At 39.6% G+C, this 72089-nt stretch overlaps 2 protein-coding genes across 3 annotated transcripts; one reads left to right on the top strand and one right to left on the bottom strand.

Moving 5' to 3' along the window:
• Positions 1–36815: 36815 nt before the first annotated feature.
• Positions 36816–40741, bottom strand: LOC147622359 (proline-rich receptor-like protein kinase PERK15). 2 transcript variants are annotated; one of them, XM_086823469.1, is made up of 8 exons: positions 40261–40736; positions 39493–40002; positions 39320–39409; positions 39155–39225; positions 38994–39070; positions 38761–38899; positions 38502–38663; positions 36816–38352 (listed from the first exon to the last, which is right to left on the bottom strand). In XM_086823469.1, the coding sequence occupies exons 1-8, from the start codon at positions 40646–40648 to the stop codon at positions 38056–38058; spliced, it is 1734 nt and encodes a 577-aa protein (XP_086679595.1). In that variant the 5' UTR covers positions 40649–40736; the 3' UTR covers positions 36816–38055. The 2 variants fall into 2 exon arrangements, with proteins under 2 accessions (XP_086679595.1, XP_086679594.1); XM_086823468.1 differs by having other exon boundaries at positions 38994–39225; positions 40261–40741.
• Positions 40742–41896: 1155 nt separating this feature from the next.
• On the top strand, positions 41897–42820 carry LOC147622358 (uncharacterized). The gene has a single exon (XM_086823713.1). It carries the CDS (start codon positions 41905–41907, stop codon positions 42664–42666), a length of 762 nt encoding a protein of 253 aa, XP_086679839.1. The 5' UTR covers positions 41897–41904; the 3' UTR covers positions 42667–42820.
• Positions 42821–72089: the final 29269 nt, after the last annotated feature.

Genomic DNA, 72089 nt, shown 5'->3' with positions numbered 1-72089 from the left:
TTAAGCTATTAGTTAATTACTCACTAATCATGTCTTAATTATCATCTAACCACTTTGTTAATGATGTTGATTCTAGCATTTGATCCACCATAGCTCATCACATTGCTGTAATTTTAACATTAAGGAAGGGGACCTAGTTCTACTTTATAACCTCAAGAAAAATAATAGAAAATTGAAGTTGAGAGGGATGGGTCCTTTCAAGATCTATGACCTCACGATTGGTGGAGCCGCTCACCTAGAAACCCTTGATGGAGTCCAAATGAAAGGATTCCTCAATGGGAGTAAACTTAGAAATACTATGGGCTATTGTCCTATGAACAACTTCAAGCATTTCTCTATCTAGACTTAGAAGTCTTTTTGGATTCCATCCGCATCATAGGAATAGTCATGGGCTAGCACTTTCACTATCTCATGATCTATTTTCATGGCATTGGGCCTAGTGACTTATTTATACTTATGGTCTTTCCCTCCTGATGGAGGAAGATGATGTCATAAACCTAATCATGAATCATCGACAATTAGTGCATGAATGGTCTTCCAGGAATCACATCATATAGTTGGTGGGCCTTCTAAAGTCAACAATAGCAAATGTGTGCTCATAGGAGGTCAGGCCTCATGATGTTACCTCCACGTCCTTATAGGGGTTCCTAAACTGTTAGCTTAAGGAATATTTTTTCTCTTTTAAGGGTCTTGCTTCCCAATCTTTGTCCTGTATTTGGTCACAATGCTCACTCCTGCTCCCCATCTAAGATCGTAGTCGTGGGGTCACTCCTCCCAATTTGATTGGAATGGTGGCATTCATATCATCTCCTTCATAGTACTTCCCAACCATACTAATTGAATATCCATCATGGGTTATTATTTTCAGCTTGGTATATATCCTCGATTTCCCCAATAGGTTTAAGCTTCTCTTTCATCCATTGATGGACTCTATCCCACGCTTTTTGGCTTGCATGCCAAGTATTTAGTCATGGTTATAGTGACTGGGGTTGAGAGGATTGCTCTCAAGGATCTTCCGGTCATGGTTATAGTAACCAGGGCTGAGAGGATTGCTATATCCCACGCTTTCTGGCTTGCATGCCAAGTATTTAGTCATGGTTATAGTGACTGGGGTTGAGAGGATTGCTCTCAAGGATCTTCCGGTCATGGTTATAGTAACTAGGGCTGAGAGGATTGCTATCAAGGCTCCCATTTCTCCTTTCAATAATGTAGGCCTCAAAGATGGCACATTTGCAATTGTCTCATCGATTCCTCATCCTGTAGGATGGTGTGGTCGGTAATGAGCTAGGCTTAGATTTTGCATGGCACCCATGCCTATTCTGAAGGCAGTCTCTTGGTGTATCCTCCCATTAGGGATTCTCGAGGGCATATTGCCTCTCTTGGTTGATCCTTTTTTTAATGATGTGCTCATGGAGAAACCTCATATTCTTTGTTTTTGCAAGCTCTTGGAGCTCTTCCAATGTTTTTGTTCCATTTTTGAGCCCTTCATGAGGCTCAAACATTTTTGTGAGGTAATTATGGCTCCCTATTCAAGACACTCCCCCCGTGCGAGTCCTCTCAGGCTCTAATGGCATTGTGATAGGGGTTCTTTGGGAACATAGAAATTAGTCTCCCTGGCCTTGGCTAGGTTTGCTACACCAACCATTCAACCTCGAGATTTCATCTCTTAGGTTGGGGTAAGCTTGTATCTGGTCCTTACGTTGTTTCTTGTTTTTAATTCTCTTGGAAGTTTTCAGTGTTTGGGTTGTAGATTGAGGAGTAGCTTGATCCTACTTTTATTGGGCATGTGCCCTAGTCAAAATCCTCATGGGAAAGTACTTCCTGTTCTTCTTCTAAAGAAGGCTAGCTTATGAGACTAACTATCCAAAAGCTTGCTGGTGGTGGCTACGGTGTGATGGTAGATGGATTTGGAGTGGTGGGCTTGTGTAGGGAGTCTACTGATTAAGTGATCTATGCCACACTAGATACACCATTTATCCAAGAGTGGATTTTTTGTTTACCACTTCTGGACTTGCCTTCATCTGGTATTCAACCACTCTATGGGGGCCTTGACATCTAAAGCAAGCACGAGGAGGGACTCTCCTTGGGCCATAATATCCCATGGTCTGTAAGCTCCAGATGCTATTTGCATTAAGATAGTCAACTACTATTGCATATCCCACATCATTGGTCTTGGTGGTTGTCTCGAATGGATTGAATTCTAATAGTTAATGCAAAATTTTGACATGCTAGGAGGTTCATTTGAAATATGTTCAATATCAACTAGCCTTATCGACATGGTTCATGGGTAGCATTGGCTGTGGTGGTAGCACCAGAGGTGGAACATCCAATGTTCTATACATGTTTCTTGCCAACGTAAGGTTCATTGCTACATGTGTAGCATTTGGTCCAGCTACTATAGGTGGGACTGGTAAAGCTAATGGTTGAGGAGTTATTGGTAATGTAGGTACTCCTATCATTCTAGCCATTCGTTGTTCATGGTAGCAGTTAGATGATTCATGATTTCTATATTTATTAACCCAATTCTAGGGTTAACAAGATCTACCGCCATTATCTTACATCAAGGAGTCACGATAGATACACCAAATGGTCATACATTCAAGATATTAAGTAATAGTGTCCAAAGCTACAACTTAGACGAGCGCTTGTAATGGTGTGATGGAGTATTTATGGTGATTCTCACTTCAAGAGCGTGTGGTAGCAAGTTAGGATGAAGTCCTAAGTGATGTACTTCATGGATATATTATGAGAGTAGTCATTGTAATAGCATTAGGCCTCTTATGAGCCTAAAGTGCCTGGCCGGCCACAGTTTAAGTGAGTATGAACACTTATGGCCATGTATATGATGAAAAACAGGTAGAGGGAGAGGAGACACATACACAGGAGCAAACCCTAATGTATTAGTCAAAACCTAACCATAGAGGAAAGACATGTCCCTTCCCACACAATGCATAAAGCCATAATCCATAAGCTACAACACACTACTTGTGTTGTGTCCACACACAGCTTGTTGAAATGTCAAGCTCGTATACAGCTGGAGGATAGCACATGGGTGCTGACAGAGTGACAGTATGGTAGATGGATATCGCGTGGTGTGTTTATGACCACGTCCAGCTGGTCATGTGTGGTGTGGACATTACATTAGGTTTACTTTGTAGTGTGGACATAACACTATGTTGTGTTCTCTTTTGGGTGTGTGAGAGAGATGATGACTATGGCTTCTCTCCTTCTTTATGGTTGATGAATATGGATTAGGGTTTGCTTCTCTTCGTGTGTGCTCCCTCCTTCTGTTTTTAATCATGGTATCAGAGCCTAGAGCTCATTAGTTGTGTTGTGAGAGTGAGTGAGAGAAGAGGGAAGAAGAAGAAGAAGCTGTGAAGATTTCCATTGAAGCTGTGGAGCAAAAGAAAGCTGTGGAGCTCACCTCGGTTACAGATCTGAAGCTTGGCCTAACGGGTAAGAGTAGCAAAACTCTCTTGAGCGGATTGCAGGTGCCAAAGAGCAGGTTCAGTGAAGATTGAAGTGCATAAAGCAAGCAGAAAATTTTTGGTTTTGAAGCTTTCATGGAAAGCTTGTGAAGGAATGTATTTTGTCAAATGTATTGGAGCAAATACAAAGGAAACACAGAGGTTCTCATGTATTGTGAAAGGGCACATGTATTAGCAACACTGGAGCAAACCATTGCATGAAACATTGATGTATTTCAGGAGATTTGTGAAAGAAAAATTCTGGTTTTTTTGACTCCTGCAAAACAGAGAATATATGCCCCGTGGAGGATCAAATGCGGCAATACTACTCAAAATTAGAGCTTTCCCTTCATACCCATGATGCATTAGGTCATAACTAAGGATCCTATCAACTCAATGGTGATAACCCCTCTCTCCTAGAGCCTCAGAAGCAGGCGGCGCTTTTCAGTTTTGGGACAGGTTTCAACATTTTTCATGCCATTTACTCATTTCTACACCATTTGATGCCATTCAAAGCTTGGGGAGTTGAGCAAAGGCATTGCTAAGGCATTGTGAAGCTTGGTTGGAGCTCATTTGTTGGATTAAGAGCTCATTGAAGTCAATTATCAGTCATTTGCAGGTTTACAGAACTGTCTGCAGAAACAGAGTCCCACTAATCAAAGCATTAATCCCTACCTGTAGCAAATTAAGCTAATTCCTTTGGTACAAGCAAGGAGCTATGAGTTGCTAAACTTTTGATTCAAAAAGTTTTGAATTTGGATGAGGTTTGAAGAATCTATGAGCTTTTTAGTGACTGTTGGTCACTGACATATGCAGAAATAAGCAAACCAGAGAGTCACATTTTTTATTGTAGCTCACTCAACTTGAAGAATTTGGTCATTTCCTCTTAGGAGCACTTGGAGCAAAGTATTGGGAATCTAAAGCATACCTCAAACTTGGATTTCAACAACTTTTTGAAGGATTAAGGATCATTCTTTGACTGGTTTTTTTTACTGGTTCTCTGGCGAGAAAAAACCAAAAAATTTCAACTAAACTTTTTTGAAGTGTAATGCCTTGGATGGTTGAGATACATGCATTGGAGAGTGTTTGGAGGTAAATGTGTATGCAAAACACATATTTGAAGCATTTTACAAAGGATTGAAGTCTTGGACAGCATTTGCAAGTGTGACATTACAGGGTACATTTAGTACATTGTTTCGAGTACAATCTGTAAGCAAACATGGGAGATGGTCCGGTACAAACTGTTGGCGAGAAGCTTGACAGAACTAACTTTCAAGTGTGGAAGTTTCGAATGAAGAGTTTTTTGAAAGGCAAAGGTTTATGGAGTCTCGTGTCGGATGAAGACCCGGAGCCATTTCTACCTCCTCAACCAAATAATGCTCAGTTGGTGGCTCACAAGCAATGGGTAGAGCGGTCTTCGAAAGTGTTGCATTACTTTTCAATATGTGTAACAGATGCCTTGCTTATTCACATCCAAGATGCAAATACACCGAAAGAAGCATGGGATATATTGTGCCGAATGTATGAGACAGACACTGGTGCAAGGAAGATACAACTAAAGCAACAGATTCACAGTGTAACACGAAGGAATAGGAGTATACATGAGTATGTTCAGGAAATCAAGGGTTATGCAGATTCACTATCATCAATTCATGCTCCAATGGATGATGATGATTTGGTTGCTCTCACATTGCGTGGTTTAGGTCGGGAGTACAAATCTTTTGATACTTCCATCTCAGTAAGGTTGGGAGGAATGCCAGACTTTAATGAGCTGTGTCATTGCTCATTGTGGAAGAATTAAAACTTGGACTTGGTGGTATGAATATTACAGGTGGTGCATCCTCATCCAGTAATGATGAGCATGCAAGAAATCAGGCTTTTTACTCATCTAGAGGCTCTCGAGGCAGGGGGAGATTTGCCCCTCGAGGCCGTGGAGGACGTGGTTGGAATGACAGGTCTACTCAACCACAATCAAATCAGAATTTTTAGAATTCACAGTCATCATTTGGACCACGTGGAGGTCGTGGATTTCAATCCCATAGGGGGAGAGTTGGAACAGGTGCTCGTGGTAGAGGACGATGGCAAGGTCCTCAACAAAATTTAAATGGGATTGAATGTCACTATTGTGGTAAACTTGGACATATGGCAAAAGATTGTTACAAAAAGCAGAATGATGTCAGGAATGGAAGACCACAACATGGAAATTATGCATCTACTAGTAACAATGATGGGAGTTCAAATCATCTTTTTGCAATGAAGCACATTATGGGGACAATGGATTCTCAGAATGGTGGAGATGAGTCATGGTATATGGATTCGGGTGCCTCAAACCACATGACATGTCATGGTGAGTGGTTTGAGAAGATGCAACCATTGGGTACAAATGGTTATGTGGTCACAGGAGATGATACTCAGCATCTTATAACACATGTTGACAGTGTGCCTTTGAGGATGCATGATGGAAATGTGAAGAATATGTCAGAAGTGCTATATGTACCATCCATTACAAAGAATTTGGCATCAGTAGGCCAAATGGTTGAGCAGGGACTACAAGTAAGATTCAATGAGAATGGCTGTTTTGTGGAAGACTTTAGGCATGGCTGTAGATTGATTGCCAAGGGCAAGAAGGAAGGAAGGTTGTTCAAATTGGATGCAGGCATACCAGAGTTGAACTCAGCCATGTTTTCTAAAAGCAATGGGATTGTGCAGGACATTGATATGTGGCACAAGAGGATTGGACATGTGAATATACAGAGATTAAAGAACATGCAAACAAGAGGCATTGTCAGTGGATTGCCTAGATTCAAATATGATGGACATATGCATGTTTGTGAAGCCTGTCAGTTTGGAAAGCAGGCAAGGTTGAGGTTTCCTAGAGAAGGAAATATGAGTAACAGGCCACTTGAGATAGTACACAGTGATGTATGGGGTCCTGCACAAAACCCATCTATCAAAGGCAGTCTATACTATAAGACATTTATAGATGATTTCAGCAGGATGACATGGATATACTTTCTGAGAGAGAAGAGTGAAGTGTTGGAAAAGTTCATGGATTTCAAAGCTCTTGCAGAAAAGCAATATGGCTGTTGGATTAAATGTTTGAGAACAGATGGAGGTGGTGAATACACCTCAAAAGCTTTTGAGCATTTCTTGAGGAAGCATGGAATAAGAAGACAGTTGACTTGCAGGTATACACCTTAGCAGAATGGTGTGGCTGAGAGAAAGAATAGTCATATGTGAAGTGGCAAGGGCAATGCTCAATGAAAAGAGCATGCCAGATTACTATTGGGCAAAAGCATGTGCTACTGCAGTGTATATATTGAACAAAACACCTACAGCAGCCATTCATGGAAGCACGCCAGAGATGCGGCTTACAGGTTACAGGCCAGACATTGGACATCTCAAAGTTTTTGGATGCATAGCTTATGTACATGTGCCTGACGAAAGAAGAAGGAAGTTGGATCCTAAGGCAGAGAAATGTGTATTTGTTGGATATGCACAGGATCGAAAGGCATACAAATGTTATAACCCTCAAACTAGACAAGTGGTCATCTCACGAGATGTGGTGTTTGATGAACTTGCTAGTTGGTACAAAGCAAAAGATGAGGGAGTCATTGAGTCACTTGAGGCAGATGTGCCTGTGAACTTGCCACAAGCAAGTTCTAGTTCTACTACTATGTCTGGGCCAGCACCAGTAGAGGCTGAGAGTAGCAGTGTACGTCCATGGTCAGGACATTTGAGGCATGAGAGTGTGAGCACTGGAAGTAGTGCTATGGATAAAGGAAAGAAGGAGGTCGAAGGAATTGGAATCACAGGTTATGAGTCATCTAGTTCAGAGAGTTTGGATGAGGAGCTTGGCATACCTATTTTACGCACACCTGGTGCTAGGCAGGACAGATATGTGCCACCACATGCTAGAGTTACAGGTGTACAGAGTGACCCGCATGCATTGCGGAGATCCCAGAGAGTCAGATATCCAGTTGACAGATTGACATATCGAGATTTTGCTATGCACTATGCATACATGACATCTATGGTGAAGCATGTGGAACCTACATGCTATACAAAGGCTATTGGAGAGCATGTATGGGAGAAAGCCATGGATGAAGAGATGGATGCTTTGGACAAAAATGATACATGGGAATTGGTTGAGTTACCGCAAGGAAAGAATGCAATTGGTTGCAAATGGGTGTATAAGGTAAAGTGCAAGTCAGATGGCAGCCTAGAGAGACATAAAGCAAGGCTGGTTGCTAAAGGATATGCACAAACTTATGGTCTTGATTATGATGAAACTTTCAGCCCAGTGGCTAAGATGGCTACCGTGAGGTCTATCATTGCACTAGCAGCACAAAAAGGTTGGGCTTTACATCAAATGGATGTAAAAAATGCTTTCTTGAATGGTGAACTACAAGAAGAGGTGTACATGGAACAGCCAGAAGGATATGTACATCCAGAATATCCTACTTTTGTTTGCAGGTTAAAGAAAGCAATATATGGTTTGAAGCAAGCACCTCGTGCTTGGAGTGACAAGATCATGTCAGTATTGGATTTGTGGTTGGAAATGCAGACTCTTCACTTTATGTGAAGAAGACACATGATGGTATCGTGATGATAGTCATTTATGTTGATGATTTGATTATCACAGGTGATTGTGGGAAAGGCATTGATGAGGTTAAGGCCTCTTTATGCAAAGAGTTTGATATGAAAGATCTTGGTGATTTAAGGTTCTTTCTTGGCATTGAGGTGATTAGAACAAGCAAGGGTATATGACTGGTGCAAAGGCAATATGCACTTGACATGCTGGCAAAGTATGGTATGACAGCATGCAAACCAATGTTGACACCATTAGAGCAAAACATGAAGCTTAGGGCTGATTTGGGTGATGACCTTGATGATATCACCATGTACAGAAAAATGGTTGGTAGCCTTATCTACATGACCATTATGAGGCCAGATCTTAGCTATGCAGTTGGTTTGGTAAGTCAGTTTATGCAGAGTCCTCGTAAACCTCACTTGGATGCTGTGTGATGTATTCTGAGATACGTCAAAACTACCGTGCATTATGGTCTTTTCTATGAGGCAGGAAAAGACATGCATGTCTATGGATATACAGATGCAGATTGGGCCGGTAATGCATATGACAGGAGGTCTACCAGTGGCTATGTTTTCAGCCTTGGTAGTGGAGCTGTGAGTTGGAGCAGTAAAAAGCAACCTACAGTTGCTTTATCTACCACAGAGGCCGAGTATCGTGGAGCAGCCATAGCTGCATGTGAGGCTATGTGGTTGAAGAAGTTGCTAGATGATGTCAAGTTATAGAGTGATATGAGAGTTGTCATTCATTATGACAACATGAGTAGTATTCAGCTTGCTAGCAACCCAGTTTATCATGCCAAGACCAAACATATTGAGGTCCACTATCATTTCATCAGAGAGAAAGTGCTAGATGGGCATGTTGATTTGACATATGTACAGACAGATGAGCAGGTTGCAGATATCTTTACCAAAGCACTTGGTAGATGGATATCGTGTGGTGTGTTTATGACCGCGTCCAGCTGGTCATGTGTGGTGTGGACATTACATTAGGTTTACTTTGTAGTGTGGACATAACACTATGTTGTGTTCTCTTTTGGGTGTGTGAGAGAGATGATGACTATGGCTTCTCTCCTTCTTTATGGTTGATGAATATGGATTAGGGTTTGCTTCTCTTCGTGTGTGCTCCCTCCTCCTTCTGTTTTTTTATCACAGCTAACCCTAGCTACTGTCCACACACTATGACCAGCTGGACGCGGTCGTTTATGTCTCACACATGTTACTACCTAACACGCCAACACATAGTGCAACTGGCACAAGCTGACATTGAGCTTGAATCTCAACAGCCCCTCTCAAGCTTATGATGTACTGCCATAGATGAAGATGTAGATGAGCTTGGGCTATCAAAGCTCTCAACAGTATATAAGTGAATATCTCTTATAATACAACATACTCTCCCATTGTGCAATTGAGTCTTTCTCTTGCTAATCCTCTTGCTAATCTCTCTCCCTAATGCATGCTAGTTAGTGTGTGTATGCTAGTTAGTGTGTGTGTGAGTGAAGTGAGGTGAGAGGAGGGACGAGTACCCATAGTGCAATGCGGTGGTGTGATAACACTCGCGAGGCATGGTGGAATTGCTTCTCAAGGACTTGTAGAGCTTGGAGACCTTAAGGGTTACAAGCTTGGCCATTGGAAATATCCTCACGATAGTTAAGATTCACCAGGTAATCTCTTGTTGGATGTGTTTCAAGGAGGGTTAGGGTGAGTCATAACATTTTTGGCGCCGCTGTCGGGGAGCCATCCCTTGGCTTTTTTCATCATTTTTCCTCTAATCTACGTATTACCCATTTCCCATTATCTTGATTAATGGTTTCCCATGAAAAAGATGTGGATTGGATGGTGATTTGTGTGTGATTTGGTATAGAATAGCTCTCTTTTTTATTTTTTTAAAGAATGCTTTTTGCTTAATTTATTGTTTTTATTATTATTTTTATGGTTTTTCATGTTCTTAGGGCTTGCACATAAGTTGTACTAGAATTAGCTTGGATCCATTACATCAAACAATGCAATAGAATGCATTTTTTAGTGAATGTTAGCTCTCTTTAGTGTTAAACATAGAACTAAAATCATTAATTTTAGCTTAATTGTGTGTTTTTTGTTGGAATTGCGTGCTTGAGAGTATTAGCAAGTATTAGGAGTAGCTTAATCTTTTTTTTTAAAATTAAAACCATAAAAAACCCTTGAATTTGACTAATTTCTCTTAATGGATTGGTTTTTGTCATTAAGAGTGGTTAATCTTATTTAAGAGGTAAAAAAAATAGAAAATGTATTAAGTGGAGTTTAAATTGATCATATGAGTAGTCAAAATTAGTGTTTTTGAGTGTTTTGAGAGCATCGAAATGCATCAAAACACCTAATTATATCAATTGGAGGAATTTGACTCTCTGCTTAATTTTGCCTTAACAAAGGAGACCAAAAATTAAGAGTCTAATTAATCTCCTATTTTAAATTACCTTACACATTTGTTGATACACATAGATTAGCATTCCCTTGCTCTATCCAATGATGTGCTCCATTGTGTGAATTAATTAGGGTTAGTGGTTAATTAGAGTTCTTGATTAATGTACAAGAGGGAAAGATTGGTGAAAGGATCAATCTTTAATTAATTCTTAATCACTTTTTTTACATAACTCATTAAGGCTAATGAGCATTCGATGAATAGATGCTCATGAGTTGTCAAATTGTTCATTTTGGGGATCATTTATGAAGGGTGTAAGGGGTGTCATAAAAAGGTTGACTTTTTTTATTCCCACTTACCTTTTTGGAAAAATGCCCATATCTTCTTAATTTTAAATTCAAAAAAAATACTTCCCTCCCATAAAAAAGGAAATTTGTATTTCCCACCAGACTCCCAAAAAAAAATCAAAAAATGGTTCACGCCGTGAACCATTTCTGCACTTTCACGGCGGCCAAGGTTTCACGCCTTAGGAGTCCGCGCCGAAAAAAAAATATCAAAAAATGGTTCATGCTGTGAACCATTTCTGCACTTTCACGGCCTAAGGTTTCATGCCTTAGGAGTCTGCGCCCCTAGGAGTCCATGCCGAAAAAAAAATCGAATTTAACTTTTCCGTGAGAAGCGGATCCGCTTCATGGCGTGAAACACTAAGGTTTCACGACGTGAAATGCTCCATTCACGCGGCAAACTAATAATAATAATAATAACTTTTCCGTGAAGTCCGCTTCACGACGTGAAACGCTAAGGTTTCATAGCATGAAACCCTTCGTTCACGCGGCAAAAAAAAATAATCAAATTTAACTTTTCTGTGAAGTCCACTTCATGGCGTGAAATGCTAAGGTTTCACGGCGTGTGAAACCCTTCGTTTACGTGACAAAAAAAATGAAATAAACTTTTCTGTGAAGTCCGCTTCATGGCGTGGAACGCTAAGGTTTCACGGCGTGAAACCCTTCGTTCACATAGTTTTTAAAAAAAATCAAAATAGGTAAAATTCGTGAAGTCCGCTTCATGCTGTGAACTGCACCCTGCTAGTTCACGATGTGAAAGGGGGTCCGTCACCAAAAAAAACACCCCTGTTTGGAGGCACATATCTCCTAAACCGTATATATGATGAAGGTGATCTAGAGCTCTTCGAAAAGTTGACATCGAACTCTTTAACTTTGGACTTGGTTGTCCGAAGTCAAAATCGACCGTTTTGGCCTCTGACCAATAGCCTCAAAATTTTTCTTGGAAATCGAGGCTAAAAACAATTCAAAAAGCATGAAAAATCATTAAAAAACAACGCGAAAACAACGTCGAACCATGTTTGGGCTATTTTTTTAGGGTCTAAACGATAAAATCACGAACGACTCAGGGATACAAAGTTGTAGTACTCCAAAAATACTACAACTCTCTCATATAGAGTTTTTTTAAATTCCTTTTAAAACACCCTAAAAAACGTGCTGCGAAACAGGAAAAATTTTCCAGAAACTTTTTTCGTCTCTTGAGACAGTGATGGAAAATAGGTTGTAGGACCTCCTCTTCCATCTGGGAAGTTACTAACATGCACCAGAAAAATATCTCAAAAGTCACGCGCGTATAGCGCCTAAGTTAACTAGGGGTAAATAGACACTCGTGTGACCCAACGAAGAGTACGCCAGGCCTCTTGCGACTGTAACGGGCTGTGAGTATAAAAAGCAAAAAAAAAAAAACATGTGCTTGCTCATTAAGGAGCATTTAGGTAATCAAACATGGCAATGATAGAGAGATTGCCAAGGATCACACAAGGACTAAACCCAATGGCTGACATCTGCGAGCCATTGAGATCTATGCCCCAAATGCACCTCCCAATACCATTGGCCATGCCTATAACCGGCATGTCATCAGGTTTTATACCCCCTGTCACTTCGATCCCACCGGGCTTTGGTCCCTTACACCTAACATCTCCACAAATCTTATAGGTACCAACCATTTCCTGGATGCCCACACCTTGGACATACTGACTAGTCTAGGAAGGGGGGTAGACCAAGGACTCAATGAGTCTCTTCCAACAAGAGCACTCACATACGTCCTCAGTGACTCATACAGAAATACAGTCGTACAGATTTCCAAAATTATGGAAAACTACGACGACGGAATAACAGACCTTGTTCATTTCATTCAAACGATTGAACAGAGATGTGAAGCCTTTGGAAATCCCAATTGTCCCACCAAGGTACATGCTTTGAACCTATGCTTAGAGGGAAAGGCTAGTCGATGGTTCATCACATTGATGCCGTCAATTAATACTAACTTCAGAACCTTGAAACAGCCTTTATCCCACGGCTTTTCGGATAAGGTGATCGGTGGAGTGCAGCAAAAAAACTCTATTCAATTGAACGTAAACCAAATGAATCCATTAGAGACTTTATCCTATAGATAAAACTCTTGGACTCACGATGTGAGCCATGGGAAAAATTAAACGATTTTCAATTGAAGAGATGTTTCATGATGGGCTTGAAGAATAACAGCTTACACAAGTTGATCATTGTATCTAATCCGAAAACATTCGATCAATGTTATAAAGAAGCAGTACGTTTAGATGACAAAATGTTGGATGTTACGAGTTGTTCCTCATTGAAACCAAGTGAAGCAATGGCTAAAGAATGATCGGTCTCGGAATTGTCATTCCTTGAATTCTATACAGCTTTGCTTAAAAGCTTTCAATCGACATCTCTAAGATAAGATGAGCTCCTTCAAAACCAAACATCCTTAATGCCTCTACAAGTGAGGAACAAAATGGCTTGTGTTGAGTGTAATCACTACAACCATCCCAATCCCCATTGTGCATACAAGGCACGTGTTTTTCTATACTGCAAATATTGTAAAACCTTTGACCATGATACTAAAAAGTGTCCCACTTCATCCACAATTGACTTAAAACCTTCATCTCCCATGCACCACACAGAAACAGTCCAAAGGGCAAAAACTGCTCAAGAAACAGTTAATCGAACACTTCTGGGTGACAGCATGGTACGGTGTATATACTATTGGAAAATGCTTTAGTAGTATGCATATGTAATATAGTGCCTTTTTCATAAGAAAAATATTAGAGACGTTTAGTGCATTTTTAAGATTTGGTATGAAATCCATGCATCATGCACATAAGATACTCTCTCTCTCTCTCTCTCTCTCTCTCTCTCTCTCTCTCTCTCACACACACACACACACACACACACACACACACACACACACACACACACACACATTTTTGATTTTGGATTCCCGCTGTCGTACATGTTGTCCTGAAGCTTCCATTGTCTCTCTCAGAGCCCTCCTGTTGCATCTCTGAGAGCTCTCTCTCTCTCTCTCTCTCTCTCTCTCTCTCTCTCTCTCTCTCTCTCTATGTGTCATTTTCTTCTTGTCCTCATCATCAATCAATGATGAAGAAGGCGGTGAAGAACTCCCCTGCCAAAAGAAGCCCTATGAAGAAATCGCCTGTGGAGACTTTGAAGAAATCCTCTGTGAAGAAGTCTCCCTTAAAGAACAAAGAGACTAAGGTGAAGAGTAGACCAGAAAAGGGAACTCAGACAAAGCCAAAGAGCAAGGAGCCTAAGGTGCATATGAGTTCACTCGAGATTCCTAGAGGAGTGAAGCTCGGATGGAACTTCTTCCTACAAGAAGCCAGGCCAAAAACTTACACAAAGTTGAACAAGTGGTTGTCAACTACATGGGGCTCCTCGCATTCTGGCACACGTAGAGGCTTCCACATTAGTGGCCTCAAAAAGGATTCACAGGATGAGTTTTACAAGCTATACAGGAGGATTTACCAAACTGACAGCATCATCAAAAATGAAGTTGGCACTGTCCTTGCCTATGCCTTTGCCTCCTCACAGCAAGGAGGCATTAAGGCTAATTGGGATGATTTTGCTCAGCACAGGTGTGATTTTCAAAGGGGAGGTACTTCTAGCAGCACATGCATCAAATTAGAGGACCAAGACCTTTGAAATTTGTTAAGGTCAAACAAGAAACACCATGCAAGGTTGAGAGCGAGTCGGGTGGTGGTTAGGAATAGACCTATTGACTCATGGGCACTTGAGTGCATTGTTCATATGCAAGTCTCGTATAGAACTCAGAAACTAGTCATTGCAAGCCAAATTTCACGAAGCCTCCATCTTGGAGAGTGAAGCAGAGAAGAAGTGCGACTCCGTTTACAGCCACTTCAGATTGGATTTTAAGCAAAATCCAAAATTCGCAGAGCAAGGTGCTCAAAATCGAGTTGCAAAAAGAGGCAAAGAAGATGCAAGGAGAGCTAGATACTGCTAGAAGTGAGCTACAATATACAAAGCACACTCGTATTGGTATTGAAGAGCGGATGAAAGGGAGCGATCGATTTATGCAGAACATAATGTGCCTGACTGATGCTCTTTATGCTCAGGGGTTTAGTGCAATTCATCCTGCTCCAATTTTGCATCCTTCAGCCACCACTGCCAGCCTGCTTGTTAACATTTCATGGTAATATGCATTAGGTTTAAGGTTTTATGTTGTTTGTGCTTATGTACCAAGAAGCTTATATTTATCTTCTTGTACATTGTCTATGCAAGTGCATGTTTTGTGGCCTGGGCCTCAACTTGGAGGCATTGGACGTTGTGTTTACCCCTTGCATGCACACATACCATATGTTGTGTGCATCACATCACTTCTCCAACTCCACATAGTGCGTGGCTTAGTCATGCATCGAAAGCATGTCCAGTGTGACTGGATGGCTGCAATGGGTTTTAGACCCCTACAGGTATGTGTTTTCTTAAAACTCAGAGGTTCAATTTAGTATACTACTATCTCAGTATAATTTAGTACTGTGTAGTACTATTTAGTAACTCTTTTGGTACAATTTCATAAGTTATTAGTATTGCTTACTATTTAGTACTTTGTTGTTCCTATTAGTACTACGAACTGCTTTCTAGAACTATTTAGTACTCCTTAGGTACCATTTTAGATATATTTTAGTACTATGTTAAATCTCAGAGGTCCAATTTAATATACTAGTATTTCATTATAGTTTTAGTACTCTTTAGTACTATTTTTAAATACTAATTTACTAATATTGTAACTCTTTTAGTAGAGTTTCATATACTTTTAGTACTCTTTGCATTTAGTGCTCTTTGCATACACTTTTAGTACTCTTTGCATTTAAAATACTAATTTAGTACTTAATATTGTAACTCTTTTAGTAGAGTTTCATACACTTTGCATTCAACTACTCTTGAAATACTATTAGCCACTCTGTTTTAGTACTTTTAGTACTAGGTTGGACCTTGTTTCCAATTGTGCTATATGTCATTGTTCTATAGTACTATAATAGTACTATACATGTCAATACTTTAGTACTATACTACCACTGTCTTAGGACTCTTTAGTACTAGTATACTAGTAGTATTTGCTTTTGAATTAGCACAGTAATAGAGGTTAGTACTATACAAATTTTTACTCTTTAGTACTATGCTACCACTATGTTAGTAATATTTAGTACTATTTTGTGTAGTATCTGGTAAAGGGTTGTACACAATGTTAATTGGTAGTTGTTATTAGTACTAATGCTACCAATATGTTAGTAATATTTAGTACTATTTTGTGTAGTATCTGGTAAAGGGTTGTACACAATGTTAATTGGTAGTTGTTATTAGTACTATGGTAGTTGTTATTAGTACTATGTTAGTACTATATTAGTACTATGTTAGTACTAGTTGTTATCTGGTAAAGGGTTGTACACAATGTTAATTGGTAGTTGTTATTAGTACTAATTAGTACTATGTTAGTACTATTCAGTACTATCATAGTGCTTACTTAGTACTATCTTATATTAGTACTATATGTGGTTGTTATTTAGTACTATATTAGTACTATGTTAGCACTATGTTTTTTAGCTTGTCTTGAAGAGCTATTTTATTACTAACACATTGTTTGTACTGCTTGCACGTGCAACATGCACTTCTGAACGTGCTGAATATAAAACGCCCGAAAGCATTCCCACAAAGCAGCATGAGGGAGATGCTAGTATAGGTGTGCATGGGTCTGCGCACAAGGCTCATTTAGCAAGCCAATTCATATGGTGCCACTTGCCTTTAATTCTAGCCACCTAGATGGTGGGGAGGAGGAGAAAGGAGGTCAAAGAAGCCTACACTTGGAATCCACGGAGGATGCAGGAGACTCATACAATGAAGATGAATGCAAAAGGAAAGTCATCCACCAAAAAGAGCTTACTACCATAGACTAACATAGAGTACTAACATAGTAGCAACACAGACCAACACACACCTTGCAATGAAGTAAAATGGTCGTGCTGCCTTAAATTGAGATGCTGCTCCATCCGACCAAACCTAGTGCCTTGTAAACTTCACTCCTTGAGACACAAGACGTTGATAAAATGAAGCTTAAAACAATGTTGAACGAACAATGTGTCATGCTGTTTATCATCTGAAATATAAAAGACGGATTGCTTCTTTAAATTTCCATCCTCCTTCCAATAGTAAATTTGTACCAATATTGTACACTGGTCACTATACCAATGCATGGACTGGATTTCATTCTGCACCTTGAAGAAGGTATAATTCTTGGCAAAGTCAACAACAGACATCACCACATCATCTGGCAAATTCTTCAAGCATTCTTTGAATTGAGAATTTTGCTAGTAACTTCGAAAGTTATGGGAGATGAACACATTCAAATGCTACAAAAACAGTGGGATAATGTCTTTTGCAGGTGTCTCCTTGTAGACTTGTTTTATGCATTTCCTTATTTGACCTTTTCCTATGTCCTCTGTGACGTACTCATAAGTCTTCCACTTTAGCAGTTCTTGATTTGCTACATCAAGCTCACGAGGACAAAAAAAGGTTTCAGACAATTCTTATACGTTTGCAATAAGCATGCAAGCTTGTGCCACTCAACTGACTCTTCCTTTGGGCATACTATTGACCTCCACAATTCTGACACTGAAGAATAGGTGGCTGGATAGGCATTGCACTTTTCCTCCTCATTCAGCCTGTAAACCATACACAAGCAATCACATGCATCTCCATGTAATGATTTTGTATTAGTCCTCATGGAATTCACAGCAAGCCGCATTTAAATCAATTCTTGTATGGTAAACACAATAGCACGTGTTTCTCTCCTTAAGTTTTCCAACAAAATAAGGCTTGAGGCTCTAAAAAGCACGAAAGCCGATGTTAATGCAGGGATGTTGTTCTTTGAAGTTCATGAAGAATTCTACCTGCATAACCAAAACAAAAAATTTACAAAATCAAGAGTTAGTAAGTATGAACTTTGATATTACCAATAGTAGTTTCAGTGGTTTTAGTGTTGACACTGCTAGTACTAATAAAGTACTATTAGTACTAATTGTACTAATAATCTGAATAATTTGGAGAAGAAGATCAAAGAGGTAATATCATGTTCAAGATAATAATGATGTAGATATCTTGGGCAGTGGCCTCCTCATGCTCCTGGGCAGTGCCCTTGACTCCCTTTGGCAGAAGCAGAAAGCAAAACTTGGCCAGTGATTAGTTTAGGTGCTGAAGGGATTTTTTATTGATGTATCTCTTCTAATGCAAGATTTCGTCTACACTTGGATAGCAATTTAAGGAGCCAAATTTCCTTTCCTAAGAAAAAAATAATGATGTAGATATACCTCAGTAAGCTCCAAGTAGTTGCTTGGATGAACTCTGTAGTTTTTTTGACTAATTTGTTGCCTACAGACATCCTTCTTGTTTGGAGACACCCTTGTGTTGCTTGTCCAAAATTGAATGATAGAGTGAACAACCTCTTCACTTAGACAATCATTCCTGCGACCTTGTCCCACCCATTTGAACTGTTTAGCTTGTACATCAGCATGATATTTCTTCAAATTTCTTAGTTGGATACCAAGGGCTTTAGCAACTCTCCTATCACTGTATTGTTTTTTTGCCACATTGTTAGCAACCATGTGAAGTGTTGCTCTCTTTGCAGCTAGCTTATCTACACTTTCCATGCCTTTGACCATGCTCAGTGATGCCTCCGAAATCGTCTGGTTAGGAAACACTATCTTCTTCAAAATTTCTTGTAGTTCTGGATGTCGTAAAATCCTACCAAGAATTTTCGATCGTCCTTCTCTGTCAAAATTGCTAGTAACATTGAGGAAGTAACACACTGTAGACAATGCAAGACCACCCTTGTTCTTATCAGAGCACTTTGAATATCCACCTGATGATCCTGCTCTGCGGACACGCATGGCTTAGTTGAATGTTCCATACAAATGAGATATCTAGAGAGAGAACAAGAGGGGTAGGGGGAGAGGGAGAGGGAGAGGGAGGGAGGGACAGAAGCATGGTAGCGGCAGAGTAGGAGAGCTTTTGAGAGACGAGAATCATGCAAATCGAGGAAGATCGAGCACTCAATGAAGTCGAAGCCAACTACCATGCATGTCCATAATTTCTTGAATTGCGGGAGGATCTCTATTTTTAGAGTTCTAAATTTTCTTGCCATGGATCTTTATTTAGTACTAAAAGTATGCTTAGTACCCGTCAATGTTTTTGCCAAAAACACTACTAAATGGGTACATCGTACCATGCTTTCACCCTTCAGTGTTTCTATTGTCGTGGACCTCACAAGGTGGTAGACTACACAGTTTGGAATACTTCCATGCCCATAGTCATTGACACTTTGCGACCCATGTGTGAATGATGTGGCATTGATCACATGTTCCAATATTGCCCAAGACACGTTGCTTCAATGCAACTTGTCTCACAAAATAAAACTCTTAACATCTTAAGTGTACAAAACGGGTAATTGTCCACGGTATCCTTGAATGTGCTTACATGCTTACAAGCCAAGGCACAAGAAATGGTAAAAAAGAATGCAAAAGACAATACCTTAACATGGGTAGAAGAACATGCTTTAAATCAGAATCCAAAAGAAAAAGAAAAACCTTCTAAACACAAGAAAAACAAGGGACAACAAACTATAAAAAACATGGTTGAATTAAAGGACAAGGAAAAGAAGCCTTTGGAGGTCATAAACCCAAAAGGGAACATAAACCCAAAAGAGCCAAAAGCTATACATGATGCAGAAGCATCCACCTCAAATACCACCACACAAACCTCAAAACCCATATGTGTGACACATGGTATAAAAGCCCAAAAGAAAATTCGATCTCGTCACATGGGCAAACATAATGAAAAATTGACAATCCAAATAAAGTCAGATAATGAAACAAGTTCTAGTACGTCACTTAGTGAGGATGAAACAAGTTTTGATTCGTCACTCAGTGCACTTCACCGACCAAATCAAGAAACTGGAACCCACCCAACCACCCCAAATGGAAAATCATGATCATATGACATATGCAGAATGCAAAAAGCAAGCTCAGGAGAGAATTCTTAGCTTAGTTGAGTGTCTTATAGGATCACCGGTTGTGATTGAGCCTAATAATACTAAACTTAAAAAAACAACCAAAATACAAAGCCCGGAGGAGTATCGCTTCCCCTTTCAAGAGGAAGACATACTCTCTAGAGAAGAGTAATTTGAGACAGATTGCATGAATTATGCGGTTGAGAAAGCACGTGAGGAATTCGATAATTCCCTTACAAAATTAAAGCAGTCTCTTAAAATCTCATTTGGAGGAATGCTCTTCTCTCATGATGAAGCCAACATAACATCAGCGCTTGCACTTTTAAGAGCTCAACATGAGTTATACCAAGACATAAAGAGCTCCATAGAACGAGACTATGAGGGTTCCCAAGTTTCCAAACAGACCTCATTTAGAATTGTCAAAGGACCAAGTGTGCTAGTGTACACGTTGGGTACTCTTGAAAAAGCTAAGAGGATCTGAAGCTGAAACAAAAATTGAAACATCCATGGTTCCCCTAGAAGATTCTATCATGATATGGTAAGATTTCCCTACAAGCAATGATATTAAGTGCAAACGCGCGTTGATTAGCCCTTGAGCTAGTCATAACATCATGACAATTAACACTTGGGTTTGGGACAACGATTCCTACTTCAAAAGCGTGTCGTATAGCAAGTTAGGATGAAGTCCTAAGTGATGTACTTCATGGGGATATTATGAGAGTAGTCATTATAATAGCATTAGGCCTCTTATGAGCCTAAAGTGCCCGACCAACCACAGTTTAAGTGTGAACACTTATGGCCATGTATATAAGTGAATATCTCTCATAACAACATACTCTCCCATTGTGCAATTGAGTCTTGCTCTTGCTAATCCTCTTACTAATCTCTCTCCCTAATGCATGCTAGTGAGTGTGTGTGAGTGAAGTGAGGTGAGAGGAGGAATGAGTACCCATAGTGCAACGTGGCGGTGTGACAACGCTCGCGAGAGGTGTGGTGGAATTGTTTTTCAAGGAGATGTAGAGCTTGGAGACCTCAAGGGTTACAAGCTTGGCCATTTGAAAATCCTCTCACGAAAGTTGTGGTTCACCAGGTAATCTCTTGTAGGATGTGTTTCAAGGAGGGTTAGGGTGAGCCATAATAATATCTTCTACAATACCTGCACACTCACTAGTTCCCTCTTGCTCTCAAGATAGGGCACTCATGACCGTGTGGCAAATAGCACACCAATTCATTTCCCATCTTAGATCTAAATGTGGATGGCTAATCTCTTTAACAGAGGATTTATACACTTTCTTTCTCTAGCCCTTTGATTCTACCTTAGCAATGTCTTTTGTGCTTGCATGTTAAGTAATAATCAAAATCTATTGTGTCTAGGTAACACTCTACTAGCATTCTATACCTTCTTGCATATAATGTACCATGAAGTTGTTTGCTTCTCAATCCGTCTAAGAAAACTAAGATCAACTTGGTTTGGCTCGGTTTTTTGTCAGGGCATCTGTTCACAAAATTTTGAGCATGGTTTGGCTAAGTTTTTTTGGCATTAGGACATTTGCTATTTAAGTCCTTAAGGCAATTGATACAATCTCTCATAGACTCATGCTATAACTACTTGAATTAATACAATTGTGTAACTGAGCTGTGCTTCTTTGAGAAGCCTATGGTAAATGCTAGCTTGAGATCCTCTATTAGTTACACAATTGATATAATTGTGTAACACCAACCATTGAGAAGCCCATGGTAAATGCTAGCTTGAGATCCTCCATGGTCCCTTTTTGTGAGTCTTCTAACATTTAAAACCACAACAATGCATTAACTTCTAGGGTCAATCCAAAGGCATCGATCTTAGTTATAGGATTGGTCCCTCTCAACTGTGTGAATTTATCTAAATGCAGCTAAGTAGCTGTAGGGATCCCTTGATCCTTTAAACTTGGACACTAGATTAGATATGTGTGAGGCTCTAATCCTTAGATGGCCATGGTCATATATGTCTCTTATTACTCTAAGCAATGTGACCACCATAGGAATGGCATCTAGCACTCTTCTCACTTTGTCAAGAACACGAGATCATGCTCTAGGTTCTATTGGCTCGACTATTGATTCTGAAGCCACTGAGGCTACGTATCTAGGTTCAGCTGTGAAATGTAATGGAGTGTTAGTTTTGGAAGTACCCATATGTGTGAGGATCTAATCCTCAGATGGCCATGGTAATATTTGTCTCTTATTCCTCTAGGAAATTTGACCCTTATAGAAACATCATCTAGCACTTTTCTCACTTCATCAAGAACACAAGCTCGTGCTCTAGGTACTATAGGCTCGATTTTTGGTTATGGATCCATCAAGGGTACATATATAGATTAAGCTCTAGAATGTACTGGAGCATAGGATGGTCTTGCATACCTATAGGCTAGTACTCCAACATATGTTTCAGGTAATGGTTCTGGAAGTGCATCATTGGACTTCCATGCTTGGAAGTTCTTCCTATCCAACTTTACACCCACAATTTGTACTGGGTTGTCTGACATATTTGTTCAATGCAAAAACACCTTCCACACACGTCCAAATCTATAAACGAGCCTTCCTCAGCTCAACCACACTCTAATAAGTGTTCTAGATACTCCAAAGTACTCAACAAACTTCACTTTTGATGTAGAAAATCAAACTGATTGCATCCAAAATGAACTGGCATACGTAGTCCAAGGTACCCTATTTTGGCATGCTTTCCAAGGCTTCAAATTGCAATGTAGTGGCTCAATCAAGTGTGGATAACTTGCATTGACACCTAAACAAGCTCAATGTTGCATATCAACACCAACCAAGGTGCGTACATACCAAATTTGTCAGATCCCCTTCTCTGTTTTGTGAAAAACCAGTAAAACCAAAAAAGACCAGTAGTAAAATGGCTCTAATTCCTTTGATTCTTGTCCAAATTGAGAGACCAAGCATTCATTAGCTTAGCATTGATGTCTACTAACTCCATGTAAAAGGAATTAGACCAATTGTTTAAGATGAGAGAAATTAGCCGATTAATCACCCTCTATTTCATTAATCACAGTAGACAACCTGTTTAATCAGCTCATTTCCAGTTCCATAATGCATAATTGCTTCAACCAGTCATATAGCAACCTCCTCAAGTATGTGTATCACACAATTGCTAAGCAAGTTTTGGGTTTAATCAATCACACCAGTAGAATTTGGCCTCCACTTATCAAAAATATGAGAAAACTACTCTGTTTCTGCATATCTACCTGTGCCGCCTGCTGTAGGGTTGATTTGAGGAGATTATAATGATAATTGATGGTACATTTAGATGCCCAACACACCTAGTCATGTGCCCAATCCATCAATGTAGTGATTTTTGTAAAAACCTAGCTTTAATTGCATCCACAATGAGCATCATTTCTCTGTTTTTGTGAAGGGTTCAAACCAGTCACATAAATGAACCAACTTGGCTCCAAATTCAATTTAGGGCTTGCACATGAGTTGCTAATACATTAATCTTTGTCACATACATGTTCCTTTGCTAGATTGCATCTATTTTCACAATACATCACTACTTTGCTTGCAAAAAACCAGAATTTTCTTTTGCTTTGGGCAACCCTGATTTGCCTTGTTTGTGCTTGAATCACCTGCAATCCGCTCAAGGGTGTTTAGTAGTCCTTACCACCCGGTAGGCCAAGCTCTCAGATTTGATGAAAATCGGTGTGCTCCAAGCTTCACAGCATCAATGGCAAGCTTCACAGCTTTTCTTCACAATTTCTTCTCCCTCTTCTTTCACTCACTCATAAACCCTAATACAGAGCACCAGGCTCTGATACCATGATGAAAAACAGGTAGAGGGAGAGGAGACACACACACAGGAGCAAACCCTAATGTATATTGCAAACCCTAACCATAGAGGGAAGCCATCTCCCTTCTCACACAATGCATAAAGCCATAATCCATATTACACAACACACACTATGTGTTGTGTCCACACACTATGTGTTGTGTCCGCACACAGCTAACCCTAGCTAATGTCCACACACTATGACCAGTTGGACGCGGTCATTTATGTCTCACACATGCTCCTACCCTAACATGCCAGCACATAGTGCAGTTGGCAGCAGCACAAGCTGACATCGAGCTTGAATCTCAACAACAACAAGGAAGTTTGTAATGGAAGATATGCGTAATGAATGCTCTCTCTATGTGTGAGAAATTGAGATATATAAGTCTACAACAAGTAATTCATTAATTTTCTTTACAAATATTATGCCCATGGATTGACATTTGGATTTTACTTGTAATTATTTGACTCAAGTTATAAAGAGTCCCTTAGAGGAGGCGCACACTCCAAGATTAAACCTTGCAAAAAGCATGCATGGTAGTTGTCTAGTTGGGGAGGGGTACAAAACCAAAATAATGTTGTATGATACATCTGTCTCGGGACATGACAAATGCATTATTGCAAAGTTCAAAGTAGCATGCTTATATGATTCAAAGACATGTTGGCGATGGTCCAAATTTGGAAACTTTGGTCCATAGGGCACCACTCACACCCACACCACCACGACAGCTTACACAGATGGTGCATGAAACAATAGTAGCAAGCACAGCAATGTTTGAAGAACTTGGAACTCTGAGGAAGATAAGTAAGCCTTTGAGAAATAATGCAGCCAATAGCTCGCAAAGAGCAGGGTACATGATGGAGACTAGGAATCATAAGCAGAGAGAGGATGGCCACAAAGCTATGGGTAGCGGGACTATTGCAGCTGCTCAAAGGAGTCGGTGCTTAAGAGGGAGGCCATGAGCTTTACAAAGGATCAATATGAATTCCCACATACAGCAATGCCACCACCAATGGGGTAAGGGAATATTCCTAGCAACCCCTTTGTTGCCACCACTAATGGGGTAAGGGAATTCCTACATATACCAATTCCACCACTAAGGGTAAGAAAATTCCCACATATACTAATTCTACCACTATGGGTAAGGGAATTCCTAGATACACCAATGCCACCACCAATGGGTCAAGGGAATATTCCTAGCACCCCCTTTGTTGTGCTGAATGGCTATAAATTGTGCTTTGTGGGCAATACAGAGAACTCTAATAAAATCAAAAATGAAGTGTATGGGGTGGATAGATGGAAAGAAAAAATTTAATTAATATATTCATAACTACTCAAGTGGGGTAATGGTTCCATGTTTCTACTTTGAGATGGGGCTCGGAGCTCCAAAGCATTAAATGATGCGTTCATGCCTTGATGATGTCACCCACACATGGCATGTGGATCCTAATATCTTGTAGTAGCCTAAATTTCCAAAGGTGTGGATATGTAGGAACAAAAATCACAACTTTGGAGATAAGTAACCTAATAAAATTTGGTTTCATCCTACCCATGCCACCTCAAGGACAACAAATGTGGTTTCTTACAGAGCAAGGAACATGTCAACCACCCACCACTGATAATGAAAGATTTCACTCTTCAGAAGGATCTCAATGTTCATATATAAGAACATCCACCTCACCCTAGTGTGAGGAGATCATTTAGTGGAGACATGGGATATCGAAGGAGGCATGAAGGAACTCAATGTTCAGAAGAACATCCACCTCAGCCTAGAGTGACAAGACCATCTAAGTGGAGACATGGAATATCGAAGGAAGCATCCAAAAGAATAGAAAGTGCCGAGGCAATGCATGTAGTTATGGAGAGTCCTTGTGTCACGTAGGCTGTAATGCCTGTGACCGACGGCAGACCGGATGGCCATGTCCGGGGTTCAGTGGGAGAGGACGCCCATGCGGAGTCATGGGCGGCCAGGCTAGTGTGGACGGCAGGCCACACACTATATAGCCTGGGGGATGAGGGGCAATCCTCATTCTTCCTCTATGGCTGGGTGGTGAGCCAGAGGCCGTCCCCTCTTGTGGTAATGCCCGTAGCGGCGTTACGGGAATGTAACACCTTGTATGGAGAAAGGAGGCAAAGGAGTGGAGCTAAAAACCACTAGTACAGCTTGGAGTCTTCAAGAGATAGGAGCTTGGAGCCGGCAAGTTCCCCATATGTTAAGGTAAGCATTATCCATAGAATTAAAGGAGGGATAGTGTAGCCATTAACATTTTTGGCATCTCTACTAGGGAGAAACCATCTCCTGCTCTTTTTGTGCTCCTACCATCTTCTTACAAGCCCCTTTTCTTATTAATCCCTACCGGGGAGAAAGCGTGTCTTCCCACTCTTTTTGTACTCCCGTCATCTTCTTACAAGTCCCTTTTCCCTAGATATGGCTTCTTGAAACTGTGTGAATGGTTAAGAAGTGGAAAACAAGTAGATAAGGTTGTGAGAAAAGAGAACAAAAGAGGAAAGAATGGTTCTTTTTTGTTGTTTTTGTATTTTGTATGATTGTTTACATTGATAAAGAGTTATAAAAGCTAAAAACCAAGTTATTTGCATTTGTAATTGCACGGTGGGAGCTCATTATTCATGCTATGATTTTGTAGTGAACACCCTTTTTGCATTTTTCTTAATCATAAAAAATGGAAAAAATAAGGAGCCATTGGTTCTCTTGCTGATTATGTCATTAACTTTCATGTTGCAAAGGAGCAAATTGGAAACTTTGGACTAGAAAAATTAACATTTGCACCCCCAACCATCAATTTCTCTTCAAAACTTGCAGACTCACATCGACATGATTTTGCAGACTGTAAAATCACACCCGTGATTCCTGATCACAAGTGCAACCATGATTATTTGACATTTCAGCTGTACCATTGACCTCAAGATTACACATTAAATGTGCATAAATTTTAATCAATCAAATTTTATCTTATCCAATTGTGATAAGATAGGATAAGATCAGATTTGATATTATCTTATCTTATCCAATCAGATTTGATATTATCTTATCTTATCCAATCAGATTTGATCTTATCCAATCGTGATCATGGTTCATGGTTCATGGTTCATGGTTCACAACTGTGAATTGCGACTCGTAAATCATGCCCATGATTACTGATGTCATCAATCACGCATGACACATCATCAAAAACGATGTTCCAACTTGGTAATTTGATTGGAACGTCACCTGAAACAATAACTAGGGACCTCATGGGACTCATATATACCTTCACTAGACTTGTTAGGGTGAAAAACATCACTGTGATTTTGCAGAGGATCATGGTTGTGAAATTAGCCAGTTGTTGAAACTTTTGAGTTTCATTAAACTAAGTACTCGGGGAGATTCCTAAGGACACCCTAACACTAGGGGTAGCTTCAAGCAATTGTAAGGGAATTTTGTCGTGATTCCTAGCTTGATCATGCCCATGATTCTACAAGAATCTGGTATGATTTCTAAGGAAACATGGAAATTGACATGTTGGAGATACTAGAGGTCGAGGTAGGGGTGGAGTAGCCATAGGAAGGGTGGTGCATGAGACCCCAGCAAGGGATCCAATCAGAGTGACCCCTCACATGGGAGTCGCAACACCTGTCGTCCTATTAAGAATGGCTAAAGAATTAGGTAAGGAGGTTTCTAGGGAGTTTGGTAGAGGGAGTTAGGTGCCACACTAGCACCACAAAGGGCAACACAAATCAATCCCAACCATGTGGTGAGGCTAATGCAACAATTCTCAAGTGGTGATGGCAATGCCATACAATACCTTGGGATATTTAAATCGATGTGTGCGAAACTTGTGGGCTATTAGTGACCAAATGAAAATGTTTGTGGGCTATTAGTGACCAAACTTGTGGGCTATTAGTGACCAAATGAAAATCTTTATGTTCTCTCTTATATTAGAAGGGAAAGCATACCAATGGTATCAATTGCTTAAGCCTGATGATAGGATTAACTTTACATAGCTTAAGAATGTGTTCATACCAAGTTGTGCACAAAGTAGAGACAAGTGGAACCCTGTAGCTCAACTATACAACATTAACAAGAAGAGCATGAATCTATGAGAGATTATATCTCATGTTTGAAAAACCTGAATTCGAGGTGAAAATCTAAAGAAAGGTTAACAGATGGGCAATTGTTACCTTACTTTCGTAGGGATTAAGAGACACAAGGAGACACAATTATTTGATATTGGCTAAGCTAACATCACTTGTTAATGATTGTTGTTCATTAGCCCATCAACTTCAAGGACAACATGCTCAAATTGCCTTAGCCTAATGATGCCAAATCTGTCACTTTGGTAGTTCCCCCACATGTGTCAAGACAAATAATAAGCGCGATAACCTCGGAGAGATGAATAAAGGATGTGACCTTAGATGAGATAAGTATTGTGCTTCTAGACAAAATAAAGATAAACAAGGTAAGGGATATGCCCATTAACCAGCATCTATACCCCATAAAGGAGTTGGTATGGTGTTCGATATGCCGACAAAATCACATGAGCACTGAGTGCCATTAGTAAGCCTCGGCCACACTGATGATGTATTGCGTGCATTGTATGCGACTTCTTGGGAACCATGATACTATCATGTGTAAGTGCCCATGTCACTAACAACCTCATTTACCTCAGTTATCTCCTCTACATGGCAAACCGTTAGCTTTACAAGGCATGCTCAGGGGTAAGTGTGTTGAATGTGCAAAACAAAATGAGGGGAATGTATTGAGTACCTAAAGTGCCTATACTGCCACCTATCCTACCACCATAACCACTTGCACCTCCTATCTTTGTCCAACTTCAACAATTGATTCATTCTATGCATCATAGACTTCTCTAGTAATAGCCTCTTGAACAACAACTCTAAGACTTGGAACTATAAACTCCATTGGCTCCACAGCCTCCAAACCATACACAAGCTAGACACATAAGCCTGCAAACTTGAACACATAGATGTTGATGTGTCAGGGAGACCTGCCTCTATAGCCCATCCGAACACACCACCGTGAGGAGGGAACTACCACCTAGCACCACAACCCAGCAAAAACACCAAAGCAAAGCACCAGTCCACTCAACCAATGTCTCCTGATCTTTAGCTGACATAGGCAAATACTTGAGCACACTCCAAACTCTTCAAACTTTACAACAACTGATTCTTCCAACCATCCTCCCAGGTCAGCTCTGACCTCCCACATCTTGGATCTTAACTTACAAACCTTTAGTTACCCTTGTTTGACCACTAGTTGACTACCAACACTTCCAGACACCAACTGATCAGATTTTGATTGTAAACTCAGTCAGACAACTGCTGCTAATCCCAATTAGAAATTTGTCTACCATGCTTCCTCAAATCTCTTCCAGTATATCAGCTATCTTCAAGAACTTGCTCTAGACTTTACTGAGCCTGCGAGCACTCCCATGTCGACCTCCTGCTGACTATTTGCTAACTGGGAACTCACCCATCTATCTACTTTAGTTGACTTAATCCTAAGTCAGATTTCAACCCTCCAATGTCCTCTCCGCCGTCTCGCTTACACCTCCAATCCCTCCAAAACTTCAAACCCCACTAGGACTCAACTCCCTACACACAAAACTAATGCAACACAACTGATAATCGACTGACTCTATAATACCTTCAACCCTCAACTAAACCCGACTAACTGCCTCTACTGATAGCTCTCTAACTGTTAGACCTAACTCAAGATCTCTTCTCTCCAACCTAGATAAACTAGATATACCCTTTAATATCCACCACTAATTCCTTCTGAGCCTCGGCTGATCCTAGCTAACTCCCTTCTGACCCTACACAGTCCCCAGCTAACACCTAGATCACTAGTAGTGCCCAACCCTATCAGATTGTCTTCTAATTGGTTCTGATTGTTGTCAGCACATACCTCACGAGTGTTCAAGAAAACAACATCTATATTTCCACAATAATAGCCGACCTATCCTGACACATAGCTACCTCTATCAAAACCTACTAACTCAAACACAAGCTAACTGACATAGTTCCAATTCAATGCAAGTTATCTCTTCATAGCTGACTCTAGCTGCCTTTGTCAGAACCTACTGACTCAAACACAAGCTAGCTGACACAATTCTTATTCAACGCACGTCATCTCTTCACAGTTGGTTCTTTTCAACAAACTCTATCAAAACAACACAGATAAAACCAAAGCATAGGAATTCATCAATCCAACACAATCAGACCTTTTGTGTAAATATTCAACAACCGTGATATTTGGGGATTGAACAGAAAGAGAGAAGCATCACAAAACCAAGGGACCTTCACACGATTTCCCCCAGCAAATAAACCATGTATCTTCAACTCCACAAAGACCAACAATTACAACAATTACCATAGAGAATTGTTGAGCAAGGCTTGATCTGGTCCAAGTTCCAACAGAGTCATAGCTTCAAAGGTCCCAGGGAACCAACCTTCTACAAGACCCTCTATCACCTATGCAACCTCTGTTCTAGCAACCAAACCCAAATCTACTCAAACAAATCCCACATCGCTTTCTTCCCCAAAAAAACAATCACAACAACAAAATTCCGCAGAATTGCTTCACCAAAGCATCTCTTGGCTCTCTAATGACTCTCTTCTCAACCAGGCTCCCACACAATGCACTTCTTCTCTCCACAACTTCCTGCAACTATGCGCTTCTTTGCAATATCTTCCTCCTCTTCTGTGCATGCAATTACTCTTTCTTCTTTTGGCTAGGGTGACAATGGCTAGTTCTAGCAGGTGGCCACACAACAATTATCTATTTTCTAAAGTTTCTAATCATGCATCGATAATTTATTTCATTTTCGGGGTTGGGGTGCACACATTTATTGAGCATATTCCTTGGGCATAAAAAACCTTATCATAGTTTGCATAAACCCCCCTTGGTTAGAGCATTTATGCTTAACCACATGCTGTTGGCTCACCAAAACAATCCTCAAAGAGAAGTACATCCAAATCCCAACAAGAATCTACTGCAGCAGCTAGAACATCTATATCAGCAGCAAGCAAACTTGTATCCAACATGTTTGAATCCTTGTGAATTGTCATAATTATGCACCAATATGGCTTTAACATCGTGTAACCATTGACTCTTTTGGAATGTAACTGATCATCCAAGTCAACTAATAAGTTCCATTCTCATATATATGTACAACCTTGAAGGGACTCTCCCACTTGATTTGGAACTTGGTCTAAAAGTTGTTGTTGTATTTGAGCACCAGATCTCCTTCTTTGATACCTTTGTCATTAACAGTCTCATTGAAATGCTCATCTCTCTAATTGCTTAACTAAATATAATGGTCCAAGGCTTCCTCTCTTACTAACTGTAGCTCTTGAAGATCTAGCAACCTCTCTTTATACTCATCTAAACCCCTTTCTTGATGCTCTAGAAGAAACTGTAAACTGGGAATCTCAACCTCAATAGACATCATAGCCTCTTTCCCAAAAACAAGATGGTAAGGTGAAAGATGTCATGTAAGCCCACAAAGCTAAGGAAACATGCAAGTCCCATTGCTTGGGAATACCCCTCCTGTTATTGTAATCCTGTTAAAATTTTTTTAAAATTTAAATTAAAATACCCCTCCTTTTGATCGCACATGGTACACTAAAATTTTTTGAGGTGAACCCCCCGAGATGATTCCTCTCAGTTGAAGTCATGGTACATCCCTAATGCTTTCCTCTATTTCTGAATAATTCCTCTCAACTAAAGTCATAACTCTACTTGCATAATATACTGTTCTGAACTAGCCTTTGACTTTCTCCTACATCAGAATTGCTCTTGCACCCACATTAAAAGCATTTACAATCCCAAACCCCAATCAAGTGGTTGTACAATTGGTGCAACAACTAAATTTTTTTTCAGAATCTGAAAAGACTTTTCCTGATCACATTAGCCCACACATAAACCACATCCTTCTTTGTCAACTTCGTCAATGGAACACATATATGTGCTAAATGATGAAAAACAGGTAGAGGGAGAGGAGACACACACACAGGAGCAAACCCTAATGTATTATGCAAACCTTAACCATAGAGGGAAGCCATATCCCTCCTCACACAATGCATAAAGCCATAATCCATAATCTACAATACACTACTTGTGTTGTGTCCACACACAGCTAACCCTAGCTAATGTCCACACTCTATGACCAGCTAGACGCGATCATTTATGTCTCACACATGTTACTACCTAACATGCCAGCATATAGTGCAACTGGCACAAGCTGACATCGAGCTTGAATCTCAACAGTCCCTCTCAAGCTCATGATGTACTGCCATAGATGAAGATGTAGATGAGCTTGGGCTATCAAAGCTCTCAACACTCCCCCTCAAGCTCATCCCATGTACTCCCAACATAGTACGGAAGTACTCAAACTTCTCCCTCCTAAGTGGCTTTGTAAAGATGTCGGCCACCTGCTCTTTCAGTCTTCCCATATACTGCAAATCCACTGTACCATCCAACACTTTCTCTCTGACAAAATGATAGTGGACCTCTATATGTTTGGTCCGTGCATGAAAAACTGGATTCTTGGCCAACTGTATGCTGCTCATGTTGTCACAATGAATGACAACCTTGCCATCAATAGGCTCACCCAAATTAGCCAAGAGACTCTTTAACCAAACTCCTTCACATGATGTAGCAAGGTTGCATCCCTGTCTTCGGCCTCTGTATACTAGATAAAGCAACAGTAGGTTGCTTCTTACTACTCCAACTCACCACTGCACTTCCAAATGTAAAGGCATAACCACTAGTAGACCTCCTGTCATACAAGCTACCTGCCCAATCTGCGTCTGTGTAGCCGTGTACATCCAAGCCTTTACCATGCTCATAAAGAAGACCATAATGTGCAGTGGTCTCTACATAGCGCATAATGCATCTCACTGCATCCAAATGAGGTTTTCTGGGGCTTTTCATAAATTGGCTTACTAGCCCCACAGCATAACTGAGATCCAGTCGTCTGATAGTCATGTAAATAAGACTGCCAACCATCTTTCTATACATAGATGGATCATCCAACTCTTCACCAAAATCATCCCCCCGCAGCTTCACATTCTACTCCAAAGGTGTACTCATTGGCTTACACCCTGTCATCCCATATTTTGCCAACATATCCAATGCATATTGGCGTTGCACTAACCATGTCCCTGCATGGTCTTTGATCACTTCAATCCCAAGAAAATATCTCAATTCACCCAAGTCTTTCATATCAAACTGTCCACTCAATGCCTTCTTGACATGCATAACATCTGTAGCATGATCTCCTGTGACAATCAAGTCATCCACACATAGATGACAAGTAAGACAATCCCATGATCTGTTTTCTTCACATAGAGTGAAGAATCTGCTGAAGAAACCTGAAATCCAAGGGAGATAAGATATCGGCTTATCTCATCACTCCAAGCACGAGGTGCTTCCTTCAAACCATATAATGCTACCATTTGACCAACTGAGGCCAAACTTTTTATAATAGAAGGCACATACAAGACATCTGCCACCATAGACTTTGTTTCACCATTGTGCATCACCAATGGTACACTTCCAACATGAGTGATAGCATGTTGGGAATCATCACCTGTTTTCACATAGCCTTTCACATCCATTGGCTTCATATGATCAACCCATTCACCATGATAAGTCATATGGTTTGATGCTCTAGAGTACATATACCAAGTGTCATCACTATCACCATTTGTCATCATAGATCCCACGACATGTTTCATGGCAAACAAGTGATTTGCGCCGCCATCATTACTGCCTTGATGCAAAATTTGCATAATTTTCACCATGTTTTGCATAATGTCCACCATGTTGTGCTCTACCCCCTCTCAAATCATTTTGTTTGCGCGGTGGTAACAATCACGTGCCATATGACTAAACTTCCCATAGTAATGGCATTCCACATTTTGCATAGATGTTTGTTGGCCTTGCCAACGTCCTCTTCTACGAGGATTACCTCTGCCTCTCTGAGATGTATATCCACGACCACCTCTAGCACCATATGTAGGCTAAAAATTTTGTTGTTGTTGTGACCTATCCTGCCATCCACGACCATTACCATGACCTCATGATGCAGCTCTGATACCATGATGAAAAACAGGTAGAGGGAGAGGAGACACACACACACAGGAGCAAACCCTAATGTATTATGCAAACCCTAACCATAGAGGGAAGCCATATCCCTTCTCACACAATGCATAAAGCCATAATCCATAATCTACAACACACTACTTGTATTGTGTCCACACACAGCTAATCGTAGCTAATGTCCACACTCTATGACCAGCTGGACACGATCATTTATGTCTCACAGATGTTACTACCTAACATGTCAACACATAGTGCAGCTGGCACAAGCTGACTTCGAGCTTGAATCTCAACACTAAATATATGAGAAACCTATTATGCCATTTAAGCTACCCTTTCAACTAAAGCCATAACTCCACTTGCATAATATATTGGTATGAACTAGCCGTTGACTTTATCCTATTGACTTTCTCCTGCATCAAAATTGCTCCTATAGCCACATTAGAAGCATCTACAAATATGTGAAATTCTAAATCCCAATCCGGTGGTTATACAACTAGTGCAATAACTAAACTTTTCTTCAGAATCTGAAAAGCCTTTCCTTGATCGTTATCCCACGTATAAACAGCATCCTTCTTTGTCAACTTAGTCAATGGAAAACAAATATGTGCTAAATATCTGAGAAACCTATTATGCCATTTAATCTACCCAATTCTTTCACATTCTTTGGTGCTTGAACTTACCGAATTGCTTCAATCTTCATAAGACCAATGGCTATGCCATCTTCTGAAATAATGTGTCCTAAAAGAACACCTCTCTTTACTACAAAAGCGCATTTAAGTGGATTCAGTATCAACCCTAGTGATCTGCATCTTTCCAAACAGAGCCTTAAATAAATCAGATGTTCCAACATCTTGTTGTGCTTTCTCTTCATGAATGATAGCCTAAATGTCGAATGAATTTTTGAAATTTTTCACCTGAAATAGACAACTTCTGAATAATCTCCTCTTGATCTTTGTTTGATGTTTTAGTGTTCAACACAATATCTTTGACCTAATACTCTTGCACAATGTGATCAACATTAACCATGAAAATAGGTACTAATGAAGGATTTAACTTCAAGAACTACTCTTCTTCATCATCATCATCTATCTCAGCTACCATATTTATCCCTTGAGCATTCAAAGGTCTATTAGCTGCATCTAACACTTGCTTAGGTATCACAAACATGTGAACTCCCGAAGAGAATCGGATAGTAGTTCTCTGGGTCTTCCAATTAGAGAACCACAAAATTAACTGGAAAACTTGGCCTTGCAATAGTAATCCTTTCTCCCCGAACTATTCCCAATAGCTACAATCTTCTCTGATCTACCACTTTTCGCGTGTAATTGCTTCTCTACATGTGGGACATCACCATTATTTCTTACATTTACATTCTAAATCTTCAATTTCCTTCATTGGTGCATACCAGCTACTCATCTCATCAAAGATAGCATCTCTGGTTACTCGCACCTCATGAGTAGTAAGATTATAGCATCCATAAACTTTCTACTCCAAAGAATAACTAATGAAGATATATTTCTCTACCTTTGGATCTAACTTGGTTCTCACTTCATCAGAAACATGCACATATGCAATATATCCAAATACTTTCAAGTGAGAATGCCTCTAGCTTTATGCGTGTAAACTTCTATTCAGGCATCCAGCCAACAACTATAGTAGAGGTCATGTTCATAATGTAACATGTTGCTTCTTTAGTCCAAAAATAATTTGACATGTTCTTCTCAAATAGTTATTATTGTGCTTTAGTCAGGGTCCTATTTATAATGTAAATAACAGTTGCTACTTTAGCCCAAAAATAATGTGAACAACAGTTGCACTAGTGCTTCAACCCAAAAATAATCCGACATATTCTTTTTAAATATCAAGGCATGAGAAACCTCTACAATGTGCATATTTTTTCTTTCTACTACAACACCATTTTGTATGTGAATCATGATGAAAAACAGGTAGAGGGAAAGGAGACACACACATAGGAGCAAACCCTAATATATTAAGCAAACCCTAACCATAGAGGGAAGCCATCTCCCTTCTCACACATTGCTTAAAACCATATTCCATAATCTACAACACACTACATGTGTTGTGTCCACACACTACTAACCCTAGCTAATGTCCACACACTATGACCACGCGGTCATTTATGTCTCACGCATGTTACTACCTAACATGCCAGCACATAGTGCAACTGGCACAAGCTGACATCGAGCTTGAATCTCAACAACCCCTCTTAAGCTCATGATGTACTGCCATAGATGAAGATGTAGATGAGCTTGGGCTATCAAAGCTCTCAACACTCCCCCTCAAGCTCATTCCATGTACTCCCAACATAGTACGGAAGTACTCAAACTTCTCCCTACTAAGTGGCTTTGTAAAGATGTCGGCCACCTGCTCTTCAATCTTCACATACTGCAAATCCACTGTACCATCCAACACTTTCTCTCTGACAAAATGATAGTGGACCTCTATATGTTTGGTCCGCGCATGAAAAGCTGAATTCTTGGCCAACTGTATGCTGCTCATGTTGTCACAATGAATGACAAGTCTTTCATGAGGGGTTGTGTGCACTGTGAACTCGGATGTGTATGTACCCTTGAGGGAGACAAGAGAGCTATAGAGACAATTCTACCATTAAAGTTTATAGTGGATTGCATTTATTTGCTAAATGCAACACAACAGCATGGCCGTCTGGGCCAAAACAGCTATACAGAAAAATTTGTGGTTGAAGTTGCTTATTTGTGGAGAATTGAGGGCCAAGAGCTCAGAGACCCGTAGGTCCAACACAATTTTTTGTATCAACACAAGCCCAAGTAATGATCATAATGTGATTAAAGTAATAAGGTAAAGATCTAAAAAAGAAAATCCCCTTACACTTCAACATGAACACCGATGTACATAGCTCTTTTTGCTGGTCATGGAAGTATAGGGGACTCCAAAGGCCATGTCATCTTCACTTGCATCGTTGTAGAGAACCTAATTTCTTAGTTAATTATTAAACATTCAGAAAGTAAACGCAAGGAGATAGCTTTGTTCTCTTTTGGTTATTTTTGTCGATTCAAATCTTTAGCGTAAGTTGTTTTTAAAAGTATTTGGATTATTTATTTGTCAACCTCCCCCCATAAGCAAAATACTTTGATGTCAATTTAGTGAGGGAATTCCATCCCGAGAGCTTGTGTACACTTGAAGTGTTGAGGTGCACTCAGGCTCTTAGTAAACATATCTGCTGCATTCTCATCAGATCGCTTATGGACCAATTCAACCTTCTTGTTTTCAACCTGTTCTCTAACAAAATGGTCAGCTTTATCAACATGCTTTAACTTATCAGACTGCTTTGCCTTCTTTGAGGATTCAATAGCGGACATAGAGTCCGAATACAGTGTTACCAGCATTCTAACCTATAAACCAAGGTCAGTTAGAAAATTAGAAATCCAAAGAGCTTCTTTTGCTGCATCGGAGGCAGCCTTGTACTCAGATTCGATGCTTGATACAGAGATGGTTGTTTGTCGCTTTCTCTTCCCACGAGATGGCCAGATGATGTTTATTGATAATGCTTTCTGCAAATTTTGCTTGAGTGAGATGCAGTGTGGAAGGTGTCTAAGAACTAATTGCATACCCCATCACTCATGCGAAATGCAGAGGTGAGTTCACTCTTTACTTGAGTCATAATAAGAAGAGAACCGGCTATAGGAGTATGATATCATCCACATACAAAGTGAGTATAAGAAAATTATCACCAGAATGTCATATATAGACGGAGACGGCTCCTGTATGGAGCCTTTTGAAGTTTACAGATTGCATGAAAGAGTGGAAGCATGCGTTCCATTGACGAGGCGATTGCTTGAGGCCGTGGAGGGACAGTTGCAGGTGGTACACGAACTCAGGATGTGCAGGATCTTGAAAGTAAGGAGGCTGGAACATATAGATTTCTTCTTCCAATTCGCGATTGAGGAACGCAGTCTCGACATCCATTTGATGAATCTCGAGATCAAGCTGCACACCAACGGCGAGAAGGGCACGGAAAGAGTAAAGGCGGAGAGTTGGAGAAAAGGTTTGAAAGTGGTAGATGCCATGCTCCTCAGAGAAACCTCGGGCAACTCTGCTAGAGCTGCGTGTTTAATGAGCTTGCCGCATTGCGATAAAGAATCAAAGAAGAGGGTAGCTTTCGCATGATTTGCAAGCAGAAAAATCCACACAAGAACTGCTGCATTGTGAGGTGTACCTCAATTGTTAGTTTAAGAACTCATTGCCAGTTTATTTTTCCGCACACTCATTGGCTTTGTAGGCTGCCTGAGATTCCGGTTGATCTCTCTGCTTGTCTGTCTGATACTCACTGCTGGAAGCGGACGGGTTCACCCCATTTTCACTGGTGGCTCCACTGTTCTCACTGCCATACTCTTGACTTTCGAGGGCCACACGCCGAAACCTTCTCATGTCAGCACTATAGCTAGCATTGTCATAATCAGTGCTTGTATACACACGACTGTGACCAGGCTTTAAGCCTTTGTTGAGATCCGAAAGGGAGGTTTCATCTTCCAGTGTTCTCACCACCTGCACGGCCATGATTTGCACCATGTGATCGCATCCTTCCAAAAGCTTTCCCCTCACATTTTGGGGCAGTAAGAGGGACTAGGCCTGGGATGGGGAGGGGTTATGTGTAAGGAAGGAGGGAGGAGGGTGGGGGAGAGAAGGGAATGTACCTGTCCCATCCTTGGGCGCCTGTTTGCAGACTTGCGAACACATGCTGCAGCTGCCTCAACCATTTGCATCGTTTCTTTTGGATCATAGGAACCTCTCAGAGAAGGATCTGCTACCATCTCTAAGTCTTCCTCGCTGTTCACTTGTGCAAGGACAGGCCGTGCCTGCATAAACCACAAGGCAAGAAAAAGGTCAGAAATGCTGACTCTTATCAAGACCCTCAACTATCATGCAAGGTCTTTTGGTATAGCAATTACATACCCACTCCACCAAACTTTCAACGTGTGATGGATCCACCGGCTTCCGTCCTGTCAACAGCTCCAGTAACACAACACCGAAGGAAAACACATCTGACTTTTCTGTGAGCTTGCCGCTTGAAACATATTCAGGATCCAGGTACCTAATGAAGCCAGCATCTTGACAGAGGTTAATATGTAGTCATGCATAGATAGGACTGCGGTTAATAGGATCGACTCAACATCTCAAGCATATACCCAAATGTTCCCATGACCCTGGTTGTCACATGGGTATTTGTATCTGAACTCAGCTTCGCCAGCCCAAAATCAGAAACCTGCTTCAACAAAAGCAAGGCACTAAGTTTCACATATTGCGCAAACGAAGATTGGACAATAAGATCCCTGAGCCGAATACGTACCTGTGCCTCAAAATTGCTATCCAGCAGGATGTTTGAAGATTTGATGTCGCGATGGATGATACGGGGGTGACCTGAAGGGTTAAGCCAATGGAATTCACATAAATATCTACAGCTACCTTGCATTCATTCCATGATACAGCAGTAGATTGAGTTGACAAGCCTTACAATCTTCATGGAGGTATGCCAGACCCCGTGCAGCCCCACATGCAATTTTTTTTCGAGTAGCCCAATCCATCACAGATCCAATGTTTCTCTCTGAACAAAAACAACCTATAAGCCAACTGAAGGAAAGTAAGTATCCCAAAATGCTATTGAGAGACAAGGTAAAGAGCACCCACTATGTAGATGATATTCCAAGGTGCCATTGGGGACGTAGTCATACACAAGCAGCCTCTGACTTTCTGCAATGCAATAACCTACAAGAGAGACGAGATGCCGGTGATGTACTCTGCTGATGATCTCCACTTCGGCCCGGAATTCCTTCTCTCCCTGTGGGGCCCCGACTTTCAGCTGCTTAACAGCCACGAGCTGCCCATCAGACAAAACCCCCTTGTAGACGCATCCAAATCCACCTTCCCCTAACATGTTAGACGGCGAAAATCCATCTGTTGCTGATACTAATTCTTCATAAGTAAACCAAGAAATGGAGTTCCCAAGGCCAGCAGTTCCACCAGAATTCGATGCTGGAGGGACATAGCCATTTCTTGGAGATGGCAAGGATGGAGCGACTGGGGGTGGACGCGGAGGCGGAGGCGGAGGCGGCATCTTTATTAGCATGTCAGAGCCATTGGAGCTGGAAGGAGTGCACAACTCCTGCTGTCTCATGTTTGGACCATCATAGCAGGGATCTGTCCATGTGCAAAAAAAAACAAACAAACAAACAAACAAACTCAATCATCTCTTCCCTTTTGATGAAAAACCCGGTGATTGATCCATGCTTAATCCCACACAAGCTCCTAATTACGTATCTTTTAGCCTTGAAAAGATCCAGTTCCATATAGTGTCAAGGTTGCATGCAGTCACACAAATCACTGATGCGATCCAGCACCAGATTTTGGTACTTTGCATTATAACTGTATTTCTAGTGGTTTTTGAAGGATTTGTACCTTTGCAATGGGCAGGGGGGCCTCCAGGTGGACCATAGGTGTCGCCCGAGTAGTAATGCTTCTTCTTGTTTTTCTTGCAGAGGCAGTAGATCAAGACAGCAATGACCTTGATGGCAAGCACTACAGCAACGACAATGGCGACGAGGGGAAGTGGGGCTGGGGATGAGAGAAAGGGAGCAGGGGAAGTGAAAGGAGGGGTTGCAGGGAGAAAGGGTGCGGGGGTCGTGGTGATGGGAGGAATAGTTGAAGAAAATGGTGGAGAGGCGGATGTGATTGGGGCTGAAGTGAAAGGAGGGGGTGCAGGTGGAGAGAGGATGGTGGGAGAGGGTGCGGGTGCGGGACGTAGGGAGGAGGCGATGGTGGTGACAGGAGAATAAGAATTAGACATGGAGGCTCACAGGCTGCAGAGAGCAGAGATTCCCTGCTCTACTCGTCCTCTTCAATCTGATAATCTCACAAGCTGGCATAACTGTGTACATATAATACCGAGCAGAAGGAGCAGCTGCAGCTCGAGGCTGATGGCGACGAAGGCAGGGCCGTTGACGCTGCTGGCGCCCACATGGCAGTTTTACTGTAATAGACAGGGTGGATAGTAGTGTTGGCAGATACATGGCATTACAAGATGCATGCTCATTGCTGACCTGGCAAGACATTTTGACTGTGCAATGCATCGACAAATAGCGCGGTTTGTGAGACCACCAGAGTCAATTTTTCCACGCCGTGTTGACGCCGTGATGCAACATAGGTCAGTCAAGTCAAGTCGTTTGGCGGGTTCATGCAGGCGCGTAGTATTCTGTCGTGTACTGAAGTTTCTTTTCTGAATAATACTTATACTACCCTTTTTTTTAAGAAAAAAAGGGTAGAAAAAACTAATTCGATTTTCTTTCTCAAATAATTTTATACATAGATGAGAAGCTCAAGGTTTATGAGGCGGCCGAGGCGGCAAAGAGAGGGCGACATGTTGCCGTTGATCCTCATGATGTGGTGAGAGCACGAGAGCAACCGACGCGAATGGAGGTGGAGAGGAACCCAAATCTTGCTTCAAGCTCTCAACCATTCAAGTCCACTCCAATCCACTCTTAACGAGAATTGGAACCCAAAATTGAAGGATGAGGTGGATAGGTCAGTGGCTAGGTTCTTCTACCACGACCACATTGCGTTTCAAGCGGCACGGTGAGAGTCGAGACTCAATTCTCTTCACTCTTTTTTTTTTTAATGTCTCATGCTTCAAAGCATTTGTCATATTGCCAAAAAAAGCTAATATGCTACATGGTTTTCCTTACTTGAAATAGGTCTCCTTACTTCCGTGAGATGGCCACAAAGATCGGGGAATATGGCCCCTCTTATGTGCCACCTTCATCGGAAAAGATTCGCACCACTTTGCTTGATAGGGAGAAGTTGGCTGTTGAGCACGCGGCGGCGGATACAAAGGCAACGTGGGAGACTAACGGAGTCTCTCTCATTGTAGACGGATGGAGTGACATGCGCAAGCGCTCCATCCATGGAGTGGTGGCCTACTCAAGGGGCAAAGTGTACTTCATCGAGTCACATGATGCGAGTGGCACTGGGAAGGCCGTGGATGTGCTTGCCGCGGAATGGACGTCCACCATGATTGAGGTCATTGGGCCGAAGCTTGTGGTCGGCATGGTGGCGGATGGAGAGGCGTCAAATAGGGCAGCCGGGACCATTATTGAGTCAATGTATCCATCCATCACAGTTTCTTTTTGCATGGCCCATTGTCTCAACAACCTCCTCAAAGACATAGGTGCCTTGCCATGGATTGCACCCACCATTGAGGAGGCTAACCAGCTTGTATCCTTTGTCCTCAACCACCAAAGGCTGCGACATGAGTTCTCTAAAAGGAGCACTCTTTCCCTCCTCAAGTATTCTGAGACAAGGTTTGCATACAACTTCCTCATGCTAGGCCGCTTGTCTACATGTGGCGGAGCCCTAAGAGGGCTTTTCCTTAGTGATGAATTTTCTGCCATGCCGCAGTCAAAATCGGCAACAGGGAGAACGTGCCGAGATCGCGCCGACGATGCCGCTTGGTGGGAGAAGGTGAAGACACTCGATGCCTTGGTCAAGCCTATTGTTCACCTTCTACGAGTCATTGACGGCTGTGAACCATGTATCGGCAAGGTCTATGAGGCCATGGATCGCATGATCGAGTCACTCCAACACCTTGTGCCAGACAGGGCCGAGTTTGAGGAGATCCACTCATTATGTGAGTCCAGGTGGAACTCCTACTACTCCCCTCTTCATGCGGCTGCCTTTGTGGTTGATCCAGAGTTCCAGGGCAGAAAGCAAGAGGCCGACAAGGAAGTAAGCAGGGGATGGCGGATCATTTTGGAGCACTTAGAGCCCGACCCTACCATCAGGCGGAAGATCAGAGACCAGCTATCTTAGTACAGGACGCGGCAGGGATCTTTTGGATGTTTAGATGCACAGCTTGACCGCCTCAAGATTGGGTCTCCTCTTTGGTGGGAGGATTACAGATCAGATGGGCCGGAGTTGCAGCGCTTGGCTATTCGCATCCTTAGCCAGGCTGTGAGCTCTAGTTGCTTGGAGCAACTTTGGAGCATTTACAGTCACATTGCCTCTAAGAAGAGGAACCGCCTTGAAGTGCAAAGGGCAAGTGATTTGGTCTTTGTGAGCGCTAACTTGCGCATGCTATGTGCGACAGCAACAGGGAAGGCGGATCCCTTCACCGAATGGGAGATGGCACAGCAGGATCCTGCAGCTCAGGAGCATCTTGAGGAGGTAGAGGAGGAGCTACAGCCTGAGGGGGAGGAGGTGGCTTCAAATGGCATCGACGACTTCGACTTCCAAGCCTCCCGCGAGGCTAGCACTTCAGGAGCTTGAGGCTTGACTCTTGAGCCTTGAGCCATCTCACCTTTTTTGTGCCCACTGCCAATGGCCATGATCTATTGTGATCTATCTAGTATCTCTATTTTGTACCCACTCTTTTTTGTAACCCTCACTGCCCATGAGGCATGTACTTATCTCTTTGTATCTATCAGACTATCAATCACATAATCAGTGTGCCATCGATGTTTTATTAGCGCATTTTGCTCAAAATGACTCTTGTTTTTTTGTCTATTCGGTGTAAAATTTTGTTCAAAGTGTGTCTCTATATGTATGTCATGCATGCAACTCCTAAATTGCTTTTAAAAAAGAGGTTTTTTTTTGCTGTTCCCGACCCCGTCCTCGGGATGGCACTTCCCCGTCCCCGTCACTCACCGTCCCCGTCCCTGTCCCCCGTCCCCATGTGACTCTGCTGTGTACACCATTGGAAAGCTTTAGGGTGGGGCAAGTCTGTGATGGACAAAAGCTAGTAAATCACTAGGACACCAAAGCTTGATCCTGTCACCAAATAGATCCAGTTCAGCATTTGAGACATTATAAACTCTAATCGACTCTGCCCTGGACAGCCATGTGTGTGTAATCCTCTTTGTCCCATAGGTCCCACCAACTGCAGATACCTTGATCTGTGCAGCCTAAGGGCTGGTTCAGCTTTGCACTCATCCACTGGGGGCATGGGCAGCATAGGCCACCATATTGAGTCCCTACCATGGACTCCCCATGTGTTACTGGGTTTATATGATAGGATTCAGAGCATTCCACGCTGACCGAAGGGACTTGACTAAGGGGCTGCCAGGCAGGTTTGAAGGGGTACTTACTCACCATGATTGTGAGGGGCAATAAGTTCTTCCTTTTGGAATGGACTTTAAGTTTAAACTGGTTGATGTTTCTACTTATCAGCCAGGCCCACTCTTCAGATGGGTTGATGAAGCTTTTGAGGATCCATTTGGCAACCATCCTGTCTGCCATATTTGTGACATCAAGGATGCCTAGGCCCCCTTTCCTTGTTCCAATACAACACCAATCCCATTTGACTTTGGGTATTTTGTTTAGCCAAGGGTCTCCTCCCCAAAGAAAGTTCCTGCAAAGCCTGATGAATTTGTTTAGGTCTTCGTTTGGAGGTCTCCAGCATCTCAGAAAATAAATGACAGAGGGGATAATGAAATGGTTGACCACCATTTTCCTACCTGCTAAATTGAGGTACCTTTTTTGCCATCTGATGAGTTTGCTTTCTATTCTAATGAGAACCCATTGCCATCTTTGTTTTAGAGTTACTTTGAAGCCCATGGGAATACCCAGCAGTCTAAAACTCACACCATCTTCCAGGGTGTTACAACCAGCATGCAACAGCCAATCAGGGGGTTTGTCTAGTGATGATCTAATTCCTATTTTTTGATGGTTAATCAATGATCCTGAAGCTCTGCAGTAGATATCTAGGAAATACCAGAAGATTTGATTCTCAGCTCAATGTTAGCAACCATAGCATTGGTGTCATTTGCAAACATATGTGTACACAACTGTTTCCCATTTGGAAGGCTGATACCCTGCATTTCCCCTTTGTCCATCTTGTCTTTGATTAACCAGTTCAGCCCATCTGTGCAATGGCATATAGCAATGGACAGCCTTGCCTTATGGAGTTGGACAATGGGAAGGCATCAGAGAGAACCCCGTTTATATTGACCCTTGATGAGGCATTCCCAAATAATGCAGCTACCATCATGATAAACCGTTTTCTTGCACCCATATGCTTAAGTGATTCCAGAATGTAATGCCAGCTCAATCTATCATATGCTTTGTCAAAGTCAATTTTCAAGAAGATAAAGTCTTGTTTAGACTCCTCAACATACTCCATTCCCTCCCATAGAGTGAGGATGGCATCAAGGATATACTTGCCTTTAATGAACCCCTTTTGTTCCTATCTAATCCAACTTTTCAGATGACACGACAGTCTCAAGGCCGAGGCCTTAGCATAGATTTTGTAGGCACATGTTAGCATAGTGATTGGTCTCCAATTGCCCAAGTTATCTTTCTCCCCTTTCTTGTGTATGAGTTTAATCCACCCCTCATTGATTGAGAGGGCGAGGGATCTTTCAGAATATCTTTGAAGGATTTGAAGAATTATGAGAGTAGGCCATCTAATCCAGGGTTTTTCTTGCCTTTAAGGTTGTCTATAGCCTTACTAATTTCTTCTTTTGAGAGGTCAGCTTCCAAGGATTTAGAGATGCCAACTGGGATGGTAGGCTTTCTGGCTTCCCCTATGATTGCAATACATTTAGCTTGGTCCTTGGTGAACTTATCTCCTTTGTTGAAGATACTGTTAAAGTGTTGGAGAACAATCCTCTTGTTCCCATCCTCACAGGCACTATATATGTCTTTGTTGTCCTTGAGGGGGGGCAACTTGTCCTTATTCTGTTTCACCTTCAACATTCTGAACATTTCAAGGGTGGAGAAGGTCACTCTTCCCAGCCCACCAATCTCTAAAGAAAAGGTTGGCTTGCTGAAGGGCAATCCCTTCCTCCTTCCTAATTTCAACTCTGGTTTTACATATCTCATCTTGGATATGTGGGTCATCCTTGTTACCAAGCTCCTCCAACTCCTTCAACCTACTGTAGAGGATGTCTTTTCTTTGTTTCTTGATTTTGGTCATTTCTTTTCTGATGCAAATCAGAAGAGTCTGGGTGGATCTAATGGCCAGACTCCAAGCCTTGGCCGGGGTGAGTCCTCTTCCAAAGAATTCTTCCCATATTTTTTTGACTTCCTCTTGCATAATTGGTAGGCCGGGTCAGTGTGAAACCATTGATTGGTCGCCTTTTTATCATAGTTGTCAAGTACCATGATAATGGGGTAATGATCTAAAAGACATGTGGAGAAGTCAGTTTTGCACTCACATCTCACATAGGTGTTACAAATACTGTTGCTAACATAACCCCTGTCCAATCTTACCTTTTTGGCTAATTCACCCACAACACAGTTTTGCCAAGTGTACTCCCCAGTGTTCCCAATGTCACACAATCCAAAGTGGTTAGCAGTACTCTGCCAGGACTGAAGTTCTTATCCTTTAAGGATTTGACCACGACCTCTGAATATGTCTTCCCTGGTCTCAATCATGTAGAAGTCACCCATTATGTAAGATTCCTCCCCCAGCCTTCGAGGTATGCAGGAGTAAGAATCTCCCTTCCCTCTCTAAAATAAAAGAAAGATTCAGTTTAAAAAGGAAAGACACTTTCCCCAGAATACTTCTCAGGAGCCCACCTGTTTTAAGGATTCAGAACGATGAGTTCAAAAGTGAGAACCGGTGTTTTGGATGCCAAGGTTTTGGTCATCAGTTAAAAGACTGCCCGACTCCTACCATGAAAAGGGCACGGGGAAGTCTAGAACCCAAATTCAGAGACCAATTCCTTCATACCAATCTAATCATGGTCCGTCTCTCGGACAAGATTGCTTAACTCCATTAACTAGGTCCGACTCATTGATCAGGGTCGAGATAACCAGTTAAATACTTGACGACATAGAGCAACAGATGCAGGTAATTCTTAAAGATATAAAAGCTGGCCAGGATGATCGACAGAAACAGTATACAGATAAGAAGAGGACAGTCAGAGAATTCAAAGAAGCAGATATGGTCTTCATTTGAGTACGGACCAAAAGAAGTTCTTTATCTCTTGGAGAGTATAAGAAATTATCCCCATATATTGTGAGCCTTATTGAATTCAAAGAAAGTAGGTGACTTAGCCTACGAGCTTCTTTTACCTCCTCATCTCAAAGTTCATAGTTTATTCATGTAAGCCTTCTATAGATATATGTGCCAAACCCAAATCATGGGAAGACGATAAAACTTCAGTGGCAAGATACCGTTGGCTTCTAGGTTACACTAGCTCCTTCCTTTATATAAGTCGTAACTTTTACTTGCCGCTTGCAGTAATCTTACTTCCATCGATCTCCTTTCTTCTTAATCTCCTTCATGGCTTGGCAGCAGGAATTGGTTTTATCCATGATGATTTCTCACCTTCAAGACGTAAGCGAGTCTGTGAAGAAGGATTTTATAGAATAGTATGAGCGCTCACTTTTCCCTCACTTGGGAACTTCTGTAGCTCAGACCAAATGGCGGACTTATCAAGACATAACTAAGGTAACACCCTGGGGTCAGCAGCACTTTCGTAACAATGTCCGCTTGGCCATGGTTATTGAAGCCTTGGGTTTGGGTCCCCGATACTATTGCGTCATGAGATCAAGACATCTTGGGTTTTCTGAGCGGGTCTTCTTACTGGCGTGTTTTCTTTCTCATCAGAAGATATGCCTTTACCCCGTTTTTGGCTTGCCTCTCAGAGGTCCTTTTGTTAGATCACCTCATACCACTGAGATAGGTGCGGCAATAACCAACAGAATTATTCCCATAGATGAGTTACCTTATACGTGCGCAGCTTGTGAGTGCTGCTTTTGTGATCATATGATGGACGGGCTTATGGAAGTGTAAAGAGTTCTTCTATTTTTACTGTATATGTTCCAAGAATGAATAAAGTTTAAATCTTGTTCTTGTCTTGAATCTTACTCTCCTTGAGACTTTTTTTTTTGGTGGTTAATCTTAATTAAATTTTTCTCTAAGTCTCATATTCGTGCATCTTGCGAAATTATCCCAAGTTTGCGAGATGAGGACATCTCGCATTTTTCAAGTGGGAGAGAATGTAAGATTCCTCCCCAGCCTCTCTAAATGTCTAGCATATTCTCCTATATTCAATTCCCTCTTCAGAAATATAAGAGATCTTGTCTCTGCCTGTTTTGGCATAGAGAGAGAAAATATTCTAGAGAGAGAATATTCATATTTTGAATATTTTTGGATAGAAAAATATCTCATCTTATTAAAATGAATTCCCCTGAAACAGAAATTCAGAAAGAATTTTCCAATGTGCAATTGAAATTAATTAGAAATGGGTATAAAGGACCTTAGCCTAAGGGTCTAGATTTTCAAAAAATTTAGATTGTGGTCCAATTAAGGTTCCTTTGGGCCAATAAGATCAATCCATGTGTAGGGAGGAGATAAATCCAATTTGTAAAAGAAGATACCCAAAAATGAGTAAATGCTCACATAAGATGAAGAGTTGACTATGTACAAGGTTTATTAGTAAGAAACTATGAGTAATATAAAAAATATGAGATATTTTGGGTATCCAAAAATGAGTAAATGCTCACATAAGATGAAGAGTTGAAAATGTACAAGGTTTATTAGTAAAAAACTATGAGCAATATTAAAAATATGAGATATTTTGGGTATAATTATTCCATTTTGACACATATGTAAGGAAGGGGAGTCCATTAAAGGAGGTGCATATTTCACATGGTTGAATGAGTTTTAAACTCAAAAATAATGTGATATTTTTATCTCTCCTCTCTCTTGAATCAAACTAAATCAAAATGGAACCAAACCGAATCAAAAAGGAACCAAACTAGGTCCAAATCTAGTCCAAATTCAACCAAACTGAATTTGGAAAATTCTAGAATTCAGTTAGCTTTGGTTAGAGCTTCCCTCCCCTATAAATAGAACATGAGTCCTTTGAAAAAAATAGAGTTATACTGAAATAATGCTAATTTCTACTATTCTCTAAAATTCTCTCCAAATTGAAGAAATTGGAGCTTCCCTCTTTCTTCAATCCCCATTGGTGGCTCCATCAACATACTTAACCAATTGATTGGTTGGGGACCTCTACCGTGAACAAAGAATCAAGCAATTTGTAAGGTAAATGGTGAATTTCGATCTTTTCTAGAATTTCTCAATACTTCTCTCTTCTCAACTCCTCTCAAGCTTGAGAAGCGTAATTGGAATGGTTTTTGAATGCTATTGAAGTTAATTGATGAATGGTAGTGAAGAATTACATAATTTGATGAATGCTATTGAAGTTAATTGATTAATGATAGTAAATAATTACATAAATTTTTATTTATGCTTAACTCTAATGGTTTTTATGTAATTTCTCTCTCTCACTCAAGAAATGGTCATACTCATGACCCATTCTCAATCCAAATGAAGCTTTTCATAAAGCTTTTCCTTAATCCAAGATTAATCTATGCTTGAGGTCAAATTAATGGTTTTTTTTCTATGCTTTTAGTTTATGTATTTCATGAATATTGATGATTCAACCCATTATTGGGTTAATGATCCGAGTAGGGATCATTCTAATCATTTGCTTAATGATAAGCTTTATCCTTCAAAATAAATTGAGATTTATCAGTCATAGTGGCGGAGCTATGGTAAAATTTTTATAAAAATTACACATAAAATAATTTTATTCAAAGCATGAAAAGAGAACTTCCTACCATATTCTAGGAATTATCATCCTAGATTAATTGAAAGAATTTTATTGTAATCATGGAGATGATGATTATTTTATTGTAAAAGTGTTACTTTTATCATATTTGGATTTCATGCATAGAGGTATGCATAAAAGAATTATTATTTTAATATAAAAGTGTTTCTTTTATCATAATTGGATTTCATGCATAGAGGTATGCATAAAAGTTGATTATTTTATTATAAAAGTGTGACTTTTATCATATTTGGATTTCATGCATAGAGGTATGCATAAAAGTTGATTATTTTATTATGAAAGTGTGACTTTTATCATATTTGGATTTCATGCATAGAGGTATGCATAAAAGTTGATTATTTTATTATGAAAGTGTGACTTTTATCATATTTGGATTTCATGCATAGAGGTATGCATAAAAATTGATTATTTTATTATAAAAGTGTTACTTTTATCATAATTGGATTTCATGCATAGAGGTATGCATAAAAATTGATTATTTTATTATAAAAGTGTTACTTTTATCATATTTGGATTTCATGCATAGAGGTATGCATAAAAGTTGATTATTTTATTATAAAAGTGTGACTTTTATCATATTTGGATTTCATGCATAGAGGTATGCATAAAAGTTGATTATTTTATGATAAAAGTGTGACTTTTATCATATTTGGATTTCATGCATAGAGGTATGCATAAAAGTTGATTATTTTATTATAAAAGTGTGACTTTTATCATATTTGGATTTCATGCATAGAGGTATACATAAAAGTTGATTATTTTATTATAAAAGTGTGACTTTTATCATATTTGGATTTCATGCATAGAGGTATGCATAAAAGTTGATTATTTTATTGTAAAAGTGTTACTTTTATCATATTGGATTTCATGTATAGAGGTATGCATAAAAGATATTCTTTTTATACTAAAAGTGTGATTTTCATCATAAATGGATTTTATGCATAACTTAGATGCATAAGAGAAATTCTTTTATTCTAAAAGTGTAATTCCTACCAAATTGAATTTATGCATAAGAAGATGCATGAAAGATTGATTTTTAAATTCAAAGTGTTATTCTCATCCAAATTGAATTTATGCATAGGAAGATGCATAAAAGATGGATTTTTAATTCAAAAGTGTCAATTCTCATCTAAATTGAGTTTATGCATAGGAAGATGCATAAGAGATGAAATTTTAATTCAAAAGTGTCATTTTCATTTAAAATGAATTTATGCATAGGAAGATGCATAAAAGATTGATTTTTAAATGAGATGTGATAATATGTGATAAGATGCGTATGGAAAGTGATAGGATGTGATAAGAGGTGTATGAGATGTGATAAGATGTGATAAGATGTGTATGGGAAGTGATAGGATGTGATAAGAGGTGTATGAGATGTGAAAAGATGTGATAAGAGGTGTATGAGATGTGAAAAGATGTGATACGATGTGTATGAGATGTGATAGGATATGATAAGAGGTGTATGAGATGTGATAGAATGTGTTAAGATGAGTTAGGATGTGTTAAGATGTGTATGGGACGAGGTAGAGAGTGTATCTGATGGGATAAGATGTATATGGGATGTGTTAGGGCGAGAATGGATGTAGTATGGATGTATGGATGTAGTTACGGATGTATGTATGTATGTGGATGTGGATGTATGATTGAGGATGTGAAAATGGATGTATGCATGTGAATGTGGATGTATGAATGTGAATGTGGATATGTGGAAGTGGAAATGGAAGTATGGATGTACGAATGTGGATGTGGATGTATGCATGTAGATGGGTATGTATGAATGTGAAATTGGAAGTATAATGTGGACGTACGAACATGGATATGCATGTAGAATAATGAATGTGAAGGTGTATATGAAATAATGTGTAGTCTATATGAGTGAATGGATGAGAATGAGTACACATTGAATGGAATGTGGAATAAGTAATATGGTCCGAGAGTGGATAATGTGGAAAGACGAGAGTTCGTTATAGAAACTGTATTTTGTGACTGTTTGTAAATGATTGTTTTATGTCAAGAATGTTGGGGAAGCATTTTCACGGTCTTGAGGATTAAGGTCATGAAGACCGAACTGATAAAGTTGCAACTGCTGACGGAGAGTCAATGGAGGACGTCTCGCGTAGCAAGGTCGATCGAGGTCTTGACCAGCCTCGGTTCGATTTAAATGGTGAGGTTCCGGTATGGTGGATGAGGGACCAAGGAAGCGGCCTATGAGTGAAGCGCTAGGTTACCTGTGAAGGATCTTAGAGGGTGCTGGACCATACGGTGCTCGGGCTCTGGGTCGCCGAAGATACCCACACGTGGGTCGTGGAAGATATTGGAACAAGGAGTAAGAGTTGTTTTCTAAAACCGGGCATGGATCTGATTGATTGACCTTGCTGGTCCTCAACGGATGAGTCCATGGCTCTTTTATATGGATCTGTGGGTTGATCTTGCTGATCTTCCACGGAGATTCCATTCTGTTATATGAATTTATTGCCGGTTACTATGAGCTAGGAACTATGAAAAAGGCCCCTAAGTGAACAGGTGGTGAGCGTTCTGGTTGCCAATGATGCCATAAGTACACCGATGAATGAATGACGGGAAATAAAGATTCAACCAGAGACTTTGAGGATTGTCATTAGTGACATAATGGTTTCATTAAAGGATTGTTTGAAAGTTAGTTGATGCTGAGAAAAAGGCAATTTCATATTGGGTGTGTAAGTGGTGTGACTAGTTTTATGTTTGCATGAACTTCCGGCTAGGGGGCCTAGGAACTCTTTTCCCTGGTACCCGGGACAATACCTAACCAAATTCCTAATTGGATCCCATCACTACAGTGGTTGGGAGGTTGGCTAACCGATGGGACTGGATGGGGTTAGGCTGGACTGATGGATCCGTAAATCGAGATTTAATTTCTATTATTACGATAGATGAAGTAAATCCGGATAGTAATTGTTCTATGGATAGGAATCAACGGCTGTGCCTCTTGATGGGGAAAAAAGCGTTGATCCCAATGATCCAAGTGCAAGTTTCTTCCTTGATCTGACCAAGTACCGTTAGAGGTGCAGTCAGATCAGTTTGATCAGTAATGATCTTGACTACGTTAGAGTAAAGAGTTATCCTGGTGGAATCGCCCGTGCTTTCCGGGTAAAGGAAGTTTTTTCGGATTCGGTTTTGGATAAACCGACGGATTAGTCTCTTGTCCGGATATCCGTGGGCGAGGCTCCGAGTGTGGGACCCCTGCCCCGCGCACAATGTGCTACTTCCGCTGCTAGTACCCCGAATCCGTTGCACGGTGGAGACAGGGATCTCACACATTAGGATAATGGGGTCAAGGACCAGCCTTAGGGTCCTCCAGGTTCTGGTCCTGTTTGTATGTGGACCTGAAGCATATAAGCCAATGAAGGAAAATGTTGTCATCTCAAAAAGCAATTACATCCAGTTGAATGTCTTTCAAGTCATCCTGATGGTTACTGTGCATCCCAACTGCCAGTCCACCTGAGCCTTGGGTATGGGCTGTGTAAATCCACACATGATCTTTGGAGATGGACTAGAGCCTTTTGTCCACTTCCAATCCACTTACTTTGACTTTAGTTAGAGCAATGAAGTCTAGTTTACCTTTCTTTTTAAGCCATTGTCTAACCATTTGGACCTTGGACAGGTTATTAAGACCCTTGACATTCACAGTGCAACATTTCATTTAACTTTTCTTTGGGAGTTGATCTTCTTGGTGACATTTTTGGAGGCTAATTTGGGAGTAGTAGAACCTACCAAATCATGTACCCGTTTCAGTTCTTTGACAACCTCCATTTCATTGGAGTTGCTCGGAGCAAAGTCTGAATGGGTCAGGTTTATCTTGTTTCGGTCTTCATTCTGGAGCTCCTCCTCCAATGGTTGAAAGGGGTTGATAAGATCATGATCCATGTGGTTTACTTCTGCACTGATCGTGAGGTGTGGGACGATGAGATTGTAGTGAGTCTTCCACATGCTCGAGGTCAGTAAGGGTGTCTAGGAGAGCATAGGAGTTGGCAAAGGTTCTTTGAAATCCGGGTCTTCTCTGTCTGAATGTTTTTCTTCTGCTGGGATGAGAGAAACCCTCACTCTTCTCCTTGACCAAGCCATTACTCTTGGGGGGAGGAGCTAGGGGGTTCGCTCCTCGCGGTTTTGCTGGCTTTGACTAGTCGTGGGCTGTGTAAGATTCCTCCCCAGCCTCTCTGAATGTCCAGCATATTTTCTTATAATCAATTCCCTCTTCAGAAATATAAGAGATCTTGTCTCTGCCTGTTTTGGCATAGAGAGAGAAAATATTCTAGAGAGAGAATATTCAGATTTTGAATATTTTTGGATAGAAAAATATCTCATCTTATTAAAATGAATTCCCCTGAAACAGAAATTCAGAAAGAATTTTCCAATGTGCAATTGGAATTAATTGGAAATGGGTATAAAGGACCTTAGCCTAAGGGTCTAGATTTTCAGAAATTTTAGATTATGGTCCAATTAAGGTTCCTTTGGGCCAATAAGATCAATCCATGTGTAGGGAGGAGATAAATCCAATTTGTAAAAGAAGATACCCAAAATGAGTAAATGCTCACATAAGATGAAGAGTTGACTATGTACAAGGTTTATTAGTAAGAAACTATGAGTAATATAAAAAATATGAGATATTTTGGGTATCCAAAAATGAGTAAATGCTCACATAAGATGAAGAGTTGAAAATGTACAAGGTTTATTAGTAAAAAAACTATGAGCAATATTAAAAATATGAGATATTTTGGGTATAATTATTCCATTTTGACACATATGTAAGGAAGGGGAGTCCATTAAAGGAGGTGCATATTTCACATGGTTGAATGAGTTTTAAACTCAAAAATAATGTGATATTTTTATCTCTCCTCTCTCTTGAATCAAACCAAATCAAAATGGAACCAAATCGAATCAAAAAGGAACCAAACTAGGTCCAAATCTAGTCCAAATTCAACCAAACTGAATTTGGAAAATTCTAGAATTCAGTTAGCTTTGGTTAGAGCTTCCCTCCCCTATAAATAGAACATGAGTCCTTTGAAAAAAATGGAAGAATTTTACTATACTAGAGTTATGCTGAAATAATGCTAATTTCTACTATTCTCTAAAATTCTCTCCAAATTGAAGAAATTGGATCTTCCCTCTTTCTTCAATCCCCATTGGTGGCTCCATCAACATACTTAACCAATTGATTGGTTGGGGGCCTCTACCGTGAACAAAGAATCAAGCAATTTGTAAGGTAAATGGTGAATTTTGATCTTTTCTATAATTTCTCTTTACTTCTCTCTTCTCAACTCCTCTCAAGCTTGAGAAGCTTAATTGGAATGGTTTTTGAATGCTATTGAAGTTAAAAGAATTACATAAATTTCCATTTATGCTTAACTCTAATGGTTTTTATGTAATTTCTCTCTCTCACTCAAGAAATGGTCATACTCATGACCCATTCTCAATCCAAATGAAGCTTTTCATAAAGCTTTTCCTTAATCCAAGATTAATCTATGCTTGAGGTCAAATTAATGGTTTTTTTTCTATGTTTTTAGTTTATGTATTTCATGAATATTGATGATTCAACCCATTATTGGGTTAATGATCCGAGTAGGGATCATTCTAATCATTTCCTTAATGATAAGCTTTATCCTTCAAAATAAATTGAGATTTATCAGTCATAGTGGCGGAGCTATGGTAAAATTTTTAAAAAAATTACACATAAAATAATTTTATTCAAAGCATGAAAAGAGAACTTCCTACCATATTCTAGGAATTATCATCCTAGATTAATCGAAAGAATTTTATTGTAATCATGGAGAAATTGATTTTTATGTTATGCATAATTGATGATTATTTTATTGTAAAAGTGTTACTTTTATCATATTTGGATTTCATGCATAGAGGTATGCATAAAAGAATTATTATTTTAATATAAAAGTGTTTCTTTTATCATAATTGGATTTCATACATAGAGGTATGTTTAAAAGTTGATTATTTTATTATAAAAGTGTGACTTTTATCATATTTGGATTTCATGCATAGAGGTATGCATAAAAGTTGATTATTTTATTATAAAAGTGTGACTTTTATCATATTTGGATTTCATGCATAGAGGTATGCATAAAAGTTGATTATTTTATTATGAAAGTGTGACTTTGATCATATTTGGATTTCATGCATAGAGGTATGCATAAAAGTTGATTATTTTATTATGAAAGTGTGACTTTGATCATATTTGGATTTCATGCATAGAGGTATGCATAAAAGTTGATTATTTTATTATGAAAGTGTTACTTTGATCATATTTGGATTTCATGCATAGAGGTATGCATAAAAGTTGATTATTTTATTATGAAAGTGTGACTTTTATCATATTTGGATTTCATGCATAGAGGTATGCATAAAAGTTGATTATTTTATTATGAAAGTGTGACTTTTATCATATTTGGATTTCATGCATAGAGGTATGCATAAAAATTGATTATTTTATTATAAAAGTGTTACTTTTATCATAATTGGATTTCATGCATAGAGGTATGCATAAAAATTGATTATTTTATTATAAAAGTGTTACTTTTATCATATTTGGATTTCATGCATAGAGGTATGCATAAAAGTTGATTATTTTATTATAAAAGTGTGACTTTTATCATATTTGGATTTCATGCATAGAGGTATGCATAAAAGTTGATTATTTTATGATAAAAGTGTGACTTTTATCATATTTGGATTTCATGCATAGAGGTATGCATAAAAGTTGATTATTTTATTATAAAAGTGTGACTTTTATCATATTTGGATTTCATGCATAGAGGTATACATAAAAGTTGATTATTTTATTATAAAAGTGTGACTTTTATCATATTTGGATTTCATGCATAGAGGTATGCATAAAAAATGATTATTTTATTATAAAAGTGTTACTTTTATCATATTGGATTTCATGTATAGAGGTATGCATAAAAGATATTCTTTTTATACTAAAAGTGTGATTTTCATCATAAATGGATTTTATGCATAACTTAGATGCATAAGAGAAATTCTTTTATTCTAAAAGTGTAATTCCTACCAAATTGAATTTATGCATAAGAAGATGCATAAAAGATTGATTTTTAAATTCAAAGTGTTATTCTCATCCAAATTAAATTTATGCATAGGAAGATGCATAAAAGATGGATTTTTAATTCAAAAGTGTCAATTCTCATCTAAATTGAGTTTATGCATAGGAAGATGCATAAGAGATGAAATTTTAATTCAAAAGTGTCATTTTCATTTAAAATGAATTTATGCATAGGAAGATGCATAAAAGATTGATTTTTAAATGAGATGTGATAAGATGCGTATGGGAAGTGATAGGATGTGATAAGAGGTGTATAAGATGTGATAAGATGTGATAAGATGCGTATGGAAAGTGATAGGATGTGATAAGAGGTGTATGAGATGTGAAAAGATGTGTATGAGATGTGATAGGATATGATAAGAGGTGTATGAGATGTGATAGAATGTGTTAAGATGAGTGTAAGATCCCTGTTCCCACCGAGCAACGGATTCGGGGTACTGGCAGCGGAAGTAGCGCTTCTCGCACGGGACAGGGGTCCCACACTCGGGGCCTCGCCCACGGGTATCCGGATAAGAGACTAATCCGTCGGTTATTCCAAAACCGAACCCAGAAAAACTTTCTTAACCGGAAGCACGGGCGATTCCACCAGGATAACTTTTTACTCTAACGTAGTCAGGATCATTTCTGATCGAGATGATCCAATTACATCTATAAGATACTTAGTCAGTTCAAGGAAGAAACTTGCACTTGGATCATTGGGATCAACACTTTTTTCCCCATTCAAGAGGCACAGCCGTTGATTCCTATCCATAGAACAGTTACTGTCCGGGATTTTTTTTTTTATCGTAAAAACAAAAGTTTGAGTCTCGATTTACGGATCCATCAGTCCAGCCTAACCCCATCCAATCCCATGGGTTAGCCAACCGCCCAACCACTGTAGTGATGGGATCCAATTAAAAATTTGGTTAGGTTTTGTCCCGGGTACCAAGGAAAAGAGTTCCAAGGCCCCCTAGCCGGATGTTCATGCAAAATAAAACTAGTCACACCACTCACACACCCAATATGAAATTGCCTTTTCACAGATTCAACCAGTTTAAAACAATCCTTTAATAAAACATGGTATCACTGATCACCATCTTCCAATTTATCCAGTTGATTCTTAATTTTTCCATCATTCCTTCATCAGAGTATCTATGGCATCATTGGCAACTAGGACGCTCACCACCTGTCCACTCTCAGGGGCCGTTTCTTAGTTCCTAGCCCTTAATACTCGGCAATATAATCACTTATCAAGATGGACTCTCGTTGAAGATCAGCAAGATCAACCAACGGATCCATATAAGGAGCCATGGACTCATCCATTGAAGACCAGCAAGGTCAATCAACCAGATCCATGCTCGATTTCAGAAAACAACTCCAACTCTGTTCCAATATCTTCCTCGACGCACGCGTGGGTATCCTAGGCAACCCAGAGCCCGAGCACCGTATGGTCAGCACCCTCTAGGATCCTTCGCAGGTGACCTAGCGCTTCACTCATAGGCCGCTTCCTTGGCCCCTCATCCACCGTACCGGAAGCTCACCATTTTAATCGCACCGAGGCTGGTCAAGACCTCGGCCGACCTTGCTACGCGAGACGTCCTTCATTGACTCTCCGTCAGCAGTTGCAACATTATCAGTTAGGTCTCACGACCTTAATCACAAGATAGTCACAATGCTCCCCCAGCAATCTTGACATAAAACAGTCATTTACAAACAGCATTTACAAACAGTTTACAATATAGTTTCTATTTTTACTTTCATTTTTCCACATTATCCCTCATCAATCCACATTACTTATTCCATATTCCATTTATATGTATACTCATCCCCTCACATCATTTTCCATCTCAACACTTCATATTCCTTCACATCACATATCGTATATTCACATTCATACATATATTCACATCTCCACATCCACATCCACATTCACATCCACACATCCACATCTACATCCATACATCTATTTTCACATCCACATCTACATGCACATTCATGCATCCACATCCATGCATCCACATCCATACATCCACATCTACATGCACATTCACATCCATACATCTACATCTATATGCGTACATTCTCATCTACATGCATACATCCACATCTCTATGCATACATCCACATCCACATCCACATTCACATTCTCCTCATACATCTACATCTACATGCATACATCCACCTCCACATTCACATCCACATCTATACATCTACATCTACATGCATACATCCATCTCCACATCCACATCCACATCTACATCTACATGCATACATCCACCTCCACATCCACATCCATATCTATACATCTACATCTACATGCATACATCCACATCCACATCTATACATCTACATCTACATGCCTACATCTACATCTCCATTCACATCCACATCTATACATCTACATCTACACGCATCCATCCACATCTCTATTTACATCCTCATCTATACATCTACTTCTACATGCATACATCCACATCTCCATGCATACATCCACCTCCACATTCACACTCACATCCATACATCTACATCTACATGCAAACATCCACATCTCCATGCATAATAAAATTCTTTTAATTAATCTAGGATGATAGTTCCTAGAATATGGTAGGAAGTCCTCTTTTTATGCTTTGAATGAATTTATTTTATGCGTAATTTCTATAAAAATTTTGCCATAGCTCCGCTACTATGACTGATAAATCTCAATTTTTTTCTAAGGGATAAAGCTTATCATTAAGGAAATAATTAGAATGGTCTCTAATTGGGTCATCAATCCATAATGGATTGAATCATCAATGTGCATAAACTAAAAGCATAGCAAAAAGCCATTAATTTGGCCTCAAGCATAGCTTAATCTTGGATTAAGGAAAAGCTTTATGAAAAGCTTCATTTGGATTGAGAATGGGTCATGAGTATGACCATTTCTTGAGTGAGAGAGAGAAATTACATAAAAACCATTAGAATTTAAACATAAATGAAAATTAACTTCTATAGCATTTATTAAATTATGTAACTCTTCACTACTATTCACCAATTAACTTCAATAGCATTTAAAAAACCATACCAATTAAACTTCTCAAGCTTGAGAGGGGTTGAGAAGAGAGAATCATTGAGTAATTATAGAAAAGATCAAAATTCAATATACTTACCTTATAATTTGCTTGATTCTTTATTCACGGTAGAGGCCCCCAACCAATCAATTGGTTTAGTATGTTGATGGAGCCACCAATGGGGATTGAAGAAAGAGAGAAGTGTCAAAAACTAGTGAATTATTAAAGAATTCACAGTTCTTGGCTTAGGTGGAGTAACAAAGCATAAGACACTATATATTTTGGCTTAGATGGAGTAGAGTAACAAAGCATAAGACACTATATATTTTAGCTTAGGTGGAGTAGAGTAACAAAGCATAAGACACTATATATTTTGGCTTAGGTGGAGTAGAGTAACAAAGCATAAGACACTATATTTTTTTGGCTTAGGTGGAGTAGAGTAACAAGGCATAAGACTCTATATCTTTTTCAACAAGGGGAGGCTTCTATTTATAGGAAAATTTGAGCTCCTAACCAAACAAACTGATTCTAGAATTTTCCAAGTCAGTTTGGTCACTTTTTGACCATTTTTAGGTCAGTTAAGCTAACTTTTTGGAACTAGACTTGAATGAGGAGAGAGGAGAGATAAAATATCTCAATTTTTATGAGTTTAAAATTTATTCAAGCATGTGAAATATGCACCTCCTTTAAAGAATTCCCCTTCCTTACATATGTGTCATAATGGAATCATTTTAATATTGCTCATAGTTTTTTACTAATAAGCCTTGTACATTTTCAACTCTTCATCTTATGTGAGCATTTAAGGGACTCCCCTTCCTTACATGTGTGTCATAATAAAATCATTATTCCCAAAATATCTCATATTTTTAATATTGCTCATAGTTTTTTATTAATAAACCTTGTACATTTTCAACTCTTCATCTTATGTGAAATATGCACCTCCTTTAAAGAACTCTCCTTCCTTACATATGTGTCATAATGGAATCATTTTAATATTGCTCATAGTTTTTTACTAATAAACCTTGTACATTTTCAACTCTTCATCTTATGTGAGCATTTAAGGGACTCCCCTTCCTTACATATGTGTCATAATAAAATCATTATTCCCAAAATATCTCATATTTTTAATATAGTTTTTTACTAATAAACCTTGTACATTTTCAACTCTTCACCTCATGTGAGCATTTACTCATTTTTGGGTATTTTCGTTTTACAATTTGGATTTATCTTCTCCCTACACATGGATTGATGCTATTGGCCCATAGGAACCTTAATTGGACTATAGTCTAAAGATTTATGAAAATCTAGACCCTTAGGCTAAGGTTCTTTATACCTATTTCCAATTAATTCCAATTGCACATTGGAAAATTCTTTTTAAATTTCTGTTTCAGGGGAACTCATCTGAATTATAAGAGATATTTTTCTATCCAGAAATATTCAAAATCTGAATATTCTCTCTCTAGAATATTTTCTCTCTCTAGGTTAAAACAGTCACAAACAAGATCTCTTATATTTCAGAAAAGGAATTGATTACAGGGGAATATACTAGACATCAAAAAGGGGTTGGGGGAGGAATCTTACATTCTACCCCACTTAAAAAATGCGAGATGTCCTCATCTCGCAAACTGGGATAATTTCGCAAGATGCACGAATATGAGACTTAGAGAAAAATTTTAATCAAGATTAACCACCAAGAAAAGTCTTAAAGAAAGCAAGATAAGAACAAGATTTAAACTTTATTCATTCTCGGAACTTATACAGTAAAGATAGAAGAACTCTTTACACTTCCATAAGCCCGTCCATCATATGGTCACAAAAGCAGCACTCACAAGCTGCACAAGTATAGGGTAACTCATCTATGGGAATGATTCTGCTGGTTATTGCCACACCTATCTCAGTGGTATGAGGTGATCTAACAAAAGGACCTCTGAGAGGCAAGCCAAAAATGGGGTAAAGGCATATCTTCTCATGAGGAAGAAAACACGCCAGTAAGAAGACCCGCTCAGAAAATCCAAGATGTCTTGATCTCATGACGCAGTAGTATCGGGGACCCAAACCCAAAGCTTCAATAACCATGGCCAAGCGAACATTGTTACGAAAGTGTTGCTGACCCCAGGGTGTTACCCTAGTTATGTTTTGATAGGTCCGCCATTTGGTCTGCGCTACAGAAGTTCCTAGGTGAGGGAAAAGTGAGCGCTCATACTGTTCTATAAAATCCTTCTTCACAGACTCACTTGCGTCTTGAAGGTGAGGAATCATTATGGATAAAACTAGTTCTTGTTGCCAAGCCATGAAGGAGATTAAGAAAGAAAGGAGAACGATGGAAGTAAGATTACTGTGAGCGACAAGTAAAAGTTACGACTTATATAAAGGAAGGAGCTAGCGTAACCTAGAAGCCAACGGTAACTTGCCACTGAAGTTTTACCGTCTTTCCATGATTTGTGTTTGACACATTTTTCTATAGAAGGCATTAAGAATTTTGAGATGAGGAGATAAAGAAGCTTGTAGGCTAAGTCACCTACTTTCATTGAATTCAGATATAAGGGTCACAATATCTGGGGGATAACTTCTTATACTCCCCAAGAGATAAAGAACTTCTTTTGGGCCGTACTCGAATGAAAACCAAAACCTTGGTATCCAAAACACCGATTCTCACTTCTGAACTCATTGTTCTAAATCTTTAAAACACGTGGGACTCCTGAGAAGTATTCTAGGGAAAGGGTCTTCCTTTTTTAAATAGAAACTTTCTTTTATTTTAGAGAGGGAATAATTATAAGATCAGAAAGAAAGATTCTTACTCCAGTATACCTCGAAGGTTGGGGAGGAATCTTACATTCTACCCCACTTAAAAAGTGCGAGATGTCCTCATCTCGCAAGGTAGAGGACAGCTCTTTTTCTTAAGATCCAATTTTATTCTGGGGTTCCTTATATTCTGGTCAATCCAACAGAACACTGGGATAAATATCCCTTATATAGAACTCATCATTAAATAACAATTCATTCAGGTCATATCACTCATATCTTTAACATGATAATGGTCCATTAGACCGAAAAGTTTCTTTCGGAACATTCCTCCCCACGAAAATTTCAGTCAAGCAAGTTCTCGATTTGACATCCCTTAACTTGATCTACCGGTCAAGTATTAACAGTAGCAATCTAACAGCACAACCCACTAACCTCATGGTGATTTGCTGAATTCATTATCATCATTCTAGTTATGAATATCATCACAGGGACTCGTCCCATTCCCCCTCGTTTTGATTTCATTATATTTCAACTAATTTTTAAAAATCACCATTTTTCAATCAGCATTTTCAATCAGAATCCAAATCAATTCATCAATTCTCAAACAGAATTAAAAATCATATCAATCACATTCGAAATCATCATCTGGATAGCATTAACGCTTATAATTTCAAGTCTTAGATTTACTCGTATATACTGTCAGTAAAGAGCTGCAGTATACTCTCGGTATATACGGATAGTCACGGCCCTTGGAATTATAAGGTAAATACTATCATGTCTAGGCCTCAAGCAAGTCAGGGATTCTATATAATTGCGGCACTTCCATCTGAAGACCCAATTACCAAATTACAAATTTCAGTTTGAATATCAAATTGTATGAATTATCTCACACAATTATAACCTTTTTGTGTTTCTTGATAAATTTTTGATATCTTTGTCTTCTCAGTTGATCTTTATTAACCAAATGCTCTGATACCAACTGTAAGATCCCTGTTCCCACCGAGCAACGGATTCGGGGTACTGGCAGTGGAAGTAGCGCTTCTCGCGCGGGACAGGGGTCCCACACTCGGGGCCTCGCCCACGGGTATCCGGATAAGAGACTAATCCGTCGGTTATTCCAAAACCGAACCCGGAAAAACTTTCTTAACCGGAAGCACGGGCGATTCCACCAGGATAACTTTTTACTCTAACGTAGTCAAGATCATTTCTGATCGAGATGATCCAATTACATCTATAAGATACTTAGTCAGTTCAAGGAAGAAACTTGCACTTGGATCATTGGGATCAACGCTTTTTTCCCCATTCAAGAGGCACAGCCGTTGATTCCTATCCATAGAACAGTTACTGTCCGGGATTTTTTTTTTTTTATCGTAAAAACAAAAGTTTGAGTCTCGATTTACGGATCCATCAGTCCAGCCTAACCCCATCCAATCCCATGGGTTAGCCAACCGCCCAACCACTGTAGTGATGGGATCCAATTAAAAATTTGGTTAGGTTTTGTCCCGGGTGCCAAGGAAAAGAGTTCCAAGGCCCCCTAGCCGGATGTTCATGCAAAATAAAACTAGTCACACCACTCACACACCCAATATGAAATTGCCTTTTCACAGATTCAACCAGTTTAAAACAATCCTTTAATAAAACCATGGTATCACTGATCACCATCTTCCAATTTATCCAGTTGATTCTTAATTTTTCCATCATTCCTTCATCAGAGTATCTATGGCATCATTGGCAACTAGGACGCTCACCACCTGTCCACTCTCAGGGGCCGTTTCTTAGTTCCTAGCCCTTAATACTCGGCAATATAATCACTTATCAAGATGGACTCTCGTTGAAGATCAGCAAGATCAACCAACGGATCCATATAAGGAGCCATGGACTCATCCATTGAAGACCAGCAAGGTCAATCAACCAGATCCATGCTCGATTTCAGAAAACAACTCCAACTCTGTTCCAATATCTTCCTCGACGCACGCGTGGGTATCCTAGGCAACCCAGAGCCCGAGCACCGTATGGTCAGCACCCTCTAGGATCCTTCGCAGGTGACCTAGCGCTTCACTCATAGGCCGCTTCCTTGGCCCCTCATCCACCGTACCGGAAGCTCACCATTTTAATCGCACCGAGGCTGGTCAAGACCTCGGCCGACCTTGCTACGCGAGACGTCCTTCATTGACTCTCCGTCAGCAGTTGCAACATTATCAGTTAGGTCTCACGACCTTAATCACAAGATAGTCACAATGCTCCCCCAGCAATCTTGACATAAAACAGTCATTTACAAACAGCATTTACAAACAGTTTACAATACAGTTTCTATTTTTACTTTCATTTTTCCACATTATCCCTCATCAATCCACATTACTTATTCCATATTCCATTTATATGTATACTCATCCCCTCACATCATTTTCCATCTCAACACTTCATATTCCTTCACATCACATATCGTATATTCACATTCATACATATATTCACATCTCCACATCCACATCCACATTCACATCCACACATCCACATCTACATCCATACATCTATTTTCACATCCACATCTACATGCACATTCATGCATCCACATCCATACATCCACATCTACATGCACATTCACATCCATACATCTACATCTATATGCGTACATTCTCATCTACATGCATACATCCACATCTCTATGCATACATCCACATCCACATCCACATTCACATTCTCCTCATACATCTACATCTACATGCATACATCCACCTCCACATTCACATCCACATCTATACATCTACATCTACATGCATACATCCATCTCCACATCCACATCCACATCTACATCTACATGCATACATCCACCTCCACATCCACATCCATATCTATACATCTACATCTACATGCATACATCCACATCCACATCTATACATCTACATCTACATGCCTACATCTACATCTCCATTCACATCCACATCTATACATCTACATCTACATGCATCCATCCACATCTCTATTTACATCCTCATCTATACATCTACTTCTACATGCATACATCCACATCTCCATGCATACATCCACCTCCACATTCACACTCACATCCATACATCTACATCTACATGCAAACATCCACATCTCCATGCATAATAAAATTCTTTTAATTAATCTAGGATGATAGTTCCTAGAATATGGTAGGAAGTCCTCTTTTTATGCTTTGAATGAATTTATTTTATGCGTAATTTCTATAAAAATTTTGCCATAGCTCCGCTACTATGACTGATAAATCTCAATTTTTTTCTAAGGGATAAAGCTTATCATTAAGGAAATAATTAGAATGGTCTCTAATTGGGTCATCAATCCATAATGGATTGAATCATCAATGTGCATAAACTAAAAGCATAGCAAAAAGCCATTAATTTGGCCTCAAGCATAGCTTAATCTTGGATTAAGGAAAAGCTTTATGAAAAGCTTCATTTGGATTGAGAATGGGTCATGAGTATGACCATTTCTTGAGTGAGAGAGAGAAATTACATAAAAACCATTAGAATTTAAACATAAATGAAAATTAACTTCTATAGCATTTATTAAATTATGTAACTCTTCACTACTATTCACCAATTAACTTCAATAGCATTTAAAAAACCATACCAATTAAACTTCTCAAGCTTGAGAGGGGTTGAGAAGAGAGAATCATTGAGTAATTATAGAAAAGATCAAAATTCAATATACTTACCTTATAATTTGCTTGATTCTTTATTCACGGTAGAGGCCCCCAACCAATCAATTGGTTTAGTATGTTGATGGAGCCACCAATGGGGATTGAAGAAAGAGAGAAGTGTCAAAAACTAGTGAATTATTAAAGAATTCACAGTTCTTGGCTTAGGTGGAGTAACAAAGCATAAGACACTATATATTTTGGCTTAGATGGAGTAGAGTAACAAAGCATAAGACACTATATATTTTAGCTTAGGTGGAGTAGAGTAACAAAGCATAAGACACTATATTTTTTTGGCTTAGGTGGAGTAGAGTAACAAGGCATAAGACTCTATATCTTTTTCAACAAGGGGAGGCTTCTATTTATAGGAAAATTTGAGCTCCTAACCAAACAAACTGATTCTAGAATTTTCCAAGTCAGTTTGGTCACTTTTTGACCATTTTTAGGTCAGTTAAGCTAACTTTTTGGAACTAGACTTGAATGAGGAGAGAGGAGAGATAAAATATCTCAATTTTTATGAGTTTAAAATTTATTCAAGCATGTGAAATATGCACCTCCTTTAAAGAATTCCCCTTCCTTACATATGTGTCATAATGGAATCATTTTAATATTGCTCATAGTTTTTTACTAATAAGCCTTGTACATTTTCAACTCTTCATCTTATGTGAGCATTTAAGGGACTCCCCTTCCTTACATATGTGTCATAATAAAATCATTATTCCCAAAATATCTCATATTTTTAATATTGCTCATAGTTTTTTATTAATAAACCTTGTACATTTTCAACTCTTCATCTTATGTGAAATATGCACCTCCTTTAAAGAACTCTCCTTCCTTACATATGTGTCATAATGGAATCATTTTAATATTGCTCATAGTTTTTTACTAATAAACCTTGTACATTTTCAACTCTTCATCTTATGTGAGCATTTAAGGGACTCCCCTTCCTTACATATGTGTCATAATAAAATCATTATTCCCAAAATATCTCATATTTTTAATATAGTTTTTTACTAATAAACCTTGTACATTTTCAACTCTTCACCTCATGTGAGCATTTACTCATTTTTGGGTATTTTCGTTTTACAATTTGGATTTATCTCCTCCCTACACATGGATTGATGCTATTGGCCCATAGGAACCTTAATTGGACTATAGTCTAAAGATTTATGAAAATCTAGACCCTTAGGCTAAGGTTCTTTATACCTATTTCCAATTAATTCCAATTGCACATTGGAAAATTCTTTTTAAATTTCTGTTTCAGGGGAACTCATCTGAATTATAAGAGATATTTTTCTATCCAGAAATATTCAAAATCTGAATATTCTCTCTCTAGAATATTTTCTCTCTCTAGGTTAAAACAGTCACAAATAAGATCTCTTATATTTCAGAAAAGGAATTGATTACAGGGGAATATACTAGACATCAAAAAGGGGTTGGGGGAGGAATCTTACATTCTACCCCACTTAAAAAATGCGAGATGTCCTCATCTCGCAAACTGGGATAATTTCGCAAGATGCACGAATATGAGACTTAGAGAAAAATTTTAATCAAGATTAACCACCAAGAAAAGTCTTAAAGAAAGCAAGATAAGAACAAGATTTAAACTTTATTCATTCTCGGAACTTATACAGTAAAGATAGAAGAACTCTTTACACTTCCATAAGCCCGTCCATCATATGGTCACAAAAGCAGCACTCACAAGCTGCACAAGTATAGGGTAACTCATCTATGGGAATGATTCTGCTGGTTATTGCCACACCTATCTCAGTGGTATGAGGTGATCTAACAAAAGGACCTCTGAGAGGCAAGCCAAAAATGGGGTAAAGGCATATCTTCTCATGAGGAAGAAAACACGCCAGTAAGAAGACCCGCTCAGAAAATCCAAGATGTCTTGATCTCATGACGCAGTAGTATCGGGGACCCAAACCCAAAGCTTCAATAACCATGGCCAAGCGGACATTGTTACGAAAGTGTTGCTGACCCCAGGGTGTTACCCTAGTTATGTTTTGATAGGTCCGCCATTTGGTCTGCGCTACAGAAGTTCCTAGGTGAGGGAAAAGTGAGCGCTCATACTGTTCTATAAAATCCTTCTTCACAGACTCACTTGCGTCTTGAAGGTGAGGAATCATTATGGATAAAACTAGTTCTTGTTGCCAAGCCATGAAGGAGATTAAGAAAGAAAGGAGAACGATGGAAGTAAGATTACTGTGAGCGACAAGTAAAAGTTACGACTTATATAAAGGAAGGAGCTAGCGTAACCTAGAAGCCAACGGTAACTTGCCACTGAAGTTTTACCGTCTTTCCATGATTTGTGTTTGACACATTTTTCTATAGAAGGCATTAAGAATTTTGAGATGAGGAGATAAAGAAGCTTGTAGGCTAAGTCACCTACTTTCATTGAATTCAGATATAAGGGTCACAATATCTGGGGGATAACTTCTTATACTCCCCAAGAGATAAAGAACTTCTTTTGGGCCGTACTCGAATGAAAACCAAAACCTTGGTATCCAAAACACCGATTCTCACTTCTGAACTCATTGTTCTAAATCTTTAAAACACGTGGGACTCCTGAGAAGTATTCTAGGGAAAGGGTCTTCCTTTTTTAAATAGAAACTTTCTTTTATTTTAGAGAGGGAATAATTATAAGATCAGAAAGAAAGATTCTTACTCCAGTATACCTCGAAGGTTGGGGAGGAATCTTACATTCTACCCCACTTAAAAAGTGCGAGATGTCCTCATCTCGCAAGGTAGAGGACAGCTCTTTTTCTTAAGATCCAATTTTGTTCTGGGGTTCCTTATATTCTGGTCAATCCAACAGAACACTGGGATAAATATCCCTTATATAGAACTCATCATTAAATAACAATTCATTCAGGTCATATCACTCATATCTTTAACATGATAATGGTCCATTAGACCGAAAAGTTTCTTTCGGAACATTCCTCCCCACGGAAATTTCAGTCAAGCAAGTTCTCGATTTGACATCCCTTAACTTGATCTACCGGTCAAGTATTAACAGTAGCAATCTAACAGCACAACCCACTAACCTCATGGTGATTTGCTGAATTCATTATCATCATTCTAGTTATGAATATCATCACAGGGACTCGTCCCATTCCCCCTCGTTTTGATTTCATTATATTTCAACTAATTTTTAAAAATCACCATTTTTCAATCAGCATTTTCAATCAGAATCCAAATCAATTCATCAATTCTCAAACAGAATTAAAAATCATATCAATCACATTCGAAATCATCATCTGGATAGCATTAACGCTTATAATTTCAAGTCTTAGATTTACTCGTATATACTGTCAGTAAAGAGCTGCAGTATACTCTCGGTATATACGGGTAGTCACGGCCCTTGGAATTATAAGGTAAATACTATCATGTCTAGGCCTCAAGCAAGTCAGGGATTCTATATAATTGCGGCACTTCCATCTGAAGACCCAATTACCAAATTACAAATTTCAGTTTGAATATCAAATTGTATGAATTATCTCACACAATTATAACCTTTTTGTGTTTCTTGATAAATTTTTGATATCTTTGTCTTCTCAGTTGATCTTTATTAACCAAATGCTCTGATACCAACTGTAAGATCCCTGTTCCCACCGAGCAACGGATTCGGGGTACTGGCAGTGGAAGTAGCGCTTCTCGCGCGGGACAGGGGTCCCACACTCGGGGCCTCGCCCACGGGTATCCGGATAAGAGACTAATCCGTCGGTTATTCCAAAACCGAACCCGGAAAAACTTTCTTAACCGGAAGCACGGGCGATTCCACCAGGATAACTTTTTACTCTAACGTAGTCAAGATCATTTCTGATCGAGATGATCCAATTACATCTATAAGATACTTAGTCAGTTCAAGGAAGAAACTTGCACTTGGATCATTGGGATCAACGCTTTTTTCCCCATTCAAGAGGCACAGCCGTTGATTCCTATCCATAGAACAGTTACTGTCCGGGATTTTTTTTTTTTATCGTAAAAACAAAAGTTTGAGTCTCGATTTACGGATCCATCAGTCCAGCCTAACCCCATCCAATCCCATGGGTTAGCCAACCGCCCAACCACTGTAGTGATGGGATCCAATTAAAAATTTGGTTAGGTTTTGTCCCGGGTACCAAGGAAAAGAGTTCCAAGGCCCCCTAGCCGGATGTTCATGCAAAATAAAACTAGTCACACCACTCACACACCCAATATGAAATTGCCTTTTCACAGATTCAACCAGTTTAAAATAATCCTTTAATAAAACCATGGTATCACTGATCACCATCTTCCAATTTATCCAGTTGATTCTTAATTTTTCCATCATTCCTTCATCAGAGTATCTATGGCATCATTGGCAACTAGGACGCTCACCACCTGTCCACTCTCAGGGGCCGTTTCTTAGTTCCTAGCCCTTAATACTCGGCAATATAATCACTTATCAAGATGGACTCTCGTTGAAGATCAGCAAGATCAACCAACGGATCCATATAAGGAGCCATGGACTCATCCATTGAAGACCAGCAAGGTCAATCAACCAGATCCATGCTCGATTTCAGAAAACAACTCCAACTCTGTTCCAATATCTTCCTCGACGCACGCGTGGGTATCCTAGGCAACCCAGAGCCCGAGCACCGTATGGTCAGCACCCTCTAGGATCCTTCGCAGGTGACCTAGCGCTTCACTCATAGGCCGCTTCCTTGGCCCCTCATCCACCGTACCGGAAGCTCACCATTTTAATCGCACCGAGGCTGGTCAAGACCTCGGCCGACCTTGCTACGCGAGACGTCCTTCATTGACTCTCCGTCAGCAGTTGCAACATTATCAGTTAGGTCTCACGACCTTAATCACAAGATAGTCACAATGCTCCCCCAGCAATCTTGACATAAAACAGTCATTTACAAACAGCATTTACAAACAGTTTACAATACAGTTTCTATTTTTACTTTCATTTTTCCACATTATCCCTCATCAATCCACATTACTTATTCCATATTCCATTTATATGTATACTCATCCCCTCACATCATTTTCCATCTCAACACTTCATATTCCTTCACATCACATATCGTATATTCACATTCATACATATATTCACATCTCCACATCCACATCCACATTCACATCCACACATCCACATCTACATCCATACATCTATTTTCACATCCACATCTACATGCACATTCATGCATCCACATCCATACATCCACATCCATACATCCACATCTACATGCACATTCACATCCATACATCTACATCTATATGCGTACATTCTCATCTACATGCATACATCCACATCTCTATGCATACATCCACATCCACATCCACATTCACATTCTCCTCATACATCTACATCTACATGCATACATCCACCTCCACATTCACATCCACATCTATACATCTACATCTACATGCATACATCCATCTCCACATCCACATCCACATCTACATCTACATGCATACATCCACCTCCACATCCACATCCATATCTATACATCTACATCTACATGCATACATCCACATCCACATCTATACATCTACATCTACATGCCTACATCTACATCTCCATTCACATCCACATCTATACATCTACATCTACATGCATCCATCCACATCTCTATTTACATCCTCATCTATACATCTACTTCTACATGCATACATCCACATCTCTATGCATACATCCACCTCCCCATTCACACTCACATCCATACATCTACATCTACATGCAAACATCCACATCTCCATGCATAATAAAATTCTTTTAATTAATCTAGGATGATAGTTCCTAGAATATGGTAGGAAGTCCTCTTTTTATGCTTTGAATGAATTTATTTTATGCGTAATTTCTATAAAAATTTTGCCATAGCTCCGCTACTATGACTGATAAATCTCAATTTTTTTCTAAGGGATAAAGCTTATCATTAAGGAAATAATTAGAATGGTCTCTAATTGGGTCATCAATCCATAATGGATTGAATCATCAATGTGCATAAACTAAAAGCATAGCAAAAAGCCATTAATTTGGCCTCAAGCATAGCTTAATCTTGGATTAAGGAAAAGCTTTATGAAAAGCTTCATTTGGATTGAGAATGGGTCAT

The sequence above is a fragment of the Cibotium barometz genome, chromosome 29 (assembly GCF_041138505.1).
Source record: "Cibotium barometz isolate CiBa-2024 chromosome 29, ASM4113850v1, whole genome shotgun sequence".
Classification (NCBI taxonomy): domain Eukaryota; kingdom Viridiplantae; phylum Streptophyta; class Polypodiopsida; order Cyatheales; family Cibotiaceae; genus Cibotium; species Cibotium barometz.
This window is presented reverse-complemented; position numbering and strand designations above follow the sequence as displayed.

Bases quoted from the DNA above. Each gene is read 5' to 3' on its own strand.
- LOC147622358 (XM_086823713.1), top strand. From the start codon at position 41,905: ATGGTGGCGGATGGAGAGGCGTCAAATAGGGCAGCCGGGACCATTATT.
- LOC147622359 (XM_086823468.1), bottom strand. From the start codon at position 40,648: ATGTCTAATTCTTATTCTCCTGTCACCACCATCGCCTCCTCCCTACGT. The intron at 39,226-39,319 runs GTAAGGCTTGTC...TTAACCCTTCAG, and splicing joins GGCATACCTCCATGAAGATT to GTCACCCCCGTATCATCCAT. The intron at 38,664-38,760 runs GTATGTAATTGC...TGGTTTATGCAG, and splicing joins TTGAAAGTTTGGTGGAGTGG to GCACGGCCTGTCCTTGCACA.